At 38.2% G+C, this 72,089-nt stretch overlaps 1 protein-coding gene across 1 annotated transcript; it reads left to right on the top strand.

Annotated features, from left to right (window-relative positions):
• The first annotated feature begins 16,034 nt into the window (after positions 1 to 16,034).
• Positions 16,035 to 54,456, top strand: LOC111143553 (chloride channel accessory 2). Its single transcript, XM_022497378.1, has 14 exons — positions 16,035 to 16,340; positions 17,431 to 17,568; positions 20,389 to 20,539; positions 23,027 to 23,135; positions 24,204 to 24,363; positions 26,386 to 26,613; positions 30,687 to 30,917; positions 31,751 to 31,928; positions 32,928 to 33,034; positions 35,331 to 35,555; positions 38,085 to 38,355; positions 41,388 to 41,558; positions 45,539 to 45,772; positions 53,721 to 54,456. Exons 1-14 carry the CDS (start codon positions 16,155 to 16,157, stop codon positions 54,161 to 54,163), a joined length of 2,832 nt encoding a protein of 943 aa, XP_022353086.1. The 5' UTR covers positions 16,035 to 16,154; the 3' UTR covers positions 54,164 to 54,456.
• The last annotated feature ends 17,633 nt before the right edge of the window (positions 54,457 to 72,089 follow it).

Below are 72,089 nucleotides of genomic sequence, written 5' to 3' on the forward strand. Positions count from 1 at the left end.
AGAATCACGAACTCCTCACAAGGTAAATTCCTCAGATGAAGTCACGTCAGAATTTTCAAAGAAGACAAGACCGGCCTTGTAAGACAAGAATGAAGACTTCTTCAGAAAACAAAGAGCTCTGTAGGGTCTGTCTATCAAGGTGATAGAATGATGCAAATTGACCCAAAGATTCTGCAATTCTCAAGATCCAACTTCTCAATCAATGCCCTAATTTTTTACCTGAAAGACCTGGTGAGTCTGTTTATTCAACTTACCTTGTAGTTTAACCTTTCACAGCATTAATCCTTGATTCGGATGTGTCATTCTAGCAACTCAGAGAGATACATTTTTAAGGCAATCATAGAAGCTCTCTCAACTTCTGAGCTTATCACATTTTTCTTTAAGCGTCTTAGTGCAGTTATAAATAGCAAACCCACCCCTCCATCTTTTATTCTTTTTTCTGCCATTCGCATCAAAGACTTCCTTCAATAATTACTTAATTCCTGAAGCCTACAGGCCACTTTTAAATTGAGGTATAATTTACATTCAATAAAGTGCACAGATATTAAATGTTCAGAATATGAATTTTGATAATTATACAACCCATAAAGCTATACCTACAACAAGACCTAGAACATTTACATGAACCCAGAAAGCTTATTTGCATTTCTTTCCAGCCCATTAACCAAAACTACCTTCACTCTTCACACATGCACTCTCCAAGACAACCACTTTCTAATTTCTGTCATTAGAGATAAATGTACTTATTCTTGATCTTCATTTAAATGCAGACCTACAATTTATATTCCTTTGCATCTGCCTCCCTTTGCTCAATATATATGTTTTTTAAATGGATTTATGTTGTTGCATATTTTAGTAGTTTATTTCTTCTTATTGTGGAGTAGTATTATTCAGTTATCTGAATATATCAATGCGTTTATCAATTCTCCTGTTGACAGATATTTAGTTGTTTGCAGTTTTGGGTTATCATGAATAAGGCTGCTATGAACATTCTTGTAAAAGGCATTTTCTTTTAAAGTTTTATTTATTTATTTATTTATTTATTTATTTATTTGAGAGAGAGAGAGAGAACACAAGCAGGAAGGAGGGGCAAAGGGAGAGAGAGAAGCAGACCCTCCCCCACTCACTAGCAGGGAGCTCTACGTGGGGCTGGATCACAGAACCCTGGGATCATGACCAGAGCCAAAGGCAGATGCTTAACCGACTGAGCCACCCAGCCACCAAGGTGCCCATTTTATAAATGGCATTTTATGAATATACTTTTCCATTTTCTTATCTAGGAGTAGAATTTCTGGGTCATGAGATATACTTGTGTTTAACTTTTAAGAAAATGCTATATCCATCTTGAAAATGGTTGTACCAGTAGTATATGTGGGGTTCAATTGCTTTACATCCTTGCCAACATTTATTATAGCCACTTTTTAAAAAATTTTAGCTGTTCTAATAAATGTGAAATGGCATCTCATTTTGATATTTACATTTGCCTCATGACTAATGATGTTGAGCACCTTTTTAATAGTTATGAACTATATACTAAGTGTATCTTTTATGAAGTGTTACTCAGTCTTTTGCCCTTTTTATATTGGGTTGTCCTTTTACTACTGGTTTGTAGTTCTTTATATTTTCTGAAAAAATCTTTTATGAAATATATGTAATGAATATTTTCTCCCACTCTGTATCTTGACCATTTATTTCCTTAGTGATACCTTTTGGTGAGCAGAAATTTTAAATTTTGATACAATCTAGTATCTTTATCCATTTTTCCTTTTATAGTTTTGTGAAGATAATTGTATTTTTTCTAGACTTTTTATGATTCTAAGCTTTTATATGTAAATGGATGATCTATTTTTTTAAAAAAAGATTAATTATTTACTTATTTGAGAGAGAGAGCATGAGCAGAGGAAGAGGCAGAGGGGGAAGCAGACTCCCCGATGAGCAGGAACCTGATGTGGGACTCAATCCCATGACCCTGAGATCATCACCTGAGCTGAAGGCAGACGTTTAATTGACTGCGCCACCCAGGCCCCCTCTGTAAGATCTACCCATCCTGCATCCATTTTTTTTGGTAAGGAATGAAGCAGGTATTAAGGTTTACTTCATCTCGTATAGATATCCAGTCATTCTACTATCATATATTTGAAAAAGACTTTTTCTTTCACATTGAATTAACTTACTGCTTTTGCTGAAAATGATTAGACCATTTCTGAATGGATCTACTTCTGGACCATCCATTCTGTTCTAATAATGGATAATCTAAACACATGCCAGTATCATTGTCTCTCTTTTTAAATTATGTTCAGTTAACCAACATCTTAATTACTGTGGTTTTATGTAAGTCTTACAATTAGGTAGACTCTATTTATTGTAAGGGTGGTTGTCCACGGGGTAAGTCAAAGACTGAGAAAAGTCTTGAGGAACAGAAGGGCATCTCTTTTCCTAGAGAGAAAGTGTAGTTCAGGCTGCTATGACAAAAGTACCATTAACTGGGTGGCTTAAACAAAGGAAAGTTATTGCTCTTAGTTCTGGAGTCAGGGAAGTCCAAGACCAAGATAAGCTCTTTCATGTCTCTTCTTATAAGGTCACTAATCCCATGATGAGGGCTCCACTTTCATGACCTAATTACCTCCCACAGACCCCACCTTCAAAGGCCATCACAACAGAGATTAGGGTTTTAAAATGTGGATTTGGGGAGAACATAAATATTTAGTCTATAGGAGCAGGCAACATGTTACCTGTTGTTGAAAGTGGTCCTTACCAGGAACCACTGAGACAGGCAAATACTCCAGTTCTGCACTAACTATTTAAACCACTATAGGTTGGGCTTAGCATAAGTGTGGGGTGAGGTTGAAATGGGTTGTTATAATAACAGTGGTTAAGAACAAAGGCTTTGGAACCATACCAATCAGTAAACATGTTCTCTAGCTACAAGTCTTGGGCAAGTTACTCTACTTCTCTAAGTTGTGTTTTTCTCAAAAAAAAAAAAAAAAAAAAAGTTAAGAATACTACTGTCTGATAGGATTGTTGTGATGACTGAGGTCATATCTACAAAACACATAGTCTTATAGGTGGTAGTATTGGTACAAATGGTTGCTCTAAGGTGTGAAGCACATGATAAAAAAATCAAGAATGATTATCTCTTGCTTTTTTTTTTTAGATTTTTTTTTTTTTTTTAGAAAAGTTTTAGGTTCACAACTAAATTGGGGGAAAGATTCAAAGACATGCTATATATTCCCTGTCCATACACATACACACATACATAGTCTCCTCACTATCAACATCTCCCACCAGACAGAACATGTGTTACAATTGATGAAGCTTGTTTGACACATTATTATCACCCAGAGTCCCTAGTTTACATTAGGGTTCACTCTTGGTGTTACACATGCTATGAGTTTCGACAAGTGCATAATGATGTTGTATTCACTATTACAACATCATAAGGAGTATTTTCACCGCCCTAAACATTCTCTGTGCTCTGCCTTTTCATCTTTCCCTGTCCCCAAAACCTTAGCAATCATTCTCTATAGTTTTGCCTTTGACAGCATGTCATATAATTGAAATCATACAGTATGTGTCCTTTGCTGATTGATTTCTTTTACTTGGTAGCATGCATTTAAGTTTCCTTCATGTTTTCCATGGCTTGATATCTCATTTCCACAATATTCCATTGTCTGGATGTACCATAGTTATTTATCCATTCACCTACCAAAGAACATCTCATTTGCTTCCAAATTGTGGCTATTATGAATAAAGCTGCTATAAACATTTGCATGGAGGTTTTTGTGTGGACATATGTTTTCAGTTCTTTTAGGTAAATACCAAGGAGTGGGGTTGCTGGATCTGATTATCTCTTTTCACCCTGATATTTTCCATAGAATTTGAGGTTTCAGATATGAGCCTTAAAACAAAACAAAACAAAACAAAAAAACACAGTAAGCATATGTGAATCTACTTTTCCTTCTAAACTAAAGTGATTCCAGTAATTACCACAAACTGCAAAAAATCTAGTATGTTTGACCAGTTAAATAAACTCTGTCAAATTCAGCCCAAGTTGCAGCATATGTTCAATATTTACTCTCAGTAGAATTATTTCATGTATGGAACATTTAATATATTATACAGGTAATTTTTTTTTAGAGATTTTATTTATTTATTTGACAGACAGAGATTACAAGTAGGCAGAGAGGCAGGCAGAGAGAGAGGAGGAAGCAGGCTCCCTGCTGAGCAGAGAGCCCGATGCGGGGCTCGTTCCCAGGACCCTGGGATCATGACCCGAGCCAAAGGCAGAGGCTTTAACCCACTGAGCCACCCAGGCGCCCCCAGGTAATTTTTAGATAAAAAATTTGTTTTACTATCATGCAGAAAATAACACTGCTTATCTTTATGTTGTAAGCTAGGTATTCTATCCTACAGATGTTACCATTTCTTTGACTGACCAAGGGAAAATGGCACATGAGTATGAAGTTTCCTTTATAAAATATATTATTATTTGGCTCTGATTAGGTAGTAAAGGCTTTAAGAATAAATGTAAGCAATTTAGGTGTCATGGCATAAAGATATTGTGTGGTCATAGAGAGTATAGACACTATTTTATTATTCTTGTATTGTTTGAAAATCTACTAACATAACTAAAAGTTTATTTGAGAGCTAGTTAACTATTTAAAGAACACTCATAATTGCATAGCAAAGGAAACCATAAATAACAACAACAAAAGAAGCAGCCTAGTGAATGAGAAAAGATATTTGTAAATGATATAGCCAATAAGGGGTTAATATTCAAAATATACAAAGAACTTACACAACTCAACACCAAAAACCAAACAATCTGATTTAAAAATGGGCAGAAGAACTGAATAAACATTTTGAAAGAAGATATGCAAATGGCCAATAGATAAATGAAGAGATGCTCAAAATCACTAGTCATCAGGGAAATGCAAATCAAAACCACGAAGAGATATCACCTCATAGCTGTTAGAATGGCTACTATCAGAAAGACAAGAAATAGGTGTTGGAAAGGATATGGGGAAAAGGGAACCCTTGTAGCTGGTGGGAAGGCAAATTGGTGCAACCACTATGTAAAACAGTATGGAGGTTTCTCAAAAAATTAAAAATGGAAATACCATATGGAATTACCATATGGTAGTAATTCTACTACTAGGCATTTACCCAGAAAAAATGAAAACAGCCAATCAAAAAGATACATACATCCCTATGGTTGTTGCAGCATTATTTGCAGTAACCAAGATATGGAGGCAACACAAGTGTTCATCAATAGATGGATGGACAAAGAAGTGCTACACACACACACACACACACACACACACACACACACACACAGAGGAATATTACTCAGCTATAAAAAAGAATGAGATCTTGCCATAGGTAACAACATGGATGGATCTCAGTGAAATAAGTCAGACAGAGAAAGGCAAATACCATATCATTCCACTTACATGTGAAATCTAAAAAACAAAAGAAACAAACAAAGGAAAAAACAGAGACCATTTGTCCTATTTGTCCTGGAGAACAAACTGGTGGTTGCCTGAGAGGTGGTAGGTGGGGGATGGGTGAAATAGATAAAGGGGATTAAGTGCTTCAAACTTCCAGCTATCAAATAAATAAGTCACAGAGATTAAAAGTACAGCATAGGGAATATAATCAATAATATTGTAATAATAGTATGTTGACAGATCGTGACTACACTTATGAAGATTGAGTAATGTATAGTATTGTCAAAACAATATGTGGTACACCTGAAACTAACGTAGTATTGTATGTGAGTTATATTTCAATAATAAAACAGAAAAAAAACCACAAAAAGTAAGAAACACTCTGAAAATGATGAACTCCTAGGTGTCAATTATGAAGAAAAAATATTCACAAGAAAACAGAATGTGATCCTTTGGAAATAGAATACTAATAATGCAGGGAAATAATATATGAAATTGGAAAAGTTAGCACATTATGGTCTAGTATACACTTTAAGAAAATCTTAAGAAAGCTGAAAGATTAGCTTTGTTGTTTGCTTTTTTTTTTTTTTTTAAAGATTTATTTATTGGGGTGCCTGGGTGGCTCAGTCGGTTAAGCCTCCGACTCTTGATTTCCAATCCGGTCATGATCTCGGCATCCTGAAATCCAGCTCCACATGGGGTTCTATGTGGCGCAGAGCCTACTTGTCCCTCTCCCTCTGCTCCATCCCCCTACTTGTTCTCTCTCCCTCTCAAATGAATAAATAAAATCTAAATTTTTTAAAATTATTTATTTATTTGAGAGAGAGAGAGAGAGAGAAAGGATGAGCATGAGTGGCAGTGAGAGGGAGAGAGAGAATCTCAAGCACACTCCTTTCTCAGCACAGAGCCTGACACAGGGTTTAATCCCAGGACCCTGAGATTGTGACCAGAGCAGAAACTAAGAGTTTCTGATGCTCAACCAACTGAACCACCCAGGCATCCCTGTTGTTTGCTTTTTTAAAAATTATTTTTAACTGAACATAATAAAATTTTTTTAATTAAAATTATTTTCTTTTAGGGGTGCCTGGGTGGCTCAGTCTGTTGAGTGGCCAACTCTTGATATCGGCTCAGGTCATGATCTCACAGCTTAGTGGGATCAAGCCCCGCCTCCAGCTCTGTGCTCAGCCCAGAGTCCCGCTTCAGACTCTCTCTCCCTCTCCCTCCAACTTGCACTGTCTCTCTCTCTCTCAAATAAACAAATAAAATATTAAAGAAAATTATTTTCTTCTAAACTTCTTTACTTTGGATGGGCTTTTTTCAATAGGTTTGTGTCCCCTGGTTTATGGAAGTTCAGCTTGACCCTTTTGTATGGAAGAGCAAATTGCTTGGCCAAAATTTTATCTAGGAGATTAATATTTTTTTCCTCAAAATATCATACAACTTATATGTTAAACCACTTTATACACATGCTTCCAAATATTGATCGGCACTTTTTAGAAATTATCAATGCTATTTTTTGAAGTGTCATTATCAGTTATTACATTTTAGGCTGAAAGTAACAGAATAGATGACTAACAGCAGCTTAAAGATACATCCTACTTCACACAGGAAGGTGTCTGGAGTTAGGCACTCTCCAGGCTGGCACAGCTGCCACCAATGTCATCAGGGACACGGGCTCTTTCTTTCAGCTCTACTAATTTTCACTTTTTGGCTACCCTCCTTACCTTCCACCTAAGGGCCGCAGAGTCCTCCTCAGCTCCTGCACTCTTGTAGGAAAGAAGGGTGGAATTTTCCTAGGTAATTCTCTCTCTCTCTCTTTCTCTCTCGCTCTCTCTCTTTTTTTACAGGAAGGAAAATATTATCTATAAACAATCTCAACATCACCATCTCCTCTACCTCCCTCCTCTAGCAGACTAATCCTGGTTATCAGCTTGAGTCAGGTCACAGTCGTGCCCCAGTATAAGGAAGGCTTGGAAAAATGAGCATCAGACAGGTTTGACCTCTGTCACAGAAGACGGGTTCTGCCTGCAAGAAAGAGAAGGAGGCAAGCCTTTAGCTGGGCAATCAACAGTGCCTAAGCAGGTGCCAAGCACACCAAAGAACAGCCATAAATTAACATGGATTAATATTAATTAAACACTTACTGTGACCTAAACAAAGTTGTAATCACCACATGTACAATTTAAATTTTACACCAATTTTACAAATGCTGAAAATCAGACATGGAGATGTTGAATAACTTACCTAAGGCCACACGGTTGGTAAAAGCCAGAGCTGGGATGTCAGTCTCATCAGCCTAATGTTCAAACCCAAAAATTTAATGATTTAATCGCTGCTTATACATGATTATTATAATACAAGATTAAAGATGAATGCCAATAACAGTGTATATAATTGAAAACAGACATGGCAGAAAATTTTATTCTTACACTCTGGAATTTTACTCTTTTGGCTTTATCCCCTACTCAGTAAGCAATTTGCAGTGTGTGACTCATTGCAATAATTTATATTATGATAACTCATCCAAGTGGAGATAAAACATGTATATGATATAATGACACTTAGGATAAATTATGACACTAAAAAATTCATCCTTTTATTCTTCTTTGAAAAAGACAAAATGCTTCCCAAAAAGTTTTTTTTTTAATTTGTCACTTCTTATAACCACTGCTTTTAAAATACTCTTCATATTTTTATACTATGAACATCTGATCTTAGCTAAAATGTGTCATCCGTTGTACATTTTTAGTTTTTAAGATGATTGTATTTTTCTGGTTATTTACCCTAAAGATACAAATGTAGTGATCCGAAGGGGCACATGCACCTGAATGTTTATAGCAGCCATGTCCACAGTAGCCAAACTATGGTAAGAACCTGGATGTCCATCAATAGATGAATGGATAAAGAAGATGTGGTATATATATACAACGGAATACTATGCAGCCATAAAAAAAAACGAAATCTTGCAATGACGTGGATGGAACTAGAGGGTATTATGCTAAACAAAATATGTCAATCAGAGAAAGACATATGATCTCTCTGATATGAGGAATTTGGGAGTAAGGGCGGAGGGTCATGGGGGGTAGGGAGGGAAAAAATGAAACAAGATGGGACTGGGGAGGGAGACAAACCATAAGAGCCTCTTAATCTCAGGAAACAAATGGAGGGTTGCTGGGGGGTGGTGGGGATGGATGAGGTGGCTGGGGAGGGAATGTGCTATGGTGAGTGCTGTGAAATGTCTAAGCCTGTACCCCTGGGGCAAATAATACATTATATGTTAATAAAATTTTTTAAAAAAGATTATTGTATTTTTAGTAACCAATTATTGCATTATATTAAAGAATTGATTGATTTTTCCTTTTTCCTAATTATGTGACTCTAAAGAGAACTTACTAAAAAAAAATTACTTTCTAATAGAGAAAAAAAATAAAAACAGCAATGTAGTAAAAGACATATTCTGCTCTAATCGCTTTTTTAAAAGTTGCTCCCTAAATTTGTGGAGGAGAACAGAAAAAGGCAGGAGAGAAAATACTCAAATGGGGGACAAAAAAGAATTGGTGAATAATAAGGAAAAAGAAAGGAGATCAAAGATGGTCTCAGTTCAAGCAGAGCATTTATTGGGATTGTCAAACAAGTCACAGCCAAAACTCTTGATACAAATATGCAGGTTATTCAAGAAAACTGGAATCCAAGTAGGGTGCTAGCAGCTGTGGGATATGAGAAGAACTCTGAGATCTTAGCTAGGCCCAGTGAGTTAAAGGGAAAATAGCAACTTTACAGAATTGAAATGACATGTCACAAGAAAAAGAATGGTAGAAGAATAAATATTTTAACTTCCAATTTATAGAAGAAATAGAAATGAGCTGAAGTGAATTTTGAAGACATTTGGGAAGATGAGTGACTAAGCCAGAAGAGTCTTTAAAAACCCCCGTTGGCCAGAATTCCTCCTGGGGAGAACACTTTCTATCTGAGGTTGAAGGAGAGCCCTTCCAATCTTCCCCTGCTGCTTTGTTTCTGAGTGGTGTTGAGGACTGAGGAGTGGCACACTGGCTGCATATGGGGCCAGGGGGGGTTTTGTCGGTGGTAGGTAGTTGGTTCCTTTCACTGTTGAAAGTAAGGAGAAGGGAGAAAGGAGGAGAAATTAAGATCCCTCAGGATAGAAAGACACTGAGACAACTGGGGGGCCAAGGATGCTCCACATTTGTGGAAAATTATTTCCAGAAGGCTGATGCTTTCAGTGATTGGGAAGTGTTTTGTTTTATTTTTCGGCAACACAAATCCTTCTCTAGTTCCACCTATTAACCCTTCAATAAAGTCTAAATTGTTCACAAACACGATATGTACATTTTTCTTTGGAAAACTCATAACACTGTATTTGGGACAATATAGCAAAGCACGGGAGCAGCTCGTGTGGAACTAGGAAACAGGAATTTTAAGGAGCCAAGCGTGCAGGTAGTTGGAGAAATCGAAGAGGGGGACTTGTTTTCCACAGGTCATGGAATTGACATTGATAAAAACCAACTGTATGGAGGTCTCTGAGGAACAAGGGGTTCCCAGCTGACAACAGAAGATAACTAAACTCATAATAACGGTAGTTACCATTTATGGAGCATCTGTGGACAAAACATCAAGAACCACAGCTTTCGTTTATAAACTTGAACTATATTTTCATGTCATTTGTCTATGAATAACCTCAGATTATTTTCATGTCACTGCTGCTCATTTTATTTTCTCTACTGTCAGTCAGCGTTACGCTCCACATTCCTGGACAAGCAAAACAGTCCTTGAGTCCTCTCTTAATAAGCTTCCAAGCTGAAGGGCTTTTTATTTCACCTCAACAGCAAAAAATATTCGATGGAGAGGACAAAGGAAACTGCTAGAAAGCTGAAGGAAGGCTAAAGGAAGACAAGCAAGAGTGTCGTCTGAGCTCTGTCCACTCCATTGCCTCACCTGTGTTCAGCAACAGCCCTCACTGGCTCCCGCTTCCACACTTGGCCTCCTCACAGAAAGGAAATTTGAGAGTCAGATTGTATCACTCTTCTGCATCCACCACTGACTTCCCATTTCACAGATAAACTGCAGTCTTTTCCATGATCTATCAGCCTGTGTGATCTGTACACAGGACATGGCCTCCACACCACAGACCCCCAGGCCCAGGGACCTGTCCCCAGTGTCTCTCACTTCAGGCCCCCTCCAGCCTCAGGGGCTTCCCACTTGCCCTTCTCTCTGCCTAAACCCTTTCTCTCTCAGAAGCTCACTTGTTTCCTTCCCTACTCCTGATAATCTTACCTGAGAGGCCTTCCCCCAGCACCCGATACAAAATAAGAGACCTCACCTTCCACCCTTTTGTTTCCTCCCCTTTACCTCATTTCTTATTTTCCATGTACTTTCATTAGATATCCCATTATATTTGCCTGCTGTCTCTCTCCCTTTTCTCAAATATAAACTTCATTAGGACAGAATGTAAACTCCATTTCATTCACACATATCCAGTACCTAGAATGGTGCCGAGTATCTAGCAGAAACACGATTTTATGTTCTTAACAGCATTACTGAGGTGTATTTGACACAGTTTTATTTTTGAATAAATAATTGATTGAAAAAAGAAAACCAAAAGTTAAGGAAGCGATCCCCTGTTTAAATAAGGTCCATCCTTGGCAATGACTTGTTTGAGGCTACATTTTGGAGATCATTAAAATAATCTTACCACGGCTCACATAATGATCCATAAGAAAATAGATGAAATTTAAGGCAGAGGCTCTGATCATAGAAAGGTGATTGTGACTTTCAAGAATCTAAAACCTACACACCTGTGCTGTTGGTTTTTAAATTTTAACTCTGAACTTTGTAGCTGTTTCTTTACAAAGAATATTTAAACAATGGTGTCACCATAAAAATGCATAATTAATGCAATGCTTTTCTCCTGAGATCTGAGGAAAGCAGAGACCTTTCCCATTATAAAGTAAAAAAAAAATCTGTAAAGACTACATACACTGTCTCTTTGTCCTGTAGGAGCTGTAATCAGAAAGAAAAGCCCAGGATACACCCCAGGAGAACACTCCAAGCGTGGATCAAGGACCAGCAGCCTCAGCATCAACTGGGAGCCTGTTACACTTGCAGAATCAAGCTTGGCCTCCCCTTGACCTACAGAGTTGGAGTTTAATTTGAACAGGTGATTCTTAAGTACATTAAACTTTGAAAAGTACTACTGTAAAGAACATTGGTGTGCTCTGTACAGGTCAATTCTGCTTGCTAAGAATTTTATCTGGAGATTCAAAGCCCCAGGTCCTGCCTCCTGAGAATAGAAGGGGGAGCCCTAATCCCCCAAATTCCAGGTCTTTCAACCGGTTGGAGTTGCTCCTGTCCTTTGCAGGGCTGTCAGAGTGAAATGTAGTATTAGAAGCAGCACAAGGATTAAAAAAAAAAAAAAGAAGAAGAAGAAGCAGCACAAGGAGAGGGAGGAAGACGGAAAGACCTGCTGCCCCTTGCTGGGAATGGGGGCAGCAAGGGAATCTGGCAGAGCCTTAGAGGTTCACAGATGGACAGACTCAGAGCAGAAAGCAAACAGAATGGGAGACTAGGGAAGAACTATGTAGTCTTTGTGCTTCTACTTTCATTTATTGTCCTCTGAGTCTCCCTGGTTATTTTTCATCTCTTTAAAAAATTTCCACTACATGTCTGCTTTCTCTTTTTGCTCTTCCCTGGAAGATAATGATAATAATAAGGATAATATCTTACATCCACATGATGCTATATACTATCTGGTACATAATAGATAAAAGAGTATTTTATGGAGCACAATTTTATGCCCATTTTGCAAATGAGAAATATTCTATACCTTTTCTCCCGTGTTCTTTATTAGGTTATCATTAAAAGTAGTTCTTGTTTTCCATTCATTTTGGCAAATTTTAGAGGTTTTTTTGTTTTTTCATGCATGAAATCATCTGCAGGGTTCTTGGCACAGTGAGGATGGGGAGGAGGCTTAACAGCAAGCCTAGGGGTGAAAGACTGCATCACGAGAATTAAAAGAAGTAGAAGTATAAGTGCTTCAAGTTCTGACACGGTGGTGACTCAGCAAAACTCCAGTGACTTCCCGGACTCTATCTGGACCACCCACTTCACTCACTTGCTTTGAAAATGAATGTAAGTTTGAAGAAAATGGGATAAGGGAGCCATGAAATGTGCCATCCGAGTCCTTGGCAAACTGTGCTTTATTCAATTTCTTACTCTTTACAATTTGTCTCACTTCCATTTTGATTTATCCCATAAATGTTGCAAAACTAAAGTGATCCACGGGCTTTGTAGCCCCGCCCCATCGTGAGCTTTCCTGTTCTAAACAGGATTGCTAAAGAGACAAAACAAAAGCCTGAGAAGAAATCACTCAAAACTTCTTTGGACCCTTCAAGACGTCAGATCTCCTGACTTCTCTGATACCAACTGCATGTTTCGCTCACTCTGTGGGTCTCTGCCTGCAGACTCCTGAAAACAGAGAGGCCTTTTGGGGCCAGGAAGAGCTGCAAATTCAGACAATGAACAAAGATGTGCTCTAGATTCTTCAGTTACTGAAATGGAATAACTCTTATTTTCTTGAAAGCAGATAAAAGCAGAGCAGATTCCTAGAATTACTACAACTTGAAATAAATGCCTGATCATTGAATTCCCATTTTTCTTCACTTTGGGAATATTTCATTTTTTAGATAAGGTATGCGTGGTGAATATTTGGGGAATGAAAGGATAAATTGTGGGATTTTGGGTTACAAAGTCACACTTTATCAGAAACGGACACTCACCTCAGGAATGACTTTTAAGTCCCTTAGCCAAGTCAATTTTAAGAGCTTTTTACTTTTGTCTCCCGTCAGGTTGGCCGGTTCAAAGCAGAAGGCAGAAAGAAGAGACCTTTAGCTGGCCTAGCCCCAGGCCTAGTTGCTGAGGGCAAAACAGAAGTGGGAGAAAAGGCTTTCAGGAGTGAATGTGACACCCCAAACACGGTCAGAGAATGGGTCAGTGACTAGAATCCGCTAGGGACAGATGATGAAAGTGGATGCCAGTCGAGTGGCCAGACCCAGGCATTGGATTCTAAACCCAAAGACGCAAAAAGCAGGTAGACAAAAATGGACGTATCTCGGCCTTCAGTCTAGGAGGAGCAAAACCTGAGCGCACTTGTTCAGATGAAATGGGACAAGATTGCTCCCTGTAGCCGCTCTTTATAAAGCAGCATGCCATCCCAAGCCAACATTCCGCTCCTCGTGCTACAACGGTCATTGTAACTATTGTCACGAACAAGTGGAGAGAGGGCTCTGTGCCAGTCCTCAGCAGCCCCTCAGCCAGAGAACGACTCACACAAGTGTGCACGGTGGCAAGAAGAAACTCTTCTCTCATCGTTGATGGAAAGCTACTCTCTGTACCGCTTCCGGCTTTCATTTTTGAGCATATGGTTTTACTGATGCCAATAATGTTTTTCTGAAAAGCACAAGAGACTGGCATAAGAAAATAAACTGTCAAGAAAAGTTGGAAATAAAGTTCATTGTTCTGCTCAACAAATCACAGTTACAGGCAGAGCCTTCAGCATCCCCACACCTCTAGGCTTCTGCTCTGTCACATGGTGAGAGAGGGAAAGAACCCCCAGGGCTGGGAACCAGTCCCCAGAGATGAGAAAGCTAAGTTGACCTGTGAGCTGACAGAGTGAGTGCCGATGGCAGTCACGCAGTTACCAGAGACGGTTCATTCTCCTACACACCCAGGGGGAGCACCAATACCCCAGGGCCTTCTGACAAGACAGAGCAAGAAGAAAACTGCTTCGGAACAGAAGAGATGCCTTCTAGAAGAGATACTTTGAAAGCTGGGGGGAGCAGGGATGCCTGGCTGGCTCAGTCGGTTAAGCATCTGCTTTTGGCTCAGGTCATGATCCCAGGCTTCTGGGATCCAGCCCTCCATCATGCTCCCTGCTCATCATGGAGTCTGCTTCTCCCTCTGCCTCTCCTCTCCACCCCCGCTTGTGCTCTCTGTCACTCACTCACTCTCTCTCTCACAAATTAAAATTAAAAAAAAAAAAAATCTTAAAAAAATAAAGTTGGGGGGAGCATTTCCACACTATAATCCAGGGTTCTTCCGTAACTAGCTTTTATTTCCTTCTCCTTACTTCTTTCATTCATTCATTCAACAAATATTTATTGAGAGTTTCCCGAGCCAGGTGCTAAGGAGGTAGTGATAAAAACACACAGGGTAGAGTCCCTTGTCTCATATGCCTTTCATGGGAAGCAGAAAACCAATCACACAAAATGAATGTGAAACCGTAACCATGATCATAGTTCAAAGGAGAGGTATGCGATGCTATGAAAGCATGATAGAGGGGATTTGACCTAGTTAGGAAGCTCAGCTCAGGCTCCAGACCAGAACTGGAATTTGAAGGAAAAACAAGTGAAAAGAAGTCAGAGGAGAGGTTCCAAGCAGAGGGATAGCAAGAGGAAAATTTCCATCACTGTCCCTCAACGTTGAAGCTCTATATTTCTAATAAAGCTCACTTTATTTCCAGTTCCCTGGGAAAACAAGACAATGTGATATCGTGAAAAACAATGGAAATGGGAACCTATGGGTCTCATTCTAGCATTATGATGATGCTCATACAACCTAGAACAAGTTACTTAGATTTTCTGAGCCTTAGTTTTGTCACCCATAAAATAAGCATGATAAAAGTCATCACACAATAGTTTCTTTCACTGTTGGCTCATTTTCAGTCTTCCTGAGACTCAGTGGCTTCATTGAAAAAGAGAAGAGTTATGCCCGCATCATAGAATTGACATTTAAATGGGGTCCTTTGTAAACTCTAAAGCATTAGGTAGTTATCAGGTAGTATTATCACTCCTAAAATATTTGTGACGCCTACTGTGTACCAGACCCTGTGATAGGTCCTTGGAAAATGGAAGGTAGACTGAGACAACCGCCTTGCCCTCAGGAGAGAGGTGCTGAAAGAGAAATGTATTCTTTCCCCTGGTCCAGCAAGAAGAGGCAGCGAGAGCAGAGGGAAAGGCATCTGTGGTCTGCCCAGGCATCTAAGTTCCTGGCACTTGGCCCTTCCTGGGGGACATGTGATACCTTCCCCTCCGCCATCAGCTGAGAGTTTGCCCAGATGACCTGACCCAAGGGCTCTAGGGACAGGGCTGCAGGATAGATTTCCAAATATTCTGAAGAAGCAGACAAGGGAATCTTACAACAAACAAAAAATGATGTGAGTGAAGTAGAAAAGCAGTAGAAGTCAGAGTGCAGCTGACGGATGGAGGAGGTTGTCAAGGATGAGGAGAGAAGAGTCACGACAGATTTGTCTTTCTGCTGGAAGTGGAGTGAACAATCCAGATCCTCTGATTTTTCAGCCCAGCCAGCCAGGCTTCCCTCTTTCAAGCTCCTTTTGTCTTATTTCCCCCTTCCTTCTGAAAAGATATACTGAATAAGGAGTAATTTCTTGACCAACCGTGATTCAAAAGGAAGCTCAGCCACAGAACAGGCAAGTGTGGTGTTGCCTAGAGGAAAAGGACATGTAGAGGCAGGTCTCAGAGAGATCCACCCAGGTTTTGCAAAAAAAGGCACCTCCTTCACCACAAGGTCTAAGACCTTCCAAGTTCAGGAAGAAATTATCAGCTCCCCCATGAACAAACTGGTGCAATGTACCCAGTAGGACCAGTGTGAGTGAACTGGAGGCTTCTCTACAACATGACCCATATGGACAACATGGGTCCCCTTGGCAGCCTGAAGTTTGTGACTCTCCTGGTGGCCCTAATTCCAGAACTCGTATTCCTGGGAGCCGGAGTGCAGCTTCAAGAAAATGGGTATGATGGATTACTCGTTGCAATCAATCCTCAGGTATCCGAAGATCAGAACCTCATCCCAAACATTAAGGTAAGTGACAGGTGTGAAATCAATACCATTCTCCCATTAGAACAGGATTGTAGCCTTCTTTAAAGAGCTAACAACCTTACCTGGTCTGTATTGGGATAGTAAAGAGATCAGCATTTCTTTTAAGCATCAAAAATTATAATTATGGTCCAGCCAGTTTGTTCACTTAATTATGCATAGTCTTGGCTCAGAGTGTTGAGCTAGCCCTCCTTGATTTGTTCTTGCCGGTTACTACCGCTTTTAGCTTTTTTTGTTTTCCTAACATGACTGTTTTTGGGGTAGCAACTTAAAAAAAAAAATAACCTATTGTGGTAACAAAGACCAGATGTTTGACTGATGAATAAGCACAATTGTGCTTATTAAAATCAAGTTGTTGAATTCCATCCCGAGGCTGAGAATTCTCAGACAGAAAGAGAGTCTGGGTGGAGTGCCGAAGAGCAAAATTCTTTTTACCTGAATGTTCTGTAAAATAATTGACTATTTTCCTCAGTGTGGTGGAGGAGGGTCATAGCTCCCTTACTTAAGATCCTCCTGTTGGGGGGCACCTGGGTGGCTCAGTGGGTTAAGGCTCTGCTTTCGGCCAGGGTTATGATCTCAGGGTCCTGGGATCGAGCCCCACATCGGGCTCTCTGCTCAGCAGGAAGCCTCCTTCCCCCTCTCTCTCTGCCTGCCTCTCTGCCTACTTGTGATCTCTCTCTGTCAAAATAAATAAAATATTTAAAAAAAAAAAAGATCCTCCTGTTGGTATTGCTTTAGAGAAATCAGTGTCATCATAAGGTGTGGTCTTGAACATGCCCACAGGAGTGATATGAAAGGGATTTGTTTGGTAAAAGCTTAAAAGTCTTTCACAAAACTCGGAAAAATTACATAGGCAAACCCAGACTCACTGTTAGTGTCCTAAAATCTCTTACTGTTAACCATTTGAGGTTTTACTCCCAAGTTTTCCCATAGTCTAAGGCCATCTCTGAAAGAAATGGGCTGCTTTAAAATATTTTCATTATTCTTTACTGCTGCTTACTGAAGTATAATCAGAAAACCAAAACATGAAAGATATACAAGTGCCAAGATAAGCTTTTCTTCTATTTGATTATAGGAAATGATAACTGAAGCTTCTTTTTACCTATTCAATGCTACCAAGAGAAGAGTGTTTTTCAGAAATGTAAAGATTTTAATACCTGCCACATGGAAAGCTAATAATTACAGCAAAGTAAAACAAGAATTATATGAAAAGGTAAGAATTCAGGGTTTTCTTAAATGAGCTTAACTCCAGAAAAAAAAACAACCAAGATATGCTCTGTTTAAACTTTAACTGTGAAAACTTAAGCAAAAAACAAGTCATTGATATTAACACACAACTAGTATTGGGAAGATTGTTATCACAAGATACATGGAAATATAATAAATGAGTACAGATTATGGAACAAAAAATAAGCGAAATGCCATTGTCTAAGTAGCCTCTCAGAAGGCCTCTTTCCTTTTAAGTCCTTTCTGAAATGTTTCCTTAACGACCAAAAGCTGGTTTTACTGTATATGAACTGTGCAGGGAACAATTCCAATTATGACTACCTTCTTCTCCCATCCTGTCAGGCAGGGGCAGTAGACATGCATGTCCAGACAGAAACGTAAGCTATAAAATATGACTGACTTCTCCTGCCAGAGTGTAAATTAGCAGATTTTCACAGGAGCCCACGTCCAGGACATGGTTTTTGAGGAGTATGGTGATGAGAAGGAAGGCAGAAAGGGGGAAGGGGAGGAGTGGCTGCTTTTTCTTTTCCAATCAAAAAGAACTTAACCTTCGAAGGACTCTCATAAGCTGCAGGTCATAGTTAAGCATCCATGATTATGTCTGCATGCTATAAACAAATGTCAAATACATTCGGCAAATGACTGTTTGAAGTTACTGTGAACAAGAATCTGGGCAGCTAGCAGAAGGGGCAGGAACAGACTGGAGTCTCCACGTGGGAATTCAGTCTCAGACCCTGAGATCATGACCTGAGGCGAGTCAGATGTTTAGTGGACTGAGCCACCTTGGCGCCCCTAGAGAGAGCCAGTGTTTAAGCTTTCACTTAGCACCAGGCAGTCTACATATATTGTTTAGTTCTTACGCACCTTAAAATTAGTGGCTATCACAAATTATTACCATAAGTTAGGAAACAGAAGCTCAAATAAAGTAAGGATTTTGTCCCAAACAGTTAGTAAATTACAGAGCCACAATTTTGATCTACGCATATTTCCTTCCCAAACCCATGCTCTTTGCACCAAGCTATGCCGTCTCTAGTTATCTATGTAGATAGTATTAATCAATTTGACCTTCCATGAAACAAAGATGTATTGGAGACAACTAGCATCAAAACCAGTTCATACTCCTGATCCTAATGGAGGGCTGAGAAATGAATAATTAAAATAAAAATGAGAATATTACTGAACTGAAAGATTAAAAGAAAGAATAATCATTTAGTGATATTTTTATACCTGTTGGATACTGATTTCTTTAGCCTCAAATGTCAATTAAGCAAACAGTGAACTATCATTATCTACAGGGGCCATGCTAGGCACTATAGAGGACCCAAGGACAAGCAAGGTGGCTCCTGTCCCTGTGAATCCACAGTCAAATGCAGGTAGGAAGCAGGAGAGGGGAGGGAGAGGTAGAAAAAGTGGGTAAGAGCTGTATTACTATGGTCTATAATAGAATGAAGCCCCAAACAGCCTCTGAGTACTCCATGCCCAGCAAAGCTCTCCTTGCTTTTAGCTTCAGGACAAATTTCCAGACATAGAAATGAGGTTTTGTCCATGTGAAAACTATCCAAGGGCATGACATTTGTAGCCCTTTTGTAGGTGTTGCTTTGCAAAGCTCCAGACTTGAATTCTTATCTTTCGAAAACTAAATGTTAATTATTATAAAAGTAATTCATGCTCATTGCAAAAACAAATCAAACACTGTAGAAATAATGGAAAATAAATATGAGAACACTTCCTTCCTCTACTCTGGGGTGTGCACATACACACACATAAAACAGTACACATATGGTACAGATAGTGATCGTGTGATGTGTATTTATAGGATCATATTAGATCTATAATTCTAAAATCAGCTTTGCTTAAAAAAAGTTAAGGACATAACTTCTAATGGTAAGTCTTGAAACAACATGTTTGTTTCTTCCTAGAAATAAAAGAAACAATGTTGTATATAAAATTGTATTCTCTAGATGGTTATTTGAATAGATATTTTCTTTGGTTTTGGCAATAATTGTTGAAATGGTCAGGGCACAAGATGAAATATAACTTCATTCCAATGATTATACTGCTGATCTAATTGATAATGGGAATGAAAGGATATGGCTTAAAACAAACACAACTTATTGTCCCATACTGAAGTAACCTGCAGAAAGCTGTTCACAACAGGCTGTGACACTTTACAGAACAGTCTGAATGACATTCATTGCTCTTAACATTTACTCAAATATTTTTATTATATTTTATAGGGTTTTATAATGTCAGAATTTCACAGTGTGGACTTTTGAGAAAATCCTAATCTGGAAAATGGGAAGGTCAAATGGAAACAATCAAACTCCATGGAAAGTTGCCAAGCTTTTAAAATATAGATAGATAGATATATATATTTTAAAGATTTTATTTATTTATTTGACAGAGATCACAAACAGGCAGAGAGGCAGGCAGAGAGAGAGAAGGGAAAGCAGGCTCCCTGCCGAGCAGAGAGCCCTTTTATGCGGGGCTCGATCCCAGGACCCTGAGATCATGACCTGAGCCGAAGGCAGAGGCTTTAACCCACTGAGCCACCCAGGCGCCCCTAAAATATAGATATTTTTGAAAGTGCCAAATAATTTTACCGATATTTAGTTATGCATGCATTTTAAACCCCACTTATAAGACATACCTTTTAAAAAATGTCATCAAATTGGAATACAATTCATACAGTAAAATGCACAGATCATAAGAGTACAGTTTAAAGTGTTTTAACAAATGTGTATGTTTATGTCACCAGCATCACAGTTGGGATATAGAGTATTATAAAGCCTTTCTGTTCATTTAGGCAAATGTCATAGTGACTGGCCGGTATGGGGCACATGGAGATGACCCATACACACTACAATACAGAGGTTGTGGAGAAGAGGGAAAATACATTCATTTCACATCTAACTTTCTCCTAAATGATGACTTAATAGCTGGCTATGGACCACGAGGTAAGTGTGATCAATCCAGAAACAGACATAGGACAAAACTATTTACAATATTCTGTGCTTGGTGCTGAAAAGCAACTCAAAGAACCTGAAACTTGCTCAGGACTTACCATCTGGATGGGGAGAGATAGGATACGTGTCCTTGAAAAGATAAGAAACAAAGTGAGCCAGAAAAAAGTTGGACACCAGCGTAGTGGCCCAGATGGTGAGTGCTGTAGGAATTCAGCAGAAGGAGAGAACCTTTTGCCCTAAGGGTGCTCAGAAAGGGCCTCACAAAGGAGAGACTCTCCAAGGTTAATGTCATGTTGGTAAATGGAACCATGAGAGAGAACAGGGCAAAGAGTATGAATAAACAGTGGCAGCGGAAGAATTCAGAGCATGTTTGAGGGACAGGAGCAGTAGCCACTCTAATGGTGCAAAGTGACTGTGAGTAGTGAAGTAGTGGAAGAAACGGCTGAAATGCATGGGGGGATAGGGGATAGGGGATGTGGAGACTCAACTGCCCAAGTTAGCCCCACACCACTGAAGGTTTATGAGCACAGGAGTGAAATCAACATAAAAGTGTTTTCAGAAGATGAATCTGGCTGTATAATAATGATAATCTGGCTCCCTCAAATCAATGAGAGGGAAAGTGAGTATCAGGAGAATAATTGGAAGTCCAGGCAGGAAACGAAGACTTGAATAAGAATAGGAGCAGTGAGGTGAGGATAGGAAAGAGTATTAAGAACAACAAGAACTTTCTATGTGCCCGGTGCTGTGCTATTTGTTTTTCAAATGTTGTTTTATTTAATCCTAACAACTCTAAGTGATGGGAGATATTCCAGAGGGGAAAAAAGAGAAATAGAGGTCTGACTGCTACAGAGTGAAAGGCAAGTTGATTGAGAGGAGCAGCCGATTGTCCTGGTGGAAAGACCCAGCTCGCGGTGGGTTTGGATGGCTGGAGTTTTGAAGAGAATGCAGGGTTGTAGATTTAGGGACTGGTGTTTAGTGGATGAGATCTGAGGGGAAAACTGTCCAGAGAACAGATCAACAGGTCCAGGGCTAACTATCCCATGCTTAATTTTTTGTTTCTGATTTTAACAGAAGTAATGCCTTTCAAATGATGTTTTCACTTAACTCCATTTAAATCTAAATAGATGTTGTTATCCTCTGTATGACTGGCGGGAACTGGGGCAACACTCTGTATAAAACACACTTAAAAAAAATCTTCCTCGTAACTATGAGGTGCTGATAATCTCTTCACCAGCATTTATAAATTCCCTGAGTAGGCACAAACTTTCCCTTAATACCTTCCGCTTAGCTCCCTCCCTTCCTTTGTTCCCAAACTTGCGCAACACCTGCAGCCTCAGTCAGCTCTTCAAACACTTCCTGGTTCCCTAGAACTTAAAAGAATTCAGAAAAAAGGAAAAATGCACTTCTGGCAGAGAGTTAGTCCCAAAAGCTTCTCCTGGGCAGTAGTTTTGATTGGAACACTGAAGGAAATCCGAGATTTAGAGAAGTAGAGATAAAGAAATAAAGGATTTGATGCTGAGGATGGGGGTTTCCGTGAGCCAAGAGTTGGAGACAAATACAGTCATGGAGAATCAGAGATAAAATAAAAGAGAACTGACTGTCCAGGCTGGAGTGGAGGCTTATGATCTTTTTTACTCCTTCATCCTTCTCTGGCCCCAGGGTTTCGATCATTGCTCTAGAGAGGAGGATTACTTACAAGGAAAAAGTAGGTATGTTTGGATAACACAGACTAAAGAAGAGGAAAACTTTATTTGTTTGGTATTTTAGTCTGTTTGGGCTGCTATAACAATACCGCAGATTGAGTGCCTTATCCACCACAGAAATGTATTTCACACAGTTCTGGAGGTTGGGAAGTCCAAGATTGAGGTACTGGCAGATTTGGGGTCTAGTACCTACTTCCTGGTACATAGACAACCATCTCCTCTCTGTGTCCTTACTTGATAGGAAGAGGATGGAGCTCTCTGGGGTCTCTTTATAAGGACACTAATCCCATTCATGAGGGCTCCACCTTTGTGACCTAATCTCTTCTCAAAGGCCCCATTTCCTAATACTATCACATAAGGCATTAGGATTTCAACATAGGAATTTGGGCGGGGGAGGCTGGTAATAAGCATTCAGTCCACTGTACTTCGATAACTTCTTTGTCTTCCTACAGTCCTGAAATGGTAGGCCTGTAAGAAGCTAAACAGAAATGTGTTAGGCAGCTTCACTGGGGAAATGAGACAATGTAGGGCTCATCACTAGTTTCAGGTATTTACATTTACAGGACTAAATATATTTTCAGAGTGCCTCATTTATGAGGGTAGAGGGTAAAGCAGGAGATGGGAATGGAAGGTGAGGAAGTGAAAAGTTGGAGAGAATTATACCTCGAGGCTTTGTAGTGAGGATATATAGTCAAGTGATGTTACATCTTCACTAGTTAGCAAAGCCCACTGCTGAGATTTCAGGAACACAAAACCAAAGCTCTCTCTTCCACAGGTAGAGTATTTGTCCATGAATGGGCCCATCTCCGTTGGGGTGTGTTCGATGAATACAATGATGAGAAACCTTTCTACATAAATGGGCAAAATCAAATTAAAGTAACAAGGTTGGTACTTTTCCTCATGTTTAAAATTCATTGTTTTTTTAACTCTAAAATGAAGTTGATAATGGTAGCTAAAACCTAACTGACAAGGAAGAGATCCTTTCATTTTTAAACTTTTAAATTTTATTTCATTTTTTTAAAAGTTGGTAAATATTTGTGGTTCAAATATGAGAACAATATAAAAAGTTATACTCTAAGATATTTTTTCCCACCGTTGTCTTTACCCTGTTCCTCTCATGCCCTCTAGGTTACCATTTTTATTAGTTTCTTGTTTATTTTTCAAGTATTTCTTCAGGCAAATCCAAATAAATATGAATATATACTTTTTTCCTTCGTTTTTTCTTAAAAATAATTGCTTAGTGTCCCACTGTGTGGATGTACCATCTCACTCATTTTCAACCAGTCTCCTATTGTTGGACAAGTGGGTTGTTACCAGTTTTTTTTATTACCAATAACACTGCAGGTCATAATGCTATATATTATTTTTCATGTATGCAGGCAGATCTATATATCTATTGAATAACTTCTAAGAATTACTGGATCAAAATGTACCCACAGCTGTAATTTTGGTAGATACTGAGCAATTATCAGTTGATCCTCAATTGGAAGATACTTCTCTTCTAAAGGTTGTATAGTCCTTCACTCTCATTAGTAGGATTTGAGTTTGCTTATTTAGGAAGGAAATCTTTTAAATATCATCATTACATGTTCATTCTCTTCTGCTCTGATGTCAAATGGCAATGAGCTCAAAGAAGCTGTGACTCAGGATACTGTCACTTGTGCTCCTCCTGGGGACTCCAAAAGTTCCTGCTGATTTCCTGGCATCTTTTCCTTTGACCCTGTTTAGCTGGTAAAATCCTTGGCAATAGAGAATTCCTCATCGAGATCAAATGCTTTAAAACACAATGGAGTGCATATCTAAATTAATGAACTTTCTTAACAGAGCAGTTTTTAAAATGTTTTAATGTGTATCTAGCAAGCTACAAGCCTTGAAACAAATTATTATATGAGCCAATGAAGAAGAAACATAAGTATTTCTGAAATAGACCCAATTTCTCTTTTTATTTTTAGGTGTTCCTCTGACATCGCAGGCATTTTTGTATGTGAAAAAGGCCCTTGCCCCCAAGAAAACTGTATTATTAGTAAACTTTTCAAAGAAGGATGTATGTTCATATACAACAGCACCCAAAATTCAACTGCATCAATAATGTTCATGCAAAGTTTATCTTCTGTAAGTATGGCCTTGGAATGACAAACTCCTACAACATGCCATCTCTTCCCTAGATGGACTGATATATTTGAAGTATTTAAACAAAAAGGCAATTAAGATTCACTAAATTTTAGATCTTGGGGAACTTAGAGTTCATCTAGTTTTTATTTCACAGATAAAGCAAAGAAAGCCCCAAAAGATCATCACCCCCCAAAAAAAAATTCCTTTAGAAAAATGATTATTTGCTTTCTAGGGAAGGTGATTTAACAAGACAGCTCTGGAGACTTCAAAATAAATTGCTCATCTGGTAGTATTGAGGAAAAATGTATTGAGTCACTAAGAGTGATATAATACATGATTATATTTCTCTCATTTGAAGTAGCAAACCATTTCCCAGCATCTCCACCAAAAAGAAAAAAGAAGAACAAGTAGCAAACCACTTTTATTTTAATTGTGTTTCCTAATTCTCTTTCCCTTGTTTTGCATAGTACAGAAATTAAAAAGGAAAACCAGGTCTTACCAAGAGAAATCAACTAACCCTTAGCTTTGCAGGTTCAGAAACTCAACCTTGTCAATATTCTGCATTGGCAAGAGACCAGTGTATGGATCTAGAACACCACTTTTTACATTATTACTTAAAAATCATACTCTGTCATGGGGATCCAATACTTGCATTCTCTAGCCAGTTCATTTTTTCTCTGAAGGAAGCACCATGGAAAAGCCATATTCTCACCAGAAGCCTGCTTGGAGGAAATGGAATCAGAGAGGAGGGAGACTGATGCAGAGGCTTACTGGCATCAGTCTTCATGACCTGATCTATCCATCCGTTCTCACAAAGACCTAAAACTCATGTCTGTGCGTCATCTCCCCTCCACGGTGCCGGGAGCACATGAACACATGCCTCTGAGGTTTTCTGTTTCCACGGCTGACCAATGTCCATTAGATTGATGCATTCTTTTCTTTAAATACCTTTTTTTCTTCAGTCTGGTTTAGTCAAGGCTACAAGTCATTCTGTCACTTTAAAGTGATTTTTCATATTTGTCTGATTCATTATGTTTTTAATTTCTAGCTTTAATATTGGAAGCCAACTTAATTCCACATATTTCATCCACACTGTGCACGATCCTTTGAAAGACCTAATCATTAATATCCCATCAAAAAAATTTCACAGTCCTCTAACCATAGTCACAAAAGAGAGAAAAGAGTCAAAAACAAACAAATAACAAAACCCAAAATGGGTTATATTCTCATCTCCCCATGCTACTGAGAAAACCATGTCCTTGAGCAAGTATCAACCTTCTGGAGCTTTAGCTTCCTTTTCTGTGAAGTTAGAGATGGGACAGGCAAGGTTTGTTCTGGCTCTAAGCTCCCATGGCTCTGCTAGCAGGAAGTACCTACTCTGCAGGAATACAGCCACTGGGAATAGGCGGTAACTTATTACTTTGCAATGCAAACCATACTTTAAAAAAGGGTGGCATATGTTTGGTATTACTAATTGAGTTATATCTCTATTTCCAAATGGGGAGAAAGATCAGGGAGTAGGTTTAAGTTGGGGGGTTTTTTTCCTTATCCTATTCTTACAGGGATCAATATTTGAACTAGATCGATTTATGTTGACTGATCAATAAATAAAGGCACAGGTGGGCCATTAACTATAGTTCCAAGGAATAGGCTGACCCAGATAACATCTTGTAGAGTGTTTTCTTTAACATTCTATCATACTAACAGAGGTGGAAGATTGTTTTGTTTTCTTAAGACTAAGATATATATACACGGTCTGCTCTCTGTTTTCCAAGTGCAAACAGACTATAATTTAGACTGATCCCAAGTACCATAAGGGTGCCAATGTTTCAAGCAAAGGGTGTGAAGGTATATTTGTAAACTCACTGTCATTTTTGAAGTGATAAAGGACTGCTATAGCACTGCTGATATCTCATGATTCAGCTTACCATGCCTGTTTAACTTTAGTTGCTTGAGAAGGAGAATTATGTCTAATATGAGAGGAGTGTCTTTATTCTCTGATAGGCTTTATTCTTTTTCTAGGTAGTTGAATTCTGTAACGCACGTACCCACAACCAAGAAGCTCCAAACCTACAGAACCAAATGTGCAGCCTCAGAAGTGTGTGGGATGTAATCACAGACTCTGCTGACTTTAACCACAGCTTTCCCATGAATGGGACTGAGCTTCCGCCTCCTCCTGTGTTCTCCCTTGCTCAGGCTGGTGACAAAGTGGTGTGTCTAGTCCTAGATGTGTCCAGTAAGATGGCAGAGGTAATAATTTGAACCAAAATGACTGTAAGCCATTCTTTTTTTTTTTTTTTTTTTTAGTCTTTAATTCTTTTCATTTTCAGAGGTTAAGGGCAGAGGAGGAGAGGCCAAAGGTATGGAATCGTCATGCATTTCATCTTTTCTTGGGGACAGGAGGAACAAATTTAGAATGCAGGCCAGAAATTGAGATAAGGCAGATAAATGAAACCCACAGATAATCCCTAGCCCTGATTTTTTGCTACTAATTGCAACTTTTTTCCAACCAAGACCCTTTTCCAAAACTCTGACGTGTAAGAGAATCTCTTGTCTGGCCATATTTTGCTCACTGGTACACGACCTTTGCTGAGGTAAGAGATGGTGAGTTTGCAAAGAGGTACATATCCACTGTGTGTGTATTTTCCATGTCACCATGAATAGAAAACCATACCTCAGTCATTCAGGAAGCTCACAGCCTTCCAGAAACCCACTCCTGAAAACCCAGCACTCTCAGATAATGGTTAAAATTTTAGTCTCTCCTGGCTTCTTCACTTGCTGTCTATAATCAGGAGCAAAATAATCTTCCTGAACTGTTCTCTCATCTGTAAAATAGGGAGTATAATACTTACTTTTAGTGTTGTGACATAATCAGCTTATACTAGTTCACTGGAGTCAACTGTTAAATTTTAGGAAATTTGCAAGCCAGTAGTTAAATATAGCCATTATTAAAAATTAAACTCTGTATATTTAGAGTTAAGTAAAATATATTTTTAAAAAACATAATACATGCTTAAAACTCATTACTTCCTGATTATTTTCCTACTATTTTTTACTGTTATCATGACCAGAGTCAGGTCAAATTTGGCCCACCACCTATTTTTGCATAGGCCATCGGCCAAAAATGGATTTACCCTTTAAATGGCTTAGAAAAAAAATCAAGAAAATAATAATATTTCATGATATGTGAACAAATTACATGAATTTCAAATTTCAGTGTCCATCAATAAAACTGTATTGGAACACAGCAACACTCATTTATTTTCATCTTATCTCTGGCCACTTCAATGTTAAAACAGCTTAGTTGAGTAGTTGCAACAGAGACCATATGGCCCACCAAGCCTAAAACATTTAACTTTCTGGCCCTTTTCTGAAAATGTCTGGTGATCTCTGATCTATGCTCTTAAGATTATTTCTTAAGTATGGTCTACTAATACACATCTCTTCCCCAACTCTGACTTCAGTGATGTCACAGTGACAGCTTGAAATCAGCCATGGTGGGAATATTTGCCTCACAGAAATTGTCAATTGCAACAAAGTCTCTCTCTTCTCTCTTTCTTTTGCCAGAAATCCAGGTTTTTTAAATACATTTTCCAGCATACCACCATCTACTTCATAAAGCTATTGAGGGGGAATAAATGAGAAAATGAATATGAAGGTTTTGGTTCAGAAATGGTAGTTACTATTTTATTATAGTACTTATCCTAAGGAAGAGTTTATCCTCTTGTATTCTCTAGATCAACAGTCCCAGAAAATTTGCCTTTCTTGGCTTGTTTCTGAAATATTAGGAGCTCCACTAATACATCCAGCATATGGATAATTTTGTAATCTTGCTTGCCTGCAGTTGACTAGGGCATGATCTTCTAAAATATGGTCTCAGAGTAATTTATATTGGCTAGCTGCCTCTATTGAGGAAGAATAAGTACAGTGAAAGTGATCATTTTATTTGAGAGAAGACGTAAAGGAAGTAGAAGAGAAATAAGCCTAAAGTCATAGCAAAACAAGCTTCCTTCCCTTTTCCTGCCAATATTGTCCTTGAACCATCATGGCCATTCATTCATTAGGTGCCTGTACTGTTCTGGCTTGGGGGATGCAAAGATGACAGAACATAGTCTCTACTTCAAAATGCTCACAGTCTGGGGCACCTGGGTGGCTCATCTGGTTAAGTGTCTGACTGTTGATTTCAGCTCAGGTCGTGATCTTGGGGTCATCAGATGGAGCCCCACAACATGCTCCATGCTCATCAGGGAGTCTGCTTGAGATTCTTTTCCTCTGTCCCAACCCCCCACTCTCTCTCTCAAATAAATAAGTCTTTAAAAAATGTTCACAATCGGGGCACCTGGGTGGCTCAGTGGGTTAAGCCGCTGCCTTCGGCTCAGGTCATGATCCCAGGTCCTGGGTTCAAGCCCCGCATCGGGCTTTCTGCTCAGCGGGGAGCCTGCTTCCTCCTCTCTCTCTGCCTGCCTCTCTGCTTACTTGTGATTTCTCTCTGTCAAATAAATAAATAAAATCTTTAAAAAAAAAAAATGTTCACAATCTAATGATGGATCCACAACATGCACATGTGAATAAATATAATACAATGTGACAAGGCTCCAAAGAGGTGTGAGTTGCTGTGGGAACATTGATGAGGCAGTATCTAGTGCCGTAGAAGAAAGTGACTGATAAAGACTTCATTGAGAGGATGAACTTGGAGTTAATCTTGAAGAATGAGAAGGTACTTGCTAGGTTAGATAATGTGAAGGAGAAAAAGGGAGGAAGGCCAGGGAAGGGATGAATTTGTGCAGTGGCTAACAGGCAAAATTAGAAAAATGTGTTTGGGGGAAGTACATCAGCTAGTGTGGTTATAACTAACATTGGATGTGTCTAAGGAAATGGCAGATAAGTTGGAGGGATAATATGAACTTGAGAGAAATTTAAGACAGTGAGCTGATAGGACTTGTTCAAGAATATGGGGGCTGATAACAGAGGGGTAATAAAAGACAGCTCCAGGCTTTTAGCTTCACTAGTTGAGAGTGGAAATCCTGATTAATAAGAGTGAATTAATTATAAAAAAGAATGATGACTTGATGACATGGTTAGCAAATAGGTGCTATTTACTGCGTGCTGACTATAAATCTCATTTTGCAGATGAGAAAACTGAAGCTACAAAAGATGAGCGATTTCTCACATAATTAGCAAAAGTTGAAGGCGGGAGTCAAAGTTCTTGCTTCATCCACTCTACCAACTTCTTTCCCAATACTGTAAGGGAAACAGCATTTGGGAAGGGAGGCAATGAATTCAAAGTGTGTCAAGTTTGAGACACCCATGGGATGTTAAATTGGTGATGTTTCCTAAGCAATGTGAAATGTAGGTCCAGATATTAAGGGAGATGTCTGGGTTGGAGACAGAGACTACGGTGATCCCTGAGCAGGTAGTCACTGCAGCTCAGCTTGCTGCTCTCACAGCCTTCAGAACAAGTGACCCTGCTGAACATCAGGATTATCACCTGCCCAAACCTGGTCGTTAATACCACTCTGTAACTGGTTAACACTTCGAAGTATAACTGTACTGCCATATATGTATCTCAGTTGATCCTCATAGCAATTCTATTTTCGTAAATAAGAAAAATACTATTATGCCCACTTTATAGATGAAGTGCCCAGCCTAAGACGACCACTGTAACAGGGCATAGTGGCAGCACACATATCCTAACTGCTACTTCTCTCTACTATCAGGTCTTTTTGCAGTGTTTCCTGTTACCCAGACTGGATTTTAAAAGAAGCAGTTACAGGGCGCCTGGGTGGCTCAGTGGGTTAAGCCTCTGCCTTCGACTCAGGTCATGATCTCAGAGTCCTGGGATCGAGTCCCACATTGGGCTCTGCTCTGCAGAGAGCCTGCTTCCTCCTCTCTTTCTCTGCCTGCCTCTCTGACTACTTGTGATCTCTCTGTCAAATAAATAAATAAATTCTTTTTAAAAAATAAATAAATAAATAAATAAAAGAAGCAGTTACAAATCTGGTTTTAACTGGTTTCATAGATCTTGAATTCTGAGCTGGAGAGAAAGAGTGGGATGATGTGTTCTTAGGTAGTGGTAAAGATAAGCTGCTTATTGGGGGCAGGGTTCTAAACCACGCCCCCCTCCTTGAAAAGCATTTATTTTTTGCAATTAATCAAACAAGATTCCAGCATTGCATCACACTTTTACAGCTCAAAAAATTACAATCTGACATTGCTAAATGATTTCCATAAATATTTGCTGATGAAGTTGTTTAGTCATACTTTCATCTACAATCAAATGTTATTCTTTTTTTTTCTTTTTCTTTTTTCTTCTTGGGACATAGGCTGACAGACTCCTTCAACTGCAACAAGCATCAGAATTCTACTTGGTGCATATTGTTGAAATCCTTACCTTTGTGGGCATCGTCAGTTTCAACAGCAAAGGGGAGATCAGAGCCCAGCTACACCAAATTAACAGCGATGATGACCGAAAGCTGTTGGTTTCACATCTGCCTATGACTGTGTCAGCAGAAGCAGAAACCAGCATTTGCTCAGGGCTTAAGAAGGGATTTGAGGTACAGTAGAGCACCCCATGCCTCAAATCACCATCACTTTCTTTCCTTCATTTTGTGGTTATCTGTTTCAGGGTTATCTGTTCTGATAACAGATTTTGATTTGGGGTCATCTGTTACAGTGTGGTCATAACGGCCCTAACTGTAAGATAGTAGTGATGGATTGTTTTTAAGGCCAGGAACCATATCTTATTTAGCATTAAGCCCTATGTGTCTAGCAAAGTACCTGTCACATAATAGTTGCTCCATAAATGCTTATTGAAGGAATGAGTAAATAAATAATAAATAACAATGGTCAAGACTGGGGGACTTCAGTATCATCTGGACAATTTCTAACACTGTCCCTATCCATTCTGGGACTGTCCCAACTGTAGCCATTTTTACTCAGGTTTTCCGGTCAAAATCAGCTTGTCTGTCTTCTGTGTGTAATCATTCTAGACCTATCTAATTCTAACGTATAGCCAAGGTTGAGAACCACTGCTCTAAGTCCTCTTGGTGGTCATTCACTGGACATCAGAGGGAGTGATAACACATAAGAATGTGCCCCCATATCCTCTATCATGGACCCTATTCCAAACCAGGGGCATGCTGTGATGATTCGAACAGGAAGAGTCCCTCTCTACAAGCAAACCAGTAATGGCATGTGGGGGTGACAAGTCCTGTGTCCTGGAATGGAGTGAGTTGAGGACATAATGGGGATGGGCATGGAGAGCAGCAAGCCACAGAAGACCTCAAAGAGGCATATGCCTCACAGGCGGGGAATCTGGAATGAGTTAATTCTTCTGTTCAATAAGACGATTTGATTTTCTTCCAAATGACTGATACTCTGTGTTCAGGTGGTTGAAAAACTGAATGGAAAAGCCTATGGCTCTGTGATGATATTAGTGACTAGTGGAGATGATAAGCATATTGGCAACTGCTTACTCACCGTGCTCAGCAGTGGTTCAACCATTCATTCCATTGCCCTGGGTTCATCTGTGGTTGAAAATCTAGAGGAATTATCACATCGTACAGGTAAATATATTTCTACAAACTTATAGTTTAGAGCACTTCCTTCTAACTTGAATATTTAAAGCACAACCATGAAGCTCAGATTATGTCAATAAAATGTGTGGCCTAAGTGAAAAAAAATAGAAACAGTTATCTTAAGGAAAACAACACAGAAATCATTGTTAAAATCTGCCAAAATTTTGCAGACTTTTTTTTTAAGAGAGGGAGAGGGAGAAGGGGTTGGGGAAGGGGTAGAAGGAGAGGAAGAGAGAGAAGAGAGAATCCCAAGCAGATTCCACTCCCAGTGGACTATCTCAAGACACTGAGATCATGACCTGAGCCAAAATCAAGAGTTGGACACCCAACCAACTGAGACACCAAGGTGCCCCAAATTTTCCTGACTTTTAAATATTTTCCTTAGAAGGTGCCAATTATATAGATACAATGAAAATATAATTTTATCATTTCTTTGTTAAACCAATCTGAGCATGTATAATCACAGAGGTAAAAATATGTTTAAGATTAAATGCACTAACTTCCATGATAAGGACACATACCATATTGTAAAATACATATTTTTTTTGTTCCAAATGAGGCATGAAATAATTTTATCTTCTATTCCTTATAATTAATAAAAATGACTATTGCTGACTTAAAAACTGAAAACTGGGTTTTATTGAATTATTATTGAAAGCAGTGTTTTCAGAATATAAATGAAAATGTAAATATATAGCAATGATAGCAATTACCCTAGGCTGTCTAGAAATTACTTTAATTACAAGAATATTTAATAAATATCTATCCTATACCAGACAGAGTCTTAGACCTTGACATTACGGTTGTGAACAAAACAGATAAAACCACTCACCTCTGCTGCTTACCATGTGGCCGGTAGGATACCATGCAAAGCAAGTCAAGCCCAACTCCTTCCCCACAAGAAAGGTTGTTGAAAAAGACCTAACATGTTATTTTTTGTTTTATTTTATACATTTTAATAGTTAACATCCTAATCATGTATTTCAGGAGGTTTAAAGTTCTTTGTTCCAGATAACTCAAACTCCAACAGCATGATTGATGCTTTCAGTAGAATTTCCTCTGGAACCGGAGACATTTTTCAACAACATTTTCAGGTCAGGTTTTGCTTGGTGTTACACCTACAGATGGGGCTGGAGGGGCAGGGAGGAGGAAGCAAGAAAAATAGATGAATTTTGCAAACTGCCTCATTAATCTTATTTGAATACGTAATAATTCTTGCACAGAAGGCTTTCTTTTTTTTAAGATTTTATTTATTTATTTGACAGAGAGAGAGAGATCACAAGTAGGCAGAGAGGGAGTGACAGGCAGAGGAAGAGGGGGAAGCAGGCTCCCTGCCGAGCAGAGAGCCCGATGGGGCCCTGATCCCAGGACCCTGAAATCACTGACCCTGAAATCCCTGAGCCAAAGGCAGAGGCTCAACCCACTGAGCCACCCAGGCACCCAGACAGAAGGCTTTTAATGAGCTTCTTGGTCTCACCAAAGCCCAGATTCACTTTTACCTGATGTCTGTTCTTCTTCACCCTAGGAGTAATCTCCAATTGCTATCTCAGCCTTTTAAGGTCTGGAAGCAGAGCGTGCTCCTTCCTAAAAGCTCAAAATGAGGGTGGAGGTGGGGTGGAAGTAAGGCCAAGAAGAAAAGTAAGAAACTGTGTCTTCATTTTAGTTCTATAATAACTTTCATCACTCATAATCTTTTACCATTTTTGGCTTCTTTAAAAACTTCTTTGAAGCTCCTCCCTCATATTAACAGTATCAACTATTTCATTAAATTCTAAAAAAATTTAAATATCTCTTTGACTACTGCAATTTACTAGACTTTGCTCACAAAGGCTTCCTCGAATCAAGCCATTTTCAAAGGGCCAGAGTTTTTTTAGGTGCTTTAAAGATATTTTGAACCTAACTGAGGGTTTGGACAAAATTTTATCTGCTGTTTCCTTACAGATGGTAAGTGAACCTGCCAAGTTAATGACTTGATGTGAACAACAGAGGCAGTTAAATTATTCTTAGAAAATATTTAACATGAAGATTATGTGTACACTATAAGGCAATAACCACAATTCTATCATTAGAAATGAGAAAAGGTGAACCATAAATGAGAACATATATTATAAATTAGATTGCAATGGGCTCTTCCAAATAATCTACCATGTAATTTCTTCTTTAATAATGTGAAATAAAAACAAATGTTCAAGAAAGTTTTTTAAAAATTTAACAAAATATTATTCATATGGCTCAAACTAGCTTCATGTTCCCAAACTTGGCCACCTCTCCCCAGTTGTATGTCATTAACCTCATTAGACCTTGGGCAGAAACTATACCTAAATCCCCTTCAACAGCTCACGCCCAGCACAGAATGTGTCCTGGTAGTCAGCAGTCCACAACACTTGTAAAATAGACTTGAACAAATAATCCACAGTGTTTTTGCTGTCATCTACCAAAAATTTTACATGCTTTCAAGTTTGAGCAATATTACAGAACATTACACAGTATGTTTATTTAATAAATAAAAATTTTCCAAGTTATTTACTGACTTGTGTCTGTTGTGACTACAGAGTGATTAAATGTGGGGTCTCTGATGTCAGCTTGCTTGGGCTCTATCACGGTGTCAGCTCCTTGCCATGTGACAACTGGACACATGACTTCTCTAAGTTGCGGTCTTCTCATCTGTGGATGTGGATAACAACAGTACTCACCTTAGAGGGTTTTCATGAGGATTAAGTGAGATAACATATGTAAAGCATTTCGCACAGTGCTGTCATGGGCTTGCACTCTGTATGTGTTGTATGCATACACACACACACGTGTGCACATGGCTTATTGTGAATGGTTAAATAATTATTTTAATGTACCCAAGCCCCCTGAAACTCAGTGTTTTATTCCTTATTAAAACATATAAAAGTAGGGGTGCCCAGGTGGCTCAATCATTTGAGAGTTGACTCGATCTCAGCTCAGGTCTTGATTTCAGAGTCATGAGTTTAAGCCTCCCACTAGGCTCCGTGCCCATAAAAGTATCTGAAGAGATAATGTATAAATTAAACCCTTCAGCACATTCACAAACAAAAAAATTTTTAGAAGCTTGTTATTATAATTGCTGATCTGAGGCTAATGTTGATTTGGATGAGAATTAGTATAAGAACAGCTAAAATCTCTCCATAAAAAATAATGAAGTGACACTTGCATTAACTGTAATATCTTTTGTACTCCTATAGTATACAATATTTTGCTTTGGCAAGGTGTTTTTATGAAAAGTAATTTATCTAAATATAGTACATGTCAATAAGTTATTTTTATTTTTGCCCACTTATTTGGTTTGCCCAGAAATAAAGAAAAAGATGAAAAGTTTATGCCTACACTAGAAACTTTCACATATATGTGTATTTTCTGAAACAGCTTCAAAGTACAGGTGAAAATGTTAAACCTCACCATCAATTGAAAGACGCCGTGACTGTGGATAACAGTGTGGGCAATGACACTACCTTTCTAGTCACATGGCAGACCGGTGGCCCCCCCGAGATTTTATTATATGATCCTAATGGAAGAAAATATTACACAAATAATTTTACCACCAATCCAGCTTTGCAGACTGCTCGTCTCTGTGTTCCCGGAACTGCTGAGGTAGGTACTGTGAGCTTGTTCATAATGATGACTCATAGTTAAGAACATAACTTTCAGTTGAATCACATAATTAAGTGCACTGTATAAAGAAATCCTACTCTGATCAAAATTTTACTTTAAATTCATACAAATAATTTTGTGAATGTTAAAGATTTAAGAGAAACAACTAAGGTATGTTCAAAACATCAAATAATGGATATCAAAGTCTTTTCAACAGTGGAAATTAACATGTGCATAGTACAAATAATTTTTTTGCTTACTTTCTTCTTTGCAAAATTCACACAGTTATCTATATGCTTAGCCAAAAAAAAAAAACTATACCTAGAATTTATAATATGAATATATGCAATACATGTTTTTGAGAATCTACTATGTGCTGGGTCTTGTTCTGGGTGCTTTACAATAAAATACCCTGGTAGGAATGAGAACAGCGTACTCAGCATACAGGAATGACGCACAGGCTTTGGGGGAAGGTGACTGCTTCCTGAAGTAGAAACATCAAAATGGAAATATGAAGGATAAAGAGGCCAGAGGTGTCAACGACATTCTCAGCAGAGAAAATAGCACATAGAAAGGCTCAGAAAAAAAGAGAATATAGCTCTTCATAGAACTACAAGTAGATGAACTTCACAGCAGCATGGAAGGTGGAGATTTAGGGGAAAGAAAGAGAGGAAGTGATAAGGTTTAGACACAAACAGAAGCCATGTCAGCAAGGGCTCTGTATGCCCATAAAAGCAAGAAAAGCTTGAGTCCTAAAGCGAAACAAAACCACTAGTGGTTCTCAGCAAGGTGGTGAATTAATGAGGTTCATTCGTACACTGCCCGAGTGCAGTCCTTCCTCAGCACCATCGGTTCTCCTGGGTCCCAGATCCCTGTTGCAGCCTCTGCTGGGGCTTCCCTTTGTCTGGGCTTCAGCTCTACCCCACTGATTCTTCTGAAGCATGAATCTGATCAAACCTATCTCCTATTCAAAACTCATTGGTGGTCTCAGGATAAAATCCATGTGATTACTGATATATATCAGGCTGTTTATGTTCTGACTTTTGCCCAAGCTTATTTCTTAACCCTCTTCCCAAACACTTTCTGCTCTGCTCCTCCTTACTTTTCTCTCAACTCATCATGTTCTTTCCACATCATATTCTTTGTATAAAAACCAAGAACACTTTACCTATTTTTTTGCCTTTGCCTGACCTCTTAGTCTGCATTAGGTGCCCTGTAGCAAAACACACATTACATCCAAAGAGAAGGTTTTGATATGGAGATTTGTATTAAGTGTCTGTTACTGATGTTATGATTACAAAAAAAAAAAAAAAAGAAAAGAAAAGAAAAGAAAGAAAGAAATAGATGATCTTAATACTTGAATTATGACCTCAGAGGAAAATGGCCAAGCACATGAATCTCAATGAAGAAGGCTGGGTAGGGTGTGGTGGCATCTTTACTTTCCACATTGAGTCACAACTTAACCACTTGCTGCTTTCTCTTTCCTCTCAAGCTCTACTGTGTTCCTCCTGTTACTTCTACGGTTTAATAAGAAGCAGCAGTGGAGTGTGTGGGTGGCTCAGTCAGTTGGGCCACCAACTCTTGGTTTAGGCTCAGTTCATGATCTCACGGTTGTGAGACAGAGCCCTGCATTGGGCTCCGTGCAGAGTGTGGAGCCTGCTTGAGAGTCTCTCTCTCTCTCTCCCCCCACCATGTACCCCTCCCCCCACTTGTGCATGCTCACTCTCTCTCTCTTTCTCTCTCTAAAAATTAAAAAAAAAAAAAAGCAACAGCAAGAATGGGAAAAAAGGATATTTATATTAATCTTATCCAAAGAACAAATTTCTGTTATTTGTAGTTTAAGCTTTTTTTTTTTTCTTTCTGATATTCTTTTGCAGGTTTCCCCAGGCAGCCTAGACAGGTAAAAGACAATGGTAGTTAGAAATATTTCTATATATTCCTCAACACAGACATTGTAGAATCCTGGCTTATTAAAAAAACTGTGTTCCATTTCTTGGTCTGCAGTAGTGTATGTGGGTTTTGTTGCTTGAGATTTCTGGATATTCAGGGTGGGGGTTGAAGGACATGAAAGGAAGGAAGGATACTATTGCTTTTTAATCCAATTCACATAAATCATAATCATCAACTTAGTTTGCTATAATTTTCTCAATTGTAGAAAAGGAATAAAAACATTGAAATTTCTTTTGGATGAAGGGGCTCAAATTAATATTTACAAAATACTTTGAAGCCAGACACTTATCACTATTTTCTAAAAATGTGAATTAAAATATGTCTTCCCCACAAAGAAGTTCATGGTATAATTCCCTAAAGAGTTACATAACAATAAAAGTGGGTTGCTCTGTGAAAGCCATGTAAACAGTGAATTGTTATCCCTTAACAGATATTACTTTTCCTGACATTCTTCTGTAGTTACTTCAGAAGATACAGCATCAACAAAACAAAACCCCTAGGAGCTTAGACTTATGTGCTAAAATTAAGGGTTGGTTTTTTCCTTCACATGTGACAAAACAAAAAGACTTTGTTTTGCAGCCTGGGCTCTGGACCTACACTCTGAACAATACCCACCATTCTCGTCAACCCTTGAAAGTGACAGTGACCTCTCGTGCCTCCAGCTCAGCCATGCCCCCTGCTACTGTGGAAGCCTTTGTGGAAAGAGATAGCACCCGTTTCCCCCATCCAGTGATGATTTATGCAAATGTGAGAAAGGGGATTTATCCCATCCTTAATGCTACTGTTACCGCTATAATTGAGCCAGAGGCTGCAGACCCTGTTGCACTGGACCTTTTTGACAATGGAGCAGGTAACTAGGAATGTCATGTCGTTTTTGTCTTTTTTCGCGTACTCAAGAGCTGTTGTTGTGTTATAATGCTGCCGTATCAATCTTAAACTTATCTGTAAAAGTCCTTCAATTCGATTATTTTTCTCATTGAATCATTTGAGATTTTCAAGTCCTGAAGAGAGTCACTGACATACTGAGTAGTTATGGGTCCTGACTGCACAAGGAAAGAGAATGTGAACTTGGGAAGTGTCCTTCAGGTTCTTCGGTGTGGCTGTGGGGTGAACAAAAGGGTGGGAGGAAGTAGCTTGACACCTAGGTCTTAGTTTTTGTTTGGCCAGTGACACTAGCAGCTCATCGAGGTCACAGAGAACCAGGCTTTTATGTCCTCGGGACATGTCCATATTCCTCTAAGATTTGCCAGCTGTATTATTCACTGAAATAACAAGACTGGACAATTAAAATAGCAAATGAAAACCCAAGAAGTAAGATGCAGTGTGGTCTCCTCAGGCCCAGAAGTGAAGAGAAAATTGGGAACTGCTCGTATGACCCAGGAGATAACCCCAGACTATTCTTTAGCCAAGGAGCAGGGATGATAAGAGGGAAGAGCCAGTGTGTTTATGTGTTTACATGTGTGATTTGTTCACAAGATGATCAGGCCAGCAAGGCTAGTGGAATCATGATGGAGGTTTTCCCATCACTGGGAAAACAAAGTCAAAGAAAAAAAAACCCTACTTCAAGCACTCATTCTGCACATGGAGTTCAGAGCCTCGTCATCACACCTCACACACAGCACAGCATCAGACCAGGAAATAGCAGCTTCTAGATCTTTCAGACTCTTTTTGATTTAAAACCAAATTCCTTTGTTGTTTTATCCTTTCTTTTCTGTTCTTTACCTAAATTAAATTCTCAGAAGGACAACAGACCTCAGAATCTATGTGGGTAGCCACAAGTGTTTGATCTCCTAATAAACCATACTCCTGCACTCTGGTGTTTGAAAGATAATGATTTTTCAAGAGTCTTGGTTTTGGCAAGCCGTTAGCATCTTGCTATGGCAATCCCCCACGACGTCTGTGAGACAAAAGTTCATTCAAAGGATTTTAGTTCAAATCTACCTCAGAGGAACAGCAAAGAAGTCCTCTTATTTTGCCTGTTGGAATGGATCCAAACGAATGTCTCGTGCTCTGATTGCTTATCCGTGGCCACACCTTTTAATTTCTGTATATAGTCCAAAAATACACTTTGTAGAACGCTTCTCCTTTTCTTCAGCCTGCGGGCTGGCCTGGAGAATAGATCCTGTTCTCTTAGGAGAGATCACCTGAGTCAACTCAGTAGCTTTTATATTTATTCCCTGGAACCATTTCATTTATTCGATGTCTAAATTTATACTCTAGGGGTGCCTGGTGCCTCAGCTGATTAAGTGTCAGACTCTTGATTGTGGCTCAGGAAGTGATCTCAGCCTGATGAGATCAAGCCCAGTGTTGGGCTCTGCATTGGACATGGAGCCTATTTAAGATTCTCTCTCTCCCCCTCTCCCTCTGTCCCTCCCCCTGCTCACACTCTTTCACTCAAAAAAGTTATACTCTAATGAAAGAAACAGTGGAAAGTATTGCCTAGGCACCCAAAGTATAAATTTAGGTTTTTTTTTCCCCCAATACTTAACACATAGCTAAAACTTATTTTTATAATGGAAGTAGTATTTATATGCTGTCAGATTCATGAACAATAATAAAATGTACACTTATGAAGTGCCTTATAATTTAAAATGTGCTTTCTCATGAACACTCTGAGATTAAAAAATGCAACAGTCTTGTGAGATAAGTTGTCCCTGCTTTATAGATGTAGAAACTGAGGGTCAGAGAGATTATTTCACAGCTACTAAGTCGTGAATCCAGACCTTAAAACCAAGTCCCACGACCTTCAAGCTAGTGTTCTTTCCCATTTCTTTCTGAATCAGGAATTAAAAGAGGTGGATGTAGTAACTGTGGCTTGGAGAGATTTTCCTTTATCATTTCTTAACAAATAGGTTGACCTAATTAACCAGTAAACCACTAAATACCAAGATTTTATTACTTTCCAATAGGTAAAAAAATTTTAGACCTATTATGAGAATAAGTTGCTCAGCACTTTTTATTTTAATTCAATATACTCCTACTTTTCTCACATTAAGGAGTAGCCCTGCCTCTGCAGTGGGGAGTTGAGAGCACTTTAGTAGTGATACAGAGCTAGGGGCCAAGGCTGAGTATGTGGTGTGAACTGACTCAGAGACAGGACAAGCCATTTGCCCGGGGGCGGGGGGTGGGGTGGCGACCGCACTTGAAGAGTGAATGTGTTCTGCACCTGGGCTAAGCTATAACTTGCACTGCTATCCTGAAGTCTGGGCCTCCCCGCCATTCAGTCATGGACTTGGTTCAGAATTGAACTGCTCTTAAGGAAAGTCTAGCACTGGCCAAGCTTTCCAAATGCCTCCTGAAGCAAAGCACAGTGGATGGAACCAAAGCCTGTCAAACCCCAAGCCAGCAAACCCCTCAGAATCTAGAACAACAGTTCCATGTACCCTCTAATGAGGAAATTAATTTCACATTACCTTTTAAACTACCAGATTTTTTTTCATCAGGGCTGTAGGATGTTTATAAATCCCTTGAAATTATATGAAATGTGTATATATGCATCTATATTTATTTCCTGGAACAGAATAGCTTTTATCTTAAAGAGTCTATAACCATAAACAAAAAGAGTATGTTTGATTTCCATGAGAAACTAGTATTTTCAACGGTAAGAAGGAGAGCTCTAAACGTGATTATGAAATGTTTTATTAGCACTGAAGCCCAACTCATTCACCTTCAGAAAATAATTTTTTAGAGGTTAAGGAATCACAGGGAGAAGTTAAGGAACTGTTGGATTTTAATATTAAAAGTAGCTATGACCATGACTGGATTTGCTAAAATGGGAAGCAAGAAGGGAGTGTAAAGCTTATTATTTAATGATTTAATCAAATATTAGTAATCAACTGTGATGACAAGTGGTGACATTGAGCTTTCTTTTTATATATGCAGGTGCTGATATTATAAAAAATGATGGAATTTACTCGAGGTATTTTTTCTCCTTTGCTGCAAATGGTAGATATAGCTTGAAAGTGCATGTCAGTCACTCCCCCAGCCTAAGCGGCCTAGCCTACTCTATTCCAGGGAGTCGTGCTATGTATGTACCAGGTTACATAGCAAATGGTAAGAATCATGAGCACCATTATTTGAGTAACATCATTTAATATATATATCTCTGGTGTGTGTGTGTGTGTGTGTGTGTGTGTGTGTGTGTGTGTGTGTGTATGAGAGAGAGAGAAGAGAATGAGAAAGAGAGATGGAATTTCAAAACCCTTTATGCTTGGGGTGCCTGGGTGGCTCAGTGGGTTAACCCTCTGCCTTCGGCTCAGGTCATGATCTCAGGGTCCTGGGATCGAGCCCCGCATCTGGCTCTCTGCTCAGCAGGAAGCCTGCTTCCCCCTCTGCCTGCTTCTCTGCCTACTTGTGATCTCTCTCTCTCTATCAAATAAATTTTTTAAAAAACCCTTTATGCTTAAGTCAATATATAATTTGTGCTATCTCTTCAATCCTCAGTGATTCAAAGTAGTCAAGCAGGAAGGCAATAGATAATTCCCACAGATATTTGGTATATTCATTTTAGTCATTATTTTGACTCTTTCTTGTGGCTGTTTCATCAGAATTATTGGCAGTTAAAAGAAATTTATTGTTTTTTTTTCTCAGTCATAGCTCCTGTATTTCCTCTATAGAGGTTTACGCAAGAAAAAGAGGCAAAAGTTGATAGCAGTTGAAAGAAGGAAGCAAACAGCCCAAACAATCCACACAAAATGAGTTCCTGAATAAATATGAATTTGGATGTTACAGACAACTGACCACTTCCTGAAGATGTGCTGTCTTCCTTTAAGGGAAAAGCACCAAATAAATAGAAGATATACGTCTTTTCTTAACACCATTGTTATAGTTCCTGAAGGGAAGCAGTGGTTAAAGTATTTAGTGGCATGAAAACAGAGCAGCTCCCATTATCTAATGAAGTGTCTGAAGAATGAAGACAAACAAAAATACTCTGTAATCATTTTAAACAATCTCAGAAAACATTTATTTCCAAAACTGCAGAATCTTTATGAACACTTTTCATGAATTTTAGCAGCTTATAACTAATCATAACTATTTCATAACATGATTCTATATTTTTGGTTTTTAAGTACCCTTAAGTAGAAAATAATCAAGATGTTCCAGTGAATTTGCATCTCCTGATAATTTTAGTTTTTCCTAAAATATAATTTACTTTCCTGTGTATTTACTTTGATTTACATCAAAACCTGTGTAAATCAAATTGCAAGGTAACATGGCTTTACAGCATGGATATGATTTCACATATAGATATAATACTTCAGTTATAAATAAATATTCCTTCTTTCATTTATACCTCAAACAGTTTTGAAGGCTTACTAGGTGATAGGCTTAGTCCTAGGAACTTGGGATAGCCAGCAAAATAAGACTTGATTCCTACTGAAGAGCTTGAAGGCTTCTTTTTTGTCTAGTATCTTTCTAAAATCTATGAGTTTGAAGGATACACATATCAGCAACTAGTATACAGTGAGATTGGAAAAGTAATATTCAACTGTCTTTTTATCTGTGTATTTTGTAGAGGCTCTTAGCAGCACAGCAAGAAAAAGGTAGGCTAGGGCGCCTGGGTGGCTCAGTGGTTAAAGCCTCTGCCTTCGGCTCAGGTCATGATCTCAGGGTCCTGGAATCGAGCCTCACGTCGGGCTTTCTGCTCAGCAGGGAGCCTGCCTCCTCCTCCTCTTTCTCACTGCCTGCCTCTCTGCCTACTTGTGATCTGTCAAATAAATAAAAATCTTTAAAAAAAAAAGAAAGAAAGAAAAAGGTAGGCTTCCCTAGGCATGTCTACTAAACATAACATTCACTTTATCAGCTCACTTTTAGAAGACCACTTTGAGCACACACTTCATTAAATAATGGGAGCTGCTCTATTTTCATGCCACAAATCTCCAGACACAAGAGTGCACCCTTCTCCTCTCCAAAGGCCAGTGTCTCTGCTGGATCTGCTCTGGATCCCATCCAGAGGCCTTGAGAGCTCAACCTTTCATGGTCCCACTCTACCGACCCCCCTGAGCAGCATTCAAGCATGAATTATCATCCCGTATTTTTAAAAAAATTTATTGTTTGTCTCCCTTCAGATACTGTCCACCTCCCTGTCATCAACTTCCTTGACATTAGTCTAAACCTGGTGCCTACATTTTCTCACCTCCAATTTTGACTTTGTTCACCACAATCTGACTTCCACCCAAACCACCCCACTGGAATAGCTCTGGCCCTAGTCACCAGTGACCACTCGGCTGTTAAGTCCAAAGAATATATGTCAGTCCTCAGCAGTGTCTGACACAACTGATTGATTTTGTCTTTGTCATCTCTTGGCTTCTATAATTACCTCTTATGCTCTGGATTTTCTTTTTTTTAGGGTCGGGGGGAGTCAGGCTCCTTTTCTGGCTCCTCCTTTTCTATCAAGACTCTAAGTGTTGGCAGTTCTCAGAGCTCATGTCTAAACTTCTTACCCTATCACCTGGAGCCACTCTGCCTGGGTTTGGAACCTCGCTCCTCCATCTACTGCTAGCTGTGTGACTTTGGGCAAGTTACTTAGTTTCTCTTTGCTTCAGTTGCATCATCTTGAAAAGGGAGGCTATAATAACTGTACTCTCCTCTAGCATTGCTAGGAAAATTAAATAGTCGATACATGTAAGATAAATAAGTACCTGACAAGTAGTGAGCCAGGGACTCAATAAATGCTATTGATTGCTACAGTTGAAATTGTTATTAGGTAACCTCATTAACCCGTATGGGTTTTATAATATCTATAGGCTTATAACTTCCCAATTCATAAGTTTAAAATTATTAAATCTAAATAAAACCTCTTTTTTGAGCTAGAAATCCATGTCCAACTGGTTCCTTGTCATCTTCAAATAGATATTTTAAAGGAATCACAAACTAGTCTCCTTCCCTTTAGCTTGCTTCTCCTCCCAAGTTGCTCATTTTAGAAACCTGAGAGCGGTTTCTTTTTCTTTTCTTTCTTTTGTTTTCCTACCAACTTTCTCTCCTTCACCATTCCATACTCAAACCTACCACCAGCTTTTATTGATTTTATTTCCAAATCACATCTCAAAATGCCTACTTTTGTCCTCCTCCCCACTGCTGTCACCCAGCCCACCCTGACATGTTACCCTGTCTGGACTGTTGCAGTGGCTATCTCAACAGCCCAGTGTTTGCCCATTCTCTAATGAGAGCAGCCACAGTGACCTGTTAGGAAGAAATACGGTCATGTCACTGCCCTGCTTCCCCACAGCTTGTAAGATGAAACTCTAAAATCATTAGAGGAGGCTGCAAGGGCCTCTACGAGCCTCTATGAGTCTTCTCTGGTCTTATCTCAAACTACTTGCCTCCTTGCTTTAAATTTTTTCAAATTTGCAAGGCTCTTTAGGACCTCAGAGTTTTTACACAACCTGTTCCCTCTGCCTGAGATATTATTACCTCCACTCTGCCTGGCTGACTCCTACTCACCCTTTAGGATGCCTTTAAATGTTACTTCCTTGAGAACACTATAAATTATGTACCTGTGTTATTTTTCTTCACAGCACCCTGTCTTTTTTTCTTATGTTTATCACGACTTATAAACATAGTTTTATTAGTATGACTATAAATTCTAAGAGGGATACTCTTTTATCTGTGATTATTACCCTCAAAATATTTATTTAGTGAAAGGATGGATGAATGAATGAATGAACGAACGAATGAATGAATGAATTGTGGAAAAAACAAATTCAATTATTCTAAGGATGTCATAAAGAAAAAAAGTTTTGTTTTTTTTTTTAAGATTTTATTTATTTATTTGACAAAGAGAGAGATCACAAGTAAGCAGAGAGGCAGGCTGGGGGGGGAATCAGGCTCTCTGCTGAGCAGAGAGCCCAATGCAGGACTCGATCCCAGGGACCCTGAGATCATGACCTGAGCCGAAGGCAGTGGCTTAACCCACTGAGCCACCTAGGTGTCCCCCCAAAAAAGTTTTTAAAATATCTCTCCAGAATCTCTCAAAAACAAGCTATTTGGGAAAGGGTCACTTGTTGTTTTGGCCGTTCTTTTCTTGGTCACAGGCAACATTCAGATGAATGCCCCAAGAAAATCAGCAGGCAGGAGTGAGGAGGAGCAAAAATGGGGCTTTAGCCGAATAAGTTCCGGAGGCTCCTTTTCCGTGCTAGGAGTTCCAGCCGGCCCCCATCCTGATGTGTTTCCACCATGCAAAATCACTGACCTGCACGCTGTCAAAGTGGAAGAGGAGGTGACTTTATCTTGGACAGCACCTGGAGAAGACTATGACCAAGGCCAGGGTAGGTTTCTTGTTTCACTCCCTGTGTTTCTACCAGGTGGCATTTCTAATAGCTATGTCAGGGGTTTGCTGGGTAAAAATAGCTTTGGGGACTTCGAGCCAACCAAGCTGCAGAGGGCTGTTATGAAAAGCTTTGAGCTGTTGATAGGGCCTTATATGCTGGAGTGTAGGAATGGGAGCTTGTCAGCTCCCCCAGAACTGAGAAGGCCCTAGTAAAAGAACTGACACTGATCATCTAGCAATCTTGACTGGAAACATAAATACCGTATGTAAGAGTAGTGTAGTCAACAGAAATGGGTTCTGCATTACAGAGCACGGGCTTCTAAATACTGGAGGTTATTTAGTTTTCTGAAGATTAGATAGTGGATAGTGAATTCAAAGATTTACAAGTCAAGGGGAATAATTCTCATAAGTCATGCAAAACTTGGTCCATTTTCCACCCCCACTTCTGGACATCACTTTTGTTAGGGAGACTAGACCCAGTTCTGTTAGGTGGGCTTTCTTACCCTTGTATGTGTGAACACTGATGAAGTTCTTTCTCAACATTCCTTTTTCCAAGGTCTACACTAGGTTCAGGCTTCCAGCATCATTTCTTGATCCCTGTAGCAACTCAACAAAATAATTTTCCTCAGAGAATAGTTTTTCTAACAGCTTTGCCATCACCAAAACATGGTTATCATTGATTATACATTAGATACTTTCTTTCCTGTTGCCTCTGATTGAGGTGCCTGTAGGAACCAACCTTCTCTACTGAAAGCTTACTTTTTCAATATCAGTCAAAGTGACCACCTTGGGCCTTTGCCAGTCTTTTTCCAACTTGGGTCACCTTTATTTGGTTTGTAATTCTTTACCCATTTACTACATTCACCAGAAAGCATCTCAATTACAAATAATTCTGTGCTCCTGAGGAACATCTCTATTGTAGCTTTGTCTTCCTGCTCTTTTATCCAAAATCTGTCTCTTCTGGTCAGAGAAGAAAGAGTGAAATACTTTACACTCTGAATTAAGGATTCTCCTATTTTAAAGACTGGAGATGTGCAATGATTGAAACTCTAGGATGGGTATGTCCTTTGTATAAAGGAAAAAGCTGTAATTTTCATGTCAGGAAAAAAATTGTTCCCACTCTGGCTTTCAGTCCAGCTGTTTGATCTTTGGCCAGTTGCTTAGCCTCTATTGGCTTCAGTTTCCTCATATGGAAAATAGGACTACAAATATTTATTTCATAAGGTATCATGAAGAGGAAACGAAGTAACGCATATAAAATCAGAGAGGGAAGAGAAAGTATGTCAAGTTTCCTGGGCCGCTGGTTTGTCGCTACTGTCTTCTATCTACCTTTTTATTTAGATTTAAGGAGCCACAAGCGCTCCCACCAGTATTTAAAGGTAAGAGTGGTGCCACCTAATGGCACCTCATGAGAACCTAGTGTTCTCACTCTTGCCTCAGTGCCTCCCTCAGAAACACCTTGTGTACTGAAAGAGACAAATGCAAGTTCAGTCTCCCATTTCTACTGGAAACTGTTCCTTTCAAGAGCCCTAGGAATTTCAGCTACACTGCTGAATTAAAAGAGGAGAAAGAAAGTGTGCAGTGTTAGTGGTTATTAACGTCTTGAAAAGAAGAAATACAACCATATGGGACTTCAGAATTGGCATCACAAATGGCATTAATCAAGGGAATAGAGAGATCTTCATGCATCTTCACTGATGAGCAGGATGATTGAAGTAGACCTGGCTTGTTATAATATAAAAACCATAAACCACAAAAGATAAGTGGTGGGGGGCGGTGCCTGGATGTGTATTAAGTTGCTAAAATCACTGTCATAACTGATTGATGACTCAGCAAAAGCAAAATTGACCAATTAGTCATGAATAGACCAACTAACAAATAGGTACCTGTTTAATCCATAAACATGTGGCTTCATTGCCTATTTTCCCTCACAAGTTATTGTCTAGAAAGGCGTTCTCACCTTTATGATCAGAGGTAAAAATAATGGGGGTATGTCTCTGGCTTCACAATTATAAAAAATGTGACTATTCTTAGGAACCCTGTTAGCAATAAATGAATATCATATATGGACAGGTATATCAGTATTTATCCAGGTAGCAGCCCTTTACTATACACAATATCCTAGAAAAGATGACCCGTTATGTGGAATAAACAAAACATTATCAGATCGCCATTATGTATACAGACTAGGCATTATGGAAATGGGTCGCCTCATTGGGTTTTCATTAAAAGTCTGGGGTAAAATAATTGCTAAAACTGAGTACCAAGCATGTTCTGCATCTCCTTTGTATTTCTTTTATAGAAATTAGGAACACCTGGGTGGCTCAGTCTATAAAGCATCCACCTTTGGCTCAGGTCACCATCCCAGAGTCCTGGCATTGAGTCCTGCATAAATAAAATCTTTAAAAAAGAAATTAAAGTAAAAATATATTTATTAAGTACTATTCATGCCCACCATAGCACTAAACATTATATAAGCATAATTTAAGATGGTCATTGCACTCTAAGAATTTATAACCGTACGCTGAGGAAAAAAGGCACAAAATGGTCAAAAACCACAGTTTAACACAGTGCCATTTGTATGGCTTGGAAGCCACAGAAATTAAAAGGCTGTAGAGATCAGTGTGGGTGGGAGCAGAGGAGAAGCCAGGTTCTTACACCAGGGCCCAAGCAGAGCCCTTGGAGTGGGGCCAGACTCCAAAAAGTGCCAATCTTGTACCTCCTTCCCTGCATTGACTACCTTCCCTATGTGCCTAACAAGCCTGACATTCACACTCTTCCTCTGACATCATTTCACCGTGTTCTTATATAACCATTGCTACAACTTACTATCTTTAAAAATCGTTGAAAATGTGCTGCTTCTGAAGAAGCTGTTCCATGACAGCAATTGTTCTTTCTACTAGCCCTCCTCTATCCCTCAGTTATACTATAAGCTGGAAGAAGACTTAATGTAGGAGAGACCCAAAATAATCCTTAGGGGATGAACTGGATTTCAAATGAAGAGAGGAAGTAGCAACTGTTAACAGTTGAGAGACCTCCCTGAAGATGGGACCAAGTCTTCAGCTTCCTGCCCCAGACCTCAGTCCAAGCTCAGAACTTTCCCTACTAGGAATTTACTGATAAAGATGCAAATTGAGATGTAAGCCTCAATAACTGGAAAAGCAGCACAGTTACTGGGAAATAAGAAACAGGAGGGAGTGTAGCCAGGGAGTATAGCCTAGTAGGAGGCTGCACAGCACAGTGCTAAGGTATTGGGCTTTGAAATCAGACACCACATTTTACCAGTGTAAACTGAGGCAAGTTACTTAATTTCTCTCACCTTCTGATTATTAATCTGCAAAAGCAGATAGGACGAGTAGCTATCTCAGAGTGTTGTTAAGAGAGTTGAATGAAGTAAGGCACAGAGAGGGATTAAAACGATGTCTGGTCCATACAAAGTGTTCACTAAATGTCAGCATTTGTAACAGTTTGGAGACAGAAGAGATCTTAAAGATGTGCTAGTTTGACCCCGTTGTTTCAAATGTAAGCGAATGACCCAGAGAGTCTAAGTGTCTTGTCGAAGGCCATAGAGCTATTTTCATTGGCTAAAATACACTGTGAAAAAAGAGAGACCAAACCTAGAGATATATACCCAAGAGGTCAAAAATGCAGAACCAGTCTGACTTCTCTTTCTCACAAGGAGAGAGGTACATAACAAGTACTGTAAATGGAAGGTGCTTCTCCATGAATGCATGAACTGAGTTTGAGTCTTTGCAGTTGCATAGCTGTTCTGCATAAAGTTTAATAGGTGCTCATAGTAGAAAGGAATGGGATTTGGAGTTGGAAGAAATGAATTCATTACCAGCACTACTATTTCCTAACTATTCATCATGGTAGCGCATTTAACTTCCCGAGTCCCTACCTTTTTATTTAAAATGAGATGATCAATTTCACATAGAGAGAGCATTGGATGTGGAAAATCTTTGTCAATGCTAAGACTTATGAAATATTACTTGTTTCATTATCTAGGAGAGGACTCTGGGAAAGCACCATGGGGAGGGCTTTCTCCAGAGAGAGCAATGGACATGTTCCACTGTGAGTGTAGAGAGGCTGGTCAGCCTAGCTTCTCACCCATGTCTGTCCCCCTGTATTGGAACTATCTATAGTGAGGAAGCCCAGTGGGTTTACTCAGAGGGAATCAGCTGATTGATAAATTTGAATATAAAAGCTATTTTGTTTTGACAACTGTCTCTAATGGTGTTTTATTCTAATTACTAGGCAGGATAGAAATAGTCTATCAAAAATTATTATAGATTTGGAAACTGTTCAAAACATAGAATATTTTCACTTTTTAACTAAACTTGAAATGTCCTATGGTTTCCATTCCTCAGAACAAAATCCTTCTTTGAAGCTGCTCTATTCATTATTAAATTTATTTTTGGCCATTGTAGATAAGAATTATGATATTATTAGAGTGGGTTAGTACTACAGGTGGCTTCCATTTTTGCATAATTATTTATTATTCATAATTTTAGTTTTGAATTGGTAATACATTCACATGGTTGAAAATCAAAATGGCACAACAATGTGAATGTAACCCTTAAAAAGCACTGAACTATACCTTCAACTATACACATTAAAATTGGTTAAGATGATAAATTTTATTTTATATGAATCTTACTCCAATTTTGAAAAATCAAAACAATATAAGGAAAATCAAAATAATAAAATTCCTGCCATCAGCTTCTCCAAATTTAGCTTTTCTATAACATGCAGTTTTTTTTAACCTATCACAGACTTGCCTGAATTAATGTCATACCACTTCACATAAAATGTGAGAATCTTTCAAAAGTATAATTCCATATACCCTCCATCATCTTTTGTGGGGCTGCTGTCATATATTGTGCTGCTGTATTTTTATAAAGACCACAATGCATTGTTATGGCTTCTGTTTTAAACAATCCATTGTCTTTTTGATAAATTTTAAAGAGAAAAAAGTGACCCTTTTTAGTAACCCATGTAGTCACCATTTCTAGTCTTCTTTTCTATAGGTCTGCATTTTTCTCTATCACCATTTCGCTTGTAGCTCAGGTCTTCAGGTGAAATTCTCTGAGAATGTGTTCATTTCACTTTCAGTTTTAAAGTACATTTCACTCTTTAAAAAAAAAGTACATTTTCACTAGATATAAAATTCTAGGGCAATAAATTTTTCTTTCAGCACTTTAAGTATGTTATTTCATCGTCTTATGGCTCCATTTTTTTTTTTTTTTCTGATGAGAAGTCAGCTATCATTCTTACTGTTATTCTCCTGAGTGTAAAGTGCCTTTCTTTCCCTTTGGCTGCTTTAAATTGTTTTTATCTTTGGTGTTGACCAGATTGACCAAGATGTGCCTCAGTGTGGTTTTCCTGATGCCTATTCTATTTGGGGATTGCTGAGTTTCCTGGATCTGTATTCTTTTTGACCAGATTTGAAACATTTCCAGCTAACACATCTTCAAAAAACTTCTGTTCTATTCTTTTTCTTCTTAGATAATATTGATATGATATGATATAATATGATGTGATATGATATGATATAATATGATTATATTATACCCACATACACTAAATGGGTATGTCAGTAAATCACAAAAATCATTGAAATTGTATTTAATTTTTATCTTTTGTCCTGAGTGCTCCAGTTTGATTTTTATGAACTTGTCTTCAAGCTTACTGATCTTTTCCTTCTGTTGTGTCCAATCTGCTATTAATGTCAAATTAATTTTTTCATTGTTTTTTTTCCAATTCTAGAATTTCCATTTTCTTCTTTTTTTAACTTTCCATATCTCTCCTCAAATTTCCTATCTCTCCATTTGCTATATCCAACTTGTCCTACTGACTTTTCACATACTCATCATGGGTTTGTTTTATTTTTTAAGATTTATTTATTTGACAGAGAAAGAGCAGAAGCATGTGGAGCAACAGGCAGAGGGAGTGGGAAAAGCAGGCTTCCTGCCTGATGTGGGGCTCAATCCCAGAACCCTGGGATTATGACCTGAGCTAAAGGCAGATGCCTAACTGACTGAGCCACCCAGGTGCCCCTCATCATGGTTACTTTAAAGTCCTTATCTATTAATTTGAAATCTCAGTCATTTGTGACTCATTTTATTTCCTGATATTTTCCTGATATTACATTTTCTACTTCTTTGCATGTCTAGGGATTTTACTGTTGTATATTGGGCATGTGGTAGTAAATTATAGACTCTGGAATCTGTTATACTCTTCTGAAGAGTTTTGAAATATTTTCTCTTCCTTCTTTTTTTCCTTCCTTCCTTCCTTCTTTCCTCCTATCTTTCTTTTCTTTTCAGAGAGAGAGAGAGAGAGAGAGAAAGCACATGAGAGTGGGGAGGGGCAAAGGGAGAAGCAGGTTCCTTGCTGAGCAGACAGCCCAATGCAGGACTTGATTCCAGGACCCTGAGATCATGACCTGAGCCAAAGATAGATGCTCAACTGACTGAGCCAGCCAGGCACCCCAAGAGTTTTGAAATTTTTTTTTTTTAAGATTTTATTTATTTATTTGAGAGAGAGAGACAGTGAGAGAGAGCATGAGCGAGGAGAAGGTCAGAGGGAGAAGCAGACTCCCCGTGGAGCTGGGAGCCCGATGCAGGACTCGATCCCAGGACTCCGGGATCATGACCTGAGCCAAAGGCAGTCGTCCAACCAACTGAGCCACCCAGGCATCCTTGAAATTTTTTTGATATATAGTTTGGTTCACCTTGAATTTGAGGAGGCTTGGTTTTGCTTTTGGCTAGGGTTTGTCTATTTCAGTTTTGCTCTTAATCCAGGGCATATCCCTTAATTCTGAAACCCAATCTTTATTCCTAAAGCATGGCTCTTTCCAGTGTTTTAATGGCTATCTTCACATATTTACCATGCTCCTCTAATTTGAGAAGACCCACACTCCAAACTCTATACTCTTGATGAGCATTAAAATAAAACTCTGTTCAGTTTTTCAGCCTTCTAGCTGTTGTTTGTCCCTTGAGCCCTTATTGTTTCATACATACATGAATAATTAGAATTAGAAGTCTTCCAATGGTCTGAAAAAAGTCAATGCATAGATTTGGGGGTGGTCCCTCTCCAGCAACCTTAACTTTCAGTTACTCAGGCAATCCCATATTCAGTCTTCTGATTTCTCAGCTCCAAAAGGTAGCAGCTTTCCATTCCAGCTATCATATCTGTACAGGAGAGGGAAGTTCCTTAAGAGGAAAAGCTGCACAAACATGAATCATCCCTACTCTGATTTCCTTATTTTAAGGATTGTAACACCTCTGATTTCTGCCTATTTTTACTAGAATCCAGTGCTTTAATAGCTTTGTGGGGTTTTGGGGGGGGTTTTTTGGTTGTTTTTTTGCTTTCTTCAGATTTCATACCTGTTATCTTCTGGACAGTTAGTCTAAGCTACGTAACCCTTACCAGAACTCAGAACTAAACTTTTACCTTTGACTTAAATAACATATTTTTTAATTTTATTTTAAGATTTTATTTATTTATTTGAGAGAAAGAAAGCTAGAGAGAGAGGGAGCACACAAGCAGGGGGAGGAGCAGAGGGAGAAGCAGACTCCCCACTGAGCAGGGACCCTGATATGGGGCTTGGTACCAGGACCCCAGGATCATGACCCCAGCTGAATGCAGACACTTAACTGACTGAGCCACCCAGGCATCCCCTAGAGGGTTTAATAGAATCATGTAAAATTTACAAATAACTTAGGGAAAAATAACATCTTTATTACGCTGAATCTTCCTATCCAAAAAACAGTAAGTTTTTCCTCTTGTCTAGGTTTCAATATGAGTTTTTATGTAGTGTTTTAAAGTTTTCTTCATATGCAATTTTTGTTATGTTTATTTCTAGGTATTTTTAGTTTTGTTGCTATTCTCTAGAAAATTTACCCAAGTGACTTAACCTTTCCATTTATATTTTTTATTTTCAGCCAACAGCTATGAAATAAGAATCAGTAAACATTTACAGAATATTCAAGATGACTTTAACAATGCCATTTTAGTGAATACATCAAAACTAAATCCTCAGAAAGCTGGGACCAAGGAGGTATTTACATTCTCACCAAAGTTTTTCACAAATGGACCTGACCACCAACCTGATGGAGAGATGCAAGAAAGCCACAGAATTTATGTGGCAATACGAGCAATAGACAGGAACTCCTTAAAGTCTGCTGTATCTAACATTGCCCAGGCATCTCTGTTTATCCCCCCATATTCTGCTCCTATACTTGCCAGAGACAATCTTATATTGAAAGGAGTTTTGACAGCAGTGGGTTTAATAGGAATCATTTGCCTCACTATAGTCATAACACACTGTATTTTAAACAGGAAAAAGAGATCAGACAAGAAAAAGAATGGAACAAAATTAATATGAGCAAATGTAGAGAGTACCTTCCTCCTTAGATATAAAATCCATGGCCTTTACACTTTACAAAAACATACCAGTAAAGTCAAATTAACACCAGAACTATTAAAAATGCTTTGAGTTTTTGTATAATACAGGTCAGATTTTTACATGGTAAGCAGACAAAAATTCTTTTATAACACTATTTTTGAAAGGAAGTTAGGAAACCCTTAAGCTTTGGTTATGGACAAAATAATAAAAATTATTCTCCAAGGTAATGTCTTTAAAAGCAAAGGCAAGGGCAAGGTTGAACCAAAGTAAAAGAAAAACTTGTTTTATTGTAGAGGAAAAATAGCCCCAGATAAAGGAAAGGAGGTTGGTATAACTGTCCATATGAGCAGTTGCTTATACTTTGATTAATTTTTATTTCCCCTTATCTTTTCAGAATAGGTTGCTTTTTTATGACTAAAGATCAAGCTGCATTTTATATACGAAGCCCCTATTGTAAAGTTCTTCACCTCTTGACATCTGGTTAATTATACAACAGATCAAATCCCACTGGAAGTGGTCAAAGAGATCTTTGTTCACTGTAAGAGTTATTATTAAAATGTGGGTATTATCCCTGTCCCATGACATTAGTTTTGTAACAGAGGTCTACTGAATTTATTGCATATGAGATTGTATTCTTATCAAAGCAGGTTTCCAAGTTATTGCCTTGGTGCTATTTGATAAAAATGGTTATAACTCTCATAAGGCTTTAAATAAAGCATAAAAGACATAGCTCTGGGCTTATCTTAATGCATACACAGGCTATATGATTTTATTTTATTTCAACTACAGAAGAGGCCATGGGGGACCCTGGGGAAGGGAAAAAAGTGACCTTTGGAAATGGTTAACTGATACTATTTTTTGTTCAAAGAAGAGTCTAGGAATCCTTTCTCCATCAAAGGTTATTTATCTATGGGTGTGGGGGGTGAATAGAGAGTGAAGCATGGGTCACAAGGAAATAAAAATCATCTTTCATCTAATTTTACTATCCTTATTTTTTTAAAGATTATTGAGCAATAGAATAATTTGCCTTGTATATTGAAGAACTTCAAACTTTATTGGATAATAGAAATAATAATGTGGAATAGATCTATCTTAAAACCAGGGCCAATTAAGAATGAAAATTTGATTAAATTCTGGAGAAGAAGGGAGGGAACTGTGGAAAACTGGGACAAGAAGAAAGAGAAAGAAGCCTGAGTTAGAGACTCAGAGCAGTGTTGAAGAGTAAAATGACCAGTAAATCTCTGTTCCCAAGCTGCCTCCTTACAGCTTAGACTACATTTCAGATCTGACTTGTTATTTTCTTTCTTTCTTTCTTTCTTTCTTTCTTTCTTTCTTTCTTTCTTTCTTTCGTTCGTTCTTTCTTTCTTTCTTTCTTTCTCTCTTCCTTCCTTCCTTCCTTTCTTTCTTTCTAACATATAATGTATTATTTGCTTCAGGGGCACAGGTCTGTGAATCATCAGTCTTACACAATATTCTAAGTCTCACAGTGCCTAAATTTTTGCTGATGCAGACTCAAGTCCCTAGGCAGTGAGTCCCTCCTCCCTCATTGCCATTAAGCCTGCTAGCCTGGTATTTGCCTCTCTGTAGCTTCAGTGAGTTGATACTATATAGTACTGAGATGGGGTGTGGTGGGTTTTAAGCCTTTGAATGTCTTCTTCATTTTATAGATAAAAAAATTATGGTTAAGGGAGTAACCCAAAGCACTGTGATGGTTAACAGCAGAGATATGTAGGAGTATAGCCAGGTACTCATACTGCTTCTTCATTTCTATTTAAGAAGGTGTGGGAAGATAGTGGGGATTATGCCTAGAAATATTTAACTCTTCCAAGAACCACATCCCCAGAATGAAGTTATGCCCTAGAACAAGAGCAAAACAGATATAGATCTGCTCTGACAAAGCCTAAAACCAAGTCTCCACAGAATCAAGATGATTTGTGAATAACTAAACTACTGCTAGAACATAATTCGGAAAAAGAAAACATATACAGAGTCTCTGCAACACATCATGCAGTATCTAATAAAAAATCAACAGACATGCCAACAAGCAGGAAATGTGTCCCATAATTAATAAGAATAGAAATCTGTCAAGAGAACGTGCAAAATTTTTCCAGAATTGGAATTAGCAGACAATAAGTTGACAATAGCTATTATAAATATGATTAAGAAATTATAGGAAATGATAGGTATAAGTAATGAATAGAGAAGAAATTTCAGGAAAGATGCCAAAATTCTTTAAAAAGAAGCAAATGAAAATACTAAAACAGAAAAATATAATATATGAAAGAAGACTTTTGTAATGGATTAACAGCAGACTGGAACTACAGATGAAAGGATCAGATGACTTGAAAACAGGAACATAGAAATCATGCAAACTGAAACATTTCATTTTGAAAAACTGGAAAAGTCAAAATGACCCATGGAACATTATCAAGGTGTTTCACATACATATAAATGCGTCCCAGAAGTAGAAGGAGGAAAAACAGAGCACAAAATATTCAAAGACATACTAGTTGAAATTTTTCCCAGTTTAACTTAAACTCTCAACCTGTGGTTCTAAGATGCTCAGTAAACCTAACATAGGATCTATGCAAAGAAAATAACACCTCAGTATATCATAGGAATAATGACTGATTACTCATCAGAAACAACTGAGGCCAGAAGACAACAAAATGACATCTTTGAGTGCCAAAAGTAAAATCTGTCAATGCAGAACTCTATATTCAGCGAAAATCCCTTTCAAAATGAAGGTAGATAAATAAAAGCCAAAATCATGTTCACCAGCAAGAAATACCAAAGTAATTTCTTTACCTAAAGGAAAATGATGTCTGGTAAAAATACAGAGCTACAGTATGGAATGAAGATCACTGGAAATTGTAAATAGGTAAATGCAATATATTGTTGGTTTTCTTTACTTTTAATTCCTTTAAAAGGCAATTAACTGTTTAAAGTAAAAACAAAAACAATGTGTTATTCTATTAATAACATAATTAAGTAAGATGTATGACAGCAAGAGCAGAACAGACAGATGACAGATGGACTTACACTGTTAAAATGTATTTACACTACTCTTAAAGTTGTATATTCAAGTACACTGGGATAAATTAAGGATGCATTTATAAACCCCTTGCCACACATTAATAGTAGAGAAAGATATATCTAAAAAGATAATAAATGGGATAAAAATGATCACTAAAACTAACCAATTAACATAAAACAGGTAAAGTAGAAGAAAGGAACAAAGAACAGAGGTAATTAACAGAAAGCAAATAGCAAGATGGTAGACTTAAGGCCAGCTAAATTAATAATTATATTAAATATAAATGAACTAAACACTGAAATTAAAAAGCAGAGATTTTTTGGACTTGATAAAAAAAGCAGACTCAACTATATAGAATTTACAACAGATTCATTTTAAATACAATGACATAGGGGAGTCAAGATGGCAGAGGAGTAGCAGACTGAGATAACATCAGGTAGCAAGAGATCACCTGGATAGTTTATCAAACCATTCCGAACACCTACAAATCCAACAGGGGATCGAAGAGATGAAGAGCAGCAATTCTAGAAACAGAAAATCAACCACTTTCTGAAAGGTAGGACTTGCAGAGAACTGAATCCAAAGCAACGGGAAGATAGACCGCGGGGGAAGGGGCCGGCTCCGGGCAAGCAGTGGAGCAATGGAACACAAAGTCAGAACTTTTAAAAGTCTCCTCCATGGAGGGACATCGCTCCAGAGACTAAGCAGGGGTGGAGCCCTCGCGGGGACAGCGTGGTCTCAGGTCCCATGGGGTCACTGAAGGATCAGGAGTGTCTGAGTATCACAGAGCTCACATGTATTAGAGCAGGGAAACCGGTAGAGAGATGGAGCCGAGGAGTGAGCTCTCAGCTCAGGGCACAGTGATCCGTGGCACAGTTAGGCCACTGCTCTTTGAGCAGGGACCCCACAAATGGCAGATCCGGGGAGACATCCCTGGAAAAGCAGCAGTGATCTGCTGGATTTGGAGACTCCAGGCAGGGCTGTGTGCCAGAGACAGAGATGCTAGATCACAGGTTGGGTGAGCTCAGAGTGCAGCCAGAGGCCAGGGAGATGGGAGTGATTGAGCGCTTTTCTCTGAGGACGCACTGAGGATGGGGGCCCCAAGCTCTCGGCTCCTCGGGGCCAGAGATTGGGAGGCCGCCATTTTCATTCCCATCCTCCAGAACTCTATGGAAAGTGATCAGGGAACAAAAGCTTCTGAAAGCCAACCCAAGTGGATTACTTAGCCTGGCCCCTGACAAGGGCGGTGCAAATCCACCTCGGGCAAAGACACTTGAGAATCACTACAACAGGCCCTTCCCCAAGAAAATCAGCAAGAAATCCAGCCAAGACCAAGCTCACTTATCAAGGAGGACAGTGGAATTCCAGAGGAGGAGAAAGCAAAGCATGGAATTCATGGCTTTCTCCCCATGATTCTTTAGTCTTGCAAAGTTAAGTAATTTATTTTTATTTTATTTTTTTCTTATTCTAATTTTTTTAACTTTTATTCTTTCCTCTTTCAACGTTTTTTAACTAGTTTATCTTAACAATATCTTTCATAAAAAATTTTTTTTGAACCTTCATTATTATAGTCATATTTTATCCTTCGTTGTATCTAACTTTATTTTTTGTATACGCATAGGGTTTTTTCTTCTAAAAAATTTTGGGATATAACTTCTTCTAATAGATCAAAATATACCTTAAATCTAGAACAGGGCTTTCTTCTAGTCTCCAGCCTGAGTAAATTCTCTCCACTTTTTCTTTCTTTTCCCAACCAGCTTATCTTATCAACTCCTTTTTTAGAATTTTTTTTTAAATTTTCAATTTTTTTAAATTTTCATCTTTACAGTCATATCCCATCCCTTCATCATGTTTACCCTTATTTGTGTGTGTGTTTTTCTTTCTTTAAAATTTTGGGAGGTAGTTTCTTCTAAGAGACCAAAGTCTCCCAAAATTAAGTGGGTGGCTCTGTTCTAGTCACCAGTATAATATCTTCCTTTTTTCTTTAAAAATTTTTAACTTCTTTTTACCCCCTTTCTTCCCCCCATGATTTGAGGTCTCTTCTGATTTGGTTAACACACATTTTTCTGGTGTATTTGCCACCCTTTTAGCATGTTATTCTCTCCTTCATATATTCTTATCTGGATAAAATGACAAGGCAGAAAAACACCACAAAAAAAGGAACAAGAGGCAGTACCAAAGGCTAGGGACCCAATCAATACGGACATTGGTAATATGTCAGATCTAGAGTTCAGAATGATTATTCTCAAGGTGCTAGTTGGGCTTGAAAAAGGCATGGAAGATATTAGAGAAAACTGTGTGGAGAAATAAAAGCCCTTTCTGGAGAAATAAAAGAACTAAAATCCAACCAAGCTGAAATTAAAAAAGCTATTAATGAGGTGCAATAAAAAATGGAGGCTCTTACTGCTAGGATAAATGAGGCAGAAGAGAGAATTAGTGATATAGAAGACCAAATGACAGAGCAAAAAGAAGCTGAGCAAAAGAGAGACAAACAACTACTGGACCACAAGGGGAGAATTCAAGAGATAAGCGATACCATAAGACAAAACAACATTAGAATAATTGGGATTCCAGAAGAAGAAAGAGAGAGGGGAGCAGAAGATATATTGGAGCAAAGTACTGTAGAGAATTTCCCTAATATGGCAAAGGGAACAAGCATCAAAATCCAAAAGGCGCAGAGAACCCCCTCAAAATCAGTAAGAATAGGTCCACACTTCATCACCTAACAGTAAAACTTACAAGTCTTAGTGGCAAAAAGAAAATCCTGAAAGCAGCTGGGGACAAGAAGTCTGTAACATACAATGGTAAAAATATTAGATTGGCAGCAGACTTATCCACAGAGAACTGGCAGGCCAGAAAGAACTGGCATGATATATTCAGAGCACTAAATGAGAAAAACACGTGGCCAAAAATACTATATCCAGCTAAGCTATCATTGAAAATAGAAGAAATAAAAAGCTTCCAGGACAAACAAAAACTAAAAAAAATTTGTAAACACCAAACCAGGTCTACAGGAAATATTGAAAGGGGTCCACTAAGCAAAGAGAGAGACTACAAATAGTAGACCAGAAAGGAACAGACAATATACAGTAACAGCCACCTTACAGGCAAGACGATGGCACTAAATTAATATATCTCAATAGTTACCCTGAAAGTAAATGGGCTAAATGCCCTAATCAAAAGACATAGGGTATTAGAATGGATTAAAAAAAACAAAACCCATCAATATGCTGTCTACAAGAAACTCATTTTAGACCCAAAGACACCTCCAGATTTAAAGTAAGGGGGTGGAAAACAATTTACCATGCTAATGGACATCAAAAGAAAGCTGGGGTGGTAATCCTTATATCAGATAAATTAGATTTTAAGTCAAAGACTATAATAAGAGATGAGGAAGGACACTACATCATACTGAATTTTAAATATCTATACCCCTAACATGGGAGCAGCCAACTATATAAACCAATTAATAACAAAATCAGAGAAACACATTGACAATAATACAATAATAGTAGGGGACTTTAACATCCCCCCACCCCCCGAAATGGACAAATCATCCAAGCAAAAGATCAACAAGAAAATAAAGGCCTTAAATGACACACTGGACCAGATGGACATCACAGATATATTCAGAACATTCCAACCTAAAGCAACAGAATACACATTCTTCTCTAGTGCACATGGAACATTCTCCAGAATATTTCACATCCTGGGTCACAAATCAGGTCTCAACCAGTACCAAAGGATTGGGATCATTCCCTGCATATTTTCAGACCACAATGCTCTGAAGCTAGAACTCAATCCCAAGAGAAAGTTTGGAAAGAACCCAAACACATGGAGACTAAAGAGCATCCTTCTAAAGAATGAATGGGTCAGCCAGTAAATTAAAGAAGAATTGAAAAAAATTCATGGAAACAAATGATAATGAAAACATAACGGTTCAAAATCTGTGGGACACAGCAAAGGCATTCCTGAGAGAAAAATATATAGTGATACAAACCTTTCTCAAGAAACAAGAAAGGTCTCAAATACCCAACCTAACCCTACACCTAAAGGATCTGGAGAAAGAACAACAAAGAAAGCCTAAATGCAGCAGGAGAAGAGAAATAATAAAGATCAGAGCAGAAATCAATGAAATAGAAACCAAAAAAACAGCAGAGCAAATCAACGAAACTAGGAGCTCGTTCTTTGAAAGAATTAATAAGATTGGGGCGCCTGGGTGGCTCAGTGGGTTAAGCCACTGCCTTCGGCTCAGGTCATGATCTCAGGGTCCTGGGATCGAGCCTCGCATCGGGCTCTCTGCTCAGTGGGGAGCCTGCTTCCCCCTCTTTCTCTGCCTGCCTCTCTGCCTACTTGTGATCTTTCTCTCTGTCAAATAAATAAATAAAATCTTAAAAAAAAAAAGAATTAATAAGATTGATAAACCCCTGGCCAGACTTATCAAAAAGAAAAGAGAAAGAACCCAAATAAATAAAATCATGAATGAAAGAGGAGAGATCACAACCAACACCAAAGAAATACAAACAATTATAAGAATATATTATGAGCAACTATACACCAGCAAATTTGACAATCTGGAAGAAATGGATGCATTCCTAGAGACATATAAACTACCACAACTGAACCAGGAAGAAATAGAAAACCTGAACAGACCCATAACCAGTAAGGAGATTGAAACAGTCATCAAAAATCTCCCAAAAAACAAGAACCCAGGGCCAGATGGCTTCCCAGGGGAATTCTTCCAAACATTTAAAGAAGAATTAATTCCTATTCTCCTGAAACTCTTCAAAAAAATAGAAATGGAAGGAAAACTTTCAAACTCATTTTATGAGGCCAGCATTACCTTGATCCCAAAACCAGACAAAGATCCCATCAAAAAAGAGAAATACAGACCAATATCCTTGATGGACACAGATGCAAAAATTCTCACCAAAATACTAGCCAATAGGATCCAACAGTACATTAAAAGAATTATTCACCATGACAAAGTGGATTTTTTCCTGGGGCTGCAAGGTTGGTTCAACATCCACAAATCAATCAATGTGAAACAATATATTAATAAAAGAAAGAATAAGAACCATGTAATACTCTCAGTAGATGCTGAAAAAGCCTTTGACAAAGTACAGCATCCCTTCCCGATCAAAACTCTTCAAAGTGTAGGGATAGAGGTTACATACCTCAATATCATCAAAGCCATCTATGAAAAACCCACCGCAAATATCAGTCTCAATGGAGAAAAACTGAGAGCTTTTCCACTAAGGTCAGGAACATGGCAGGGATATCCATTATCACTGCTGCTATTCAACATAGTACTAGAAGTCCTAGCCTCAGCAATCAGACAACAAAAAGAAATTAAAGGCATCCAAATCAGCAAAGAATTCAAACTATCGCTCTTTGCAGATGATATGATACTTTATGTGGAAAACCCAAAAGACTCCACTCCAAATCTGTTAGAACTTGCATGGGAATTTAGTAAAGTTTCGGGATAAAAAATCAATGCACAGAAGTCAGTTGCATTTCTACACACCAACAACAAGACAGAAGAAAGAGAAATTAAGGAGTCAACCCCATTTACAATTGTACCCCAAATCATAAGATACCTCAGAATAAACCTAACCAAAGAGGCAAAAAATATGTACACAGAAAATTATAAAGTACTCATGGAAGAAATTGAGGAAGACACAAAGGAATGGAAAAATGTTCCATACTCATGGATTTGAAGAACAAACATTGTGAAAATGTCTAGGCTACCTAAAGCAATCTACACGTTTAATGCAATCCTTATCAAAATACCATCCATTTTTTCAAAGAAATGGAACAAATGATCCTAAAATTTATATGGAACCATAAAAGACCCTGAATAGCCAGAGGAATGTTGAAAAGGAAAGCCCAAGTTGGTGGCATCACAATTCCAGACTTCAAGCTCTATTACAAAGCTGTCATCATCAAGACAGCATGGTACTGGCACAAAAACAGACGCATAGATCAATATAACAGAATAGATAGCCCAGAAATAGACCCTCAACTCTATGGTCAACTAATCTTTGACAAAGCAGGAAAGAATGTCCAATGGAAAAAAGACAGCCTCTTCAACAAACGGTGTTGGGAAAATTGGACAGCCACGTGCAGAAAAATGAAATTGGACCGTTTCCTTACACCACACATGAAAATAGACTCAAAATGAATGAAGGACCTCAATGTGAGACAGGAATCCATCAAAATCCTTGAGAAGAACACAGGCCTCTTCGACCTGAGCTGCAGCAACTTCTTCCTAGGAACATCGCCAAAGACAAGGGAAGCAAGGGCAAAAATGAACTATTAGGACTTCATCAAGATCAAAAGCTTTTGCACAGCAAAGGAAACAGTCAACAAAACCAAAAGACAACTGACAGAATGGTAGAGGATATTTGCAAATGACATATCAAATAAAGGGCTACTATCCAAAATCTATAAAGAACTTATCAAGCACAACACCCAAAGAACAAATAATCCAATCAAGAAATGGGCAGAAGACATCAACAGACATTTCTGCAAAAGGAGACATCCAGGTGCCTAACAGACACATGAAAAAGTGCTCAACATCCCTCAGCATCTGGGAAATACAAATCAAAACCACAATGAGATATCACCACACACCAGTCAGAATGACTAAATTTAACAAGTCAGGAAATGACAGATGCTGGTGAGGATGTGGAGAAAGGGGAACCCTCTTACACTGTTGGTGGGAATGCAAGCTGGTGCAACCACTCTTGAAAACAGCCTGGAGGTTCCTCAAAAAGTTGAAAATAGAGCTACCCAATGACCCAGCAATTGCACTACTAGGTATTTACCCTAAAGATACAAACGTAGTGATCCGAAGGGGCACGTGCACCCAAATGTTTATAGCAGCAATGTCCACAATAGTCAAACTATGGAAAGAACCTAGATGTCCATCAACAGATGAATGGATAAAGAAGAAGTAGCAGTAGTAATATATATATATATATATATATATATATATATATATATATACACACACACACACATATATACACACACACACACATATATGTACATGCATATGATGGGATCAGGAGGGAGACAAACCATGAGACTCTTAATTTCACAAAACAAACTGAGGGTTGCCGGGGGAAGGGGGGTAGGGAGAGGTTGGTGGGGCTATGGACATTGGGAAAGGTATGTGCTATGATGAGTGCTGTGAAGTGTAAACCTGGCGATTCACAGACCTTTACCCCTGGGGCTAATAATACATTACATGTTAATAAAAAATTGTTTAATTAATTATAAATAAATTAATTAATAAATACAATGACACAGAAGTCAAAAATGAAACAAGGAAATAGTATATTATGCAAATGCTAAGCATAAGATGGCTGGTATTAATATATTACTATAAGACAAAACAGGCCTTGAGAAAAGAGAGAAAAGAGTGTCATTTATAAGGACAAACATAAATTTGCTAAGAAGATACACAAATCCTACATATGCATATACCTATTAACAGAGCTTCAAAATACCAGAAATAAAATTTGGCTAAACTAAAGGGAGAAATAGACAAACTAACAATCAACCTTGGATATATAAATCTCCCACTGTCAAAAATTGTGGCAACTAGATGGAAAGACTCAATAAGATTGGAATATCATTCAACAATGAAACAAGAATTTGAACAATGTTATCAACTAATCCAACCTTGACATTTATAAAATACTGCGACCAACTACTGCACAGTACACATTTTTTTTAAGCGCTCATGTAACAGTCACCAAATGAGATCATGAGGTAGGCCATAAAATATCCCAGAATGTAAAGCCCAGAAATAGACCTATACACATATGGTCAATAGATTTTCTTCAAAGGTGTGTGGAGAAGGCAAATGGGGGAAGGCAACTCAATGGATAAAGGAGAGTTCTTTTCAATAAATGATGTTGGAATAACTAAATGTAGTTTGGGAAAATAATTTTACTCCTACCTTATAAAAATACAAATTCATGATGAATCACAGATATAAAATAGAATTAAGATATAAACTTCTAGAAAAAATATAATGTCTTCACAACTATAGTGTAGAAAGGTTTCTTAGAACAGAGAAAACACTAAGCATAAAAGAAAAAAAGTTGGACTGCATCAAAACTAAATATTTGTGCTCATGAAAGGACACTGCTAATAATGAAAAAGCAAGCTAGAGTGGAAGAAATATTCACAAGATGTATATATGACAAAGAAGTCTTATCTAGAATATGTAAAAATTATTATAAATAAAATATGTAATATTTTATAAATTATAAATAAAATATATATTTTAAAATACTGTTATAAATCAGTAATAAAAAGGTAAAGAACCCAATAAAAATGGGCAAAAATTTAAATAGACACTTCTCAAAAAGTATATATAAATAGCCAATAAGCACATAATAGGCTATCAACATCACCAGTCATTAACAAATGAAAATAATAAATATCATGAAATACATCTCCATTCCCACCAGAACAACTAAAGAATAAAGATTGACAATAAGAAATGTCAACAAGGATATGGAGCAATTGGAAGTTTCCTACATTGGTGAATGTGCAACCATTTTGGAATACTGCTTGGCAGTTTCTTAAAGTTATATATCTAACTCATGACCCAGCAATTCCACTTCCAAAGAGATGAAAAGATGTCCACCAAAAAACTTCCTCAAGAATTTTTATGGGCCACTTTAGGGGCACCTGGGTGGCTCAGTCAGTTAGGCATCTGCCTTTGGCTCAGGTTATGATCTCAGGGTCCTGGGATGGAGCCCCATGGGAGGCTCCCTGCTCACTGGAGAGTATGCTTCTCCCCTCCCTCCGCTGTTCCCCTTGCTTATACTCTCTATCTCTCAAATAGATAAAGTCTTCTAAAAAAATTTTTTATAGCCACTTTATTCATAATAACCCCAAACAGGAAGCAATCAAGTTTCTATTAAAAGAATGGATAAAATAAATGTTGCTGTTTATATGAATTCACAAGGAACTACCATTCAGCAGCAAAAAGAAACAAACAACTGACACATGCTACAATGTACATGAATCTCAGACGCATTTTCCTGAGCTAAAGAAGTCAGACTCAAAGGAACCCACACTGTATGACTCCACTTCTAAGAAGTTCGAGAACAGTAATATTCTTTGGACACAGAAATCTAATAGTGGTTGGTTGTCTCAGAGCAGAAGTGTTGGAGTTGCCTGGAAGGGGCAGAAGGAGGCTTTCTGAAGTAATGAAAATTTATATATATTGATTGGGATGGTGGTTTACATGGGTGTATACATTTGTCTACATTCATTTATTTGTGTACATTTGATCTGTGCATTTCATTGTACATAAATGTTAACTCAAAGAAACAATATGAATAAACTTATTATATCCTTACCTTTATAGCAATCTTTATAGCAATTGGTCTTAACCAGAGGTGATTTTACCCTTTCAGGGAACACGTGGCAATACCTGTGGACATTTTTGTTTCACAGGCAAGGGAGTTCTCTAGTGAGTACAGGCCAGGGATGCTGCTGAACATCCTACAATGCATAGAACAGCCCCACAACAAATAATTACTCAGTGAAAATGTCAATAGTTCCAAGACCGAGAAACCATGCTTTATAGTAGGAAAGTGAAAGGGGTCATTTGTAAGGATATTTGATACATTAATATAAGAAAAAGTGGACTTAGTGAGGTGGAAAGGGGACACAAAACTGTGAGGCAGATTTAAGTGTGGTTGAGAAGACAAGAATGAAGAGAATTATACTGGGTTCTGGGATTGAGCCCCGCATCGCATTGGGCTCTCTGCTCAGCAGGGAGCCTGCTTCCTCCTCTCTCTGCCTGCCTTTCTGCCTACCTGTGATCTCTGTCTGTCAAATAAATAAATAAAATATTAAAAAAAATTGACTCTTAAGTATCCATGTCTTCAAAATACATACTGGTCATTCTTGATACCATCTAATATAAAGCCCCAGCTTTCTCCAGCTTGTTGCTTTTTCTCCTATCTCTCGCCACAAAGTTAAGGTTTGGGTGAGTGGAAGAGAAGGGGAAGCACATTATTTTTTTGTTAAATAAATTTTTTGTTTATTAAATGCTTGTTTTTGTTTTTATTTTATTTTTGTTTATTAAATAAATTCTATGTGCCAGGCATTGTGCTGACTGTGTTATACTTATTTTGCTTTATTTTTTCAATATTTAAATACCAGTATACCACAGCTAAAGTCATAAAAAAGTAGATTTGATGCAAGAAATATTAGAGAAAATATAGGTACTATAGAAAAGGCATTTTATAATGACAATGATATAACAATCCTAAATTTGTATTCAGCAAATGACATAGCTTTAAAATACATAAAGCAAAAGTTGACAGAACTAAAAAAAGAGACAGAAAGAAAGAAGAAAAAAAAGAAATAAACAAATTCACAATCATAGTTGGAGATCTTAACACAACTCTTTCAATAACTGAAAGAACAAACAGACAAGAAATTGATAAGAATAAAGAGGATCTGAATAATGTGATCAACCAACTTGGCCTAACATACACAGAATACTATTCCTCACAACTACAGAATGCCCATTTTTCTCAAAAGCACATGGAAGATCTTATCAAAATAGACCAAATCTGATTCAAAAAGCAAGTTTCAACAAATTTCCAAGTATTTAAATTTACAGTATGTTTTCTGACTATAGTGAAATTAAACTAGAAATCTGTAATAACTTAAAGTAACCCCAAATGTCTGGTAAATTAAACAACATACTTCTATATGGTTCCTATGTTAAAAAAAAGAACTTGAAAGTTAGAAAATAACTGGAAATGAATGATAATTAAAATGTGATATATCAAAATTTCTTACATGATGAAGCTAAAGCAATAGTCAAAAGGAATTTTAAGAAGGAAATATCTGTTTCAGAGAATAGAAAAAAGGAAATTCTTCCCAACTCATTTTTTGAGGGAGATAGTCTTGACTCTAATACCCAGCAAGGACATTAGAAGAAAGGAAAAGTACAGACCAATCTTTCTCATGAACATAGATGCAAAAACCCTAAACAAAATATAAGCAAATTGAAAAGGATACTATCTATCTATCTATCTATCTAAAATAGAATTTATGCTAGAAATATAATGTTAATTTAATATTGAAAAATCAATGTAAGTCACCACATTACCCAAACGAAGAAAAATCACAATCATGTCAATAGGTGCAAAAAAAGCATTTGATAAAATTCCAAGATGCGTAGGTGGCTCAGTCAGTTAAGCATCCTCCTTCATATCAGATCATGATCCCAGGGTCCTGAGATTGAGTCCCGCACAGGGCTCCTTGCTCAGTGGGGAGCCTGGTTCTCCCTTTGCCTGCACTGCCTGCCACTCTCCCTGACTACGCTCTCTCTCTCTGACAAATAAGTAAATAAAATCTTTAAAAACAAACAAACAAAAATTTATAGAAAAGCATTTGATAAAATTCAACACTTATTCATGGCTTAAAAAAAGAAAACTAGGAATAGAAGGAGACTTTCTTAATCTGGTAAAGGTATCTATAAAATATCTCTAGATAAAAGCATTCTTAATGGTAAAATATAGAATGTTTTCCACTCAGGATTGGGAACAAGAAAAAAGATGTCCATTCTCTTCACTTGTATTCAACATTATACTGGAAATCCTAGCAAGTATAATAAGTGAAAGAAACAAAATAAAAGACATAAGATTGGAAAGGAAGAAGTAAACAGGTTATTATTCACAGGTGGCATAATTATATATGTACAAAATCCAAAAGATAGCTACTAAAAATAATAGGAATTTAGGAAATTTACTGGATATAAGGTCAATACATAAAAACCTATTATATTTCTATATACCAGCATAAACAATAAGGAAATGAAAAGTTATAAAAATATCATTTATAATAACACCCCCCAAAAAAAACCTATAAGTAAATCTAATGAAAGACCTCTACCCTGAAAACGGTAAGACATGGTTGAGATCAATTAAATAAAACCTAAAATGAGAAAGGTCATGTTCATGGATTGAAAGACTCAGTATTATAAAGGTGTCAATTCTCCTCAAACTGATATACAAATTCAATGGAATCCTACCAAACCCAGCAGATTTTTTGGCGTGGGGGGTGGTGAAATTAAAAAGCTGATTCTAAATATTATGTCAAAATGCAAAGGACTTAAAATATCTCCAAATAATCCTGAAGAAAAACAAATCTAGAATGATACCAGATGTCAAGACATGCAAAGCAGCAATAATTAAGACTCTATACTACTGAGGTAAGGAGAGTCACACAGACTAATGAAACAGAAAAGAGTTCAGAAACAGACACGTACATTTGCAACCACCTCATTCACAACAAAAGCACAACTGCAATCCAGTGGGAGGCAAGTATGGTCTTTTCAATAAATGGTCTGGGCCTACCGGCCACCCTTAAAGGAAAACCAAACAAGACAAAAATCTTGAATCTTACCTCATACTATGTAAAAAAAAAATGACTTGAGACAGACCACAGACCTAATTATGAAAGGCAGAACAATACAGCAGAACAGAATACTGTATATTTTCATGAACTTGAAAAAGCTGTCCTAAATATGACAAAAAAACACTACCCATAAAAGAAAAGATTAAATTAGACTCCCTCTGCCTGCTGCTCCCCCTGCTTGTGTTCTCTCTCTCTCTCTCTGACAAATAAATAAACAAATAATTTTTTTATTTAAAAAATAAAAAAAAATTAAAATTGGGCAAAAAGACTTGAACAGGCACTTTACAACAGAGGACATCCAAATGACCAAAAGTACATGAAAAGGTACTTAACAACATTAGTCATTAGGGAAAATGCAAATTAAAACCACAGTACAATATGATTACATTCCTACTAGATTAGCTAAAATCATAAGGACTGACATTACCACATACTGATAGAAATGTGCAACAAGCAGTGAAACCACTTTGAAAAGTGTTTGGCAGACCAACTAAAAAAAGCTGGACAGGGACGCTCTTCCTCTGTAGCTTCCCACTGCTTGTGCTCTCTCTCTCTCTCTCTCTCTCTCTCTGTCAAATAAATAAAATCTTAAAAGTTAATAATAAATAAATATATAAATAAAGCTAGACCTATGTATACCCTGTGACTCAGCAATTCTGCTCTTGGTATATATCCAACCGAAATCAATGCTTATAGTTTTATTAACAATAGTCCCAAACAGGAAATAATCTAAATGCTCTACAACAGTAGCCAGTGAGCAAACTGTGCTATATTCTTAAAATGGAATACAGTGGATAAAGAACATATTGCTGCTACATGCAACATGGCTGAATTTCATGCAGCAAATGTTATGTGAAAGTAGCCAGATACAAGAGGATGTACTGGGTATTTCTATTTACATGAAGTTCAAAAACAGGTATAATTAATCTACGTGGCAATGGAGGTCAGAATAGTGATGACCATTTGGGTGGGGGTTTCTGACTAGAAGGGAACAAAAAAGAGACTCTGGGATGCTGAAAATACTTTACACCTTTGGCAAAAGTTGTCACTCAGGGTGTTAACTTTCTGTACCTCTGCTTAGTGTCATCTGGCCCATCTGGGCTGTCTCTGACAAAACCAGATCCCATGTGCCATCATACAATGTTTTATCTGAGCCAAAGACTCTGTGAATCTGTTTAGGCTGAACGTGGACACCAGCAAGAGTGGAGCTGCCACTCCAGCTCATACTAAACGAGGCACTCTCCCTGGAGAGACAAAGATGAGATGAAGATGAGGAAATGAAGCAGTCACGGCAGCTGCATGGAGTCTCCATTGAGCAAGGAGCCAAGGCCCAGTCAGCAGAGAAGGCCAGGCAAATCTGGGGAAGTGCCTAAACTGGGTCTGTCACATCTTTGTCACAGACAACTGCAGAAGCCACAATCTAATAAGAGCAGGGCAGCTAAGGGCTCAGATCCTTCAGGAATGAAGTCTCTGGTTATACCAACAGGCAAACAAACAATAAGATGAGCCAAAATGCTGGCTAAAAGTGAGGGAAATTGGAGATAAAGGAAGGAGATAAATATCCATAATGGCTGTGAAAATTAATACAGGGCAACATCAGTAAAGTGGAATCAGGAGGACAGGAGGGGAGGCTGGAAGGGGAACCATAGCACTCAACATCAATTGCAGGAAGAACTGTCAGTTATAGACCCCAAAAGAGAATCATCAAGAGGAAAAAATAATCCATTACATGCCTCAACCAGGAAAGATGTACATGGCATTTCCTATGAGAAATCAACTACCCCTGCAACTTGGTCAATTTCCCCAATGGATGGACTTTCTTTCAAAACAACTCTTCCCAATTTCCTCAAATAATGTTCCCTTCCCTTCCTTTTTTTTTTTTTTTTTTTTTTTTTTTTTGGAGTTGCCATAGCTTGCATGACCCAAATTACAATTCTCTATTATTCCTGAATAAACCCATTTTGCTGGCAAAAGAACTGACTTTTATTTTAAGATTAACATGGTCTTGAGACCAGCTCTAGCAGCAGACTTTAATTTATTTCAGTATGTCTCTTGCTTTGGGTATTTTAGGAGATTGCAAATGGTGACCACCTTGAAGAAGATTCTACGAATGATTAGACTTGTACCTTCTTTCAGAGAAAAAAAAATAGCTTGGGCCCACACACACAAAATGTAAACTTTACATTATAACATTAGAGCTAAATATTATGGAAGGACAACAGTGGATCCCAGCAGTTGAAGGGGTAAATTATGTTGGATTAATCTGACAGAACCCCCTTAGATTTTCTTGGCCCAATCTGTGCAACTGGACCCTCAGTTACTTACTCCCCCCCTCAGTCCCTACCTCCTACTTGAGGGCCCAAATGGTTCCACTGCCAGAGGCCAACCATTCACCAC

The sequence above is a fragment of the Enhydra lutris genome, unplaced genomic scaffold (assembly GCF_002288905.1).
Source record: "Enhydra lutris kenyoni isolate GAN:26980312 unplaced genomic scaffold, ASM228890v2 scaffoldscaffold9, whole genome shotgun sequence".
NCBI lineage: Eukaryota > Metazoa > Chordata > Mammalia > Carnivora > Mustelidae > Enhydra > Enhydra lutris.

What these genes read in the sequence shown, in the direction of transcription:
- LOC111143553 (XM_022497378.1), top strand. Translation starts at nt 16,155, where the DNA reads ATGACCCATATGGACAACATGGGTCCCCTTGGCAGCCTGAAGTTTGTG. An exon ending in TCATGCAAAGTTTATCTTCT is followed by an intron (nt 24,364 to 26,385) that starts GTAAGTATGGCC and finishes TTCTTTTTCTAG; the next exon opens with GTAGTTGAATTCTGTAACGC. An exon ending in TTTTTCAACAACATTTTCAG is followed by an intron (nt 33,035 to 35,330) that starts GTCAGGTTTTGC and finishes TTTCTGAAACAG; the next exon opens with CTTCAAAGTACAGGTGAAAA.